The sequence below is a fragment of the Chroicocephalus ridibundus genome, chromosome 1, assembly GCF_963924245.1.
Source record: "Chroicocephalus ridibundus chromosome 1, bChrRid1.1, whole genome shotgun sequence".
Taxonomy (NCBI): domain Eukaryota; kingdom Metazoa; phylum Chordata; class Aves; order Charadriiformes; family Laridae; genus Chroicocephalus; species Chroicocephalus ridibundus.
Window position 1 is genome coordinate 11,130,170 of NC_086284.1, and position 70,722 is coordinate 11,200,891.

The 70,722-nt window shown below is 54.3% G+C and overlaps 1 protein-coding gene across 1 annotated transcript; it reads left to right on the forward strand.

Annotated features, from left to right (window-relative positions):
• Window positions 1-24,623: 24,623 nt before the first annotated feature.
• On the forward strand, window positions 24,624-56,177 carry LOC134511220 (neuronal acetylcholine receptor subunit alpha-10-like). Its single transcript, XM_063324845.1, has 4 exons — window positions 24,624-24,629; window positions 35,213-35,364; window positions 35,728-35,992; window positions 55,698-56,177. The coding sequence occupies exons 1-4, from the start codon at window positions 24,624-24,626 to the stop codon at window positions 56,175-56,177; spliced, it is 903 nt and encodes a 300-aa protein (XP_063180915.1).
• The last annotated feature ends 14,545 nt before the right edge of the window (window positions 56,178-70,722 follow it).

Consider the following 70,722-nt stretch of genomic DNA (forward strand, 5'->3'; position numbering starts at 1 on the left):
AATCTCAAGTCTGTTCTGTCGCTCTCAATAAAACAACTAATTTCGATTATTTGTGAATCTGATTCAGTGAAAGTCCTGTGGTGGGACTCTGATAGTAAATCAGTGAAAGTCCGGGACTCTGACAGACAAATACACCAACAAGTAAAAGCATCTGAAAAATTCCCTAGTGCATGGTCCGCTCAAATATGTGAGATGTATACCTTAAAGCAGGCACTTAAATTAACTGGAGAAAGGAGAAGGAACAATATACACAGACTCTCGCTATGCCTTTGGGGTAGTGCATACCTTTGGTAAAATTTGGGAAGAACGAGGACTAATAAACAGCAAAGGGAAAGAACTTTTACACAAAGAACTTACACAGCAGGTGTTAGCTAATATATTAATACCAAGTGAAATAGCAGCTTTACATGTTAAAGGTCACCAGAGAGACAATTCAATCACCGCAAGGGGAAACAGATTAGCGGACAAGGTGGCAAAAGAGGCAGCCTTGGGGCAGGAGAAGCAATGACAGAAGCAGGGGCAGTGGAGAAAGGTGGTAAATGGATTCTGCCTGACGGAAGGGAAATGGTCAACAAACAATGAGAGAAACAGTGACAGTGTTACAACAGGGAAGCCATTGGGGAACGTGCGAATAGTTTTGTGGAAGTACAGGTGCTTTGGCATATACACAATAGCCAAACAAATTTGTGAGGGATGTGCTATTTGTAAGAAAGTAAACAAGAAAGCCTTGAGAAAGCAATCTTCGGGAGGAGGAGAGCCCGGCTTGAGACCATTCCAAAGTATACAGGTAGACTTCAGTGAACTACCACCAACAGGCAGGCGAAAAGATCTTTTAGTCCTAGTGGACCGTCTGACTGGATGGGTGGAAGCCTACCCCTTGGTGTCAGCTACTGCAGCAGGGGTAATTAAGATAATACTCGAACAGATTATTCCCAGATACGGGTTAGTGGAGAATAGAAACTCAGATCGGGGCAGTCATTTTATCTAAAATCCTTCAAGGAATTCTGGAAAGTTTAGGGACGGTGTGGGAATTTCATATCCCCTAGCATCCCCCGTCATCAGGAAAAGTTGAGGATGAACCAGACCATTAAGAGACAATTCAGTAAGAGACAATTGTCGAAATTACCACGGACTAAATGTTTACCCATAGCATTGTTGAGGATCCACAATTCTAGAAAAGATACAGGTCTCTCGCCCTATGAGACGCTTTTTGGACTACCTTATATGGGTAACAGAGAAGACTTGCCCACTTTTGAAACTAAAGATATGTTTCTTAAGAACCGTACACTGGGGTTGTCGTCTTCTTTCTCTCGCCTCAGAAATAAAGGATTTCTTGCTCAAACTCCGCCGTTGGAATTTGTCGTCCATCCGTATAAACCAGGGGACTGGGTACTAGTCAAATCCTGGACGGAGAGTAAGCTACAACCGGAGTGGGAAGGACCATTCCAAGTCCTCCTCACTACTGAAACCGCAGTAAGGACAGCAGAAAAAGGATGGGCTCACTACGCTCAGCAAAAAGGAGCAGTTGAACCCCCGCCAACAGATCCGGTAGAACGGTGGACTGTACATTCTACTGACAGCCCACTGCGAGTAACCCTAAAGAGACAATAAGCCGTGGGTTGGGGCGGGATGATCCAGTTGGGAGACATAAATCTGTGCATGCCATGAATTTTAAGAAGCGTTTTGCGATGATACTGGTCATTGGGGCGGTGTTGAGCTTCCCACTAGGAAGCTGGAGTGTACACCTAGATCACCTACGAAGTGCACACCCAGATTACCCGGTTAGGCTTATCATAAATATCACTAAAGGAGATACCCCACAGACTGTACGCTTTGATGCCTGTCAAGTACTGAAGTGTGGGAAGCTAGAGGCCCAAAGACGGTTGAGTGGTGAAAACAGGTACCTGTTCCCAGAAATTTGGAGGGTCGCAGAGGGATATCAGGAGGCTGCACCTTGTGACCGATGGAGTGAAGCGTGGTGGACCACCCAAATTGGAGGGTGGGCCATTGATGACAAGTGGTTCAAGTCTTCTTATTATTACCCTCTCAAAAAGAAAATACATTTTTACAAAGGATCACCTTCCCCAGAGTGTGGCCTTTTTGAATGGACTCCTCGGTTGATAACTATAACCCAGAGGGACGATACAGCTAACCTGAGGTATGGAATAGGAGCAGATGTGTCTGGAAGAGAGCCAAGGGGAAGATTTAGAATAGACCTACTGGAAAATAGCAGTTAAGCAGAAGGGACAGCTATGACTACTAAAACTCCCAGTAATACAACAGTGGGAACCACTGAATGACCCAGCTTTGGTAACGGTTGCTGAGATTACAGATCTTAGACAAACATTTGAGATTGAGACAGGGTACGGTGAGACGAATGCTTGGGTAGAATGGGTAAAATATACTGTTAATAGTTTGAACCAAAGCAATTGCTCTGCTTGTGCCTCAGGAAGGCCCACAGCACAGATTGTCCCTTTTCCCTTAGGGTGGACGAAAGATTCCCTAGGGATGTGGTGTATGATAGCATTATACCAAGAAAGGACGGCCTGGGGAAACGAGGCTTGTCATTCACTTTCCTTACTGTTTCCTGCCTTGGAATCTAGAGATGTTAAAGTGCCACCAGCATTTTCCACAGCAATTGGTAACCATCCAGCGTGCCTCTCACGGCAGGGTGTGAATGCTACCAAACCTGGGGGGGGATTTACCCTGTGCACTGAAACTCTGAATGGGACCAAGGATGTAAAAGGAAACTACTCAGCGATACGAGTGCCTTGGGTGGATCTCTGGTGGTATTGTGGAGGGAAGACCTTGCGATCTGTGTTGCCGGCTAACTGGAAAGGTACATGTGGAATGGTACAATTGGCAATACCATTCACCCTAGCATTTGAAAAAGGAACAGGAACCCTGAGCTCAGGCAGTAGCGTAAAAAGAAGTGTGGGTGTATCCTTTGATGAACGGATATATATAGATCCCATTGGAGTCCCTAGAGGAGTCCCAGATGAACACAAAGCAAGGAATCAGACAGGAGCAGGATTCGAGTCTGTCTTTTTCTGGTGGATAACTATAAGCAAAAATGTAGATTGGATAAATTATATGTACTATAACCAACAGAGGTTTATTAATTATACCAGAGATGCATTGAAAGGAATAGCTGAACGATTGGATGCAACCAGCGGATGGCATGGGAAAATAGGATTGCCCCGGACGTGATCTTAGCAGAGAAGGGAGGTGTGTGTGTAATGTTAGGGAACCGGTGCTGCACCTTCATCCCCAACAATACAGCTCCAGATGGTGCTATAACTAAAGCCCTTCGAGGGCTCACCAGTCTAGCTGATGAGTTAGCTGAGAACTCTGGAATAGACACCTCACTGACAAGTGGGCTGGATTCCCGGTTTGGGAAACGGAAAGGTATGGTGGTATCAATATTGACTTCTCTTATAATGGTAGCGGGAATGTTAGCGGCTGTCGGACGCTGTATCATTCCCTGTGTGCGAGGATTAGTTCAACGATTAATTGAAACTGCCCTAACGAAACGAATGGAAGTAGACCCTCCCCCATACCCTGGGAAAATGCTTCATCTAGAAGACAATAAAAACTGTCGAGAAGAAGAAGAACGTAACATCACGCTGTCGGCTCCAGAGGCCTCATATGGAACCATGCCCTGGGAATGCAAAAGACAATAAGATTATGAGAAAGGAAAGGGGGAAATTGTAAGAAAGGCAGGTGTTGCTTTTGCAGAGGAGAAAAGCCGTTTCCATCAGAGGTGACACGATAAGGGAATGACTGAGACAAAGAGGCTCCAGCAAAGGCTTGTAGAACATCTCTTATCACACAGACAAAAGGACAAACTGATTCCTACTGCATTAGCGTCTGGAAGGGTAGTCATACATTTAACCAGGGCTAATGACATTGAGCAATTTTTTTGTTACCAAAAAGGAAGGAAATAAACTAGTCAGATAATCTCTTTAGGTGTAGCATAAAGAGAAGCAAACAGCGGCAGGACATGCGGGAAGAATTTTAGGCGCCTCGCACAGACCGTGAACCCTGGAGTACCCAACCAACGGGAAAGAGGGGAGGGAAAAATTGGGCCGGGATTAGGAAATAAAAAGGTGTGGTGTTTCAAGAACGGAAAGTGTGCCTACTTGCTAGGTCACCCGCTCTTGCAAGAGCGTGAATGAAAATGTGCCTCCCAGAGGATTCTGCCTGAGCCTATTTCATTCGGACCGGAACTTATTTCTCACAGGGGGGTCCCAGCAGGGCCCCCAGGCACAGCCAGGTCCCGGCAGCGGCAGGGGGGTCCCCAGCCCCATCTCAGCCCCGGTCCGGCGGGGACGGGCTCAGCCACAGCTGGGGAGAGAGGGCGGGGGCTGCGGGGGCCACCAGGCAGTGCCGGGGGGGGGCGGCTCCCAGGTCTCTCCCGGCTCCCTCAGAGGCAGCATCACCCAGGCGGCTTGTGCTGAGGCCGGCACAAGCCCGGGCAGCGGCGGGGAAGCGCAGCTCGCCCGCGGGCACCCGCAGCTCGGCCGCAGCTGGCGCGAGGGCGGGGGGCGAGGCGGGGGCGGGGCCTGCAGCCGCCGCGGCCAGACCCCACCCCCGTCAAAGGCGGCCCCGGGGAGGGCGGCGAGCGGGAGCGGGAGCGGGGCGAGCAGCCAGGGCGCGGGAGGTCACGCGAGAGTTGAGCTCGCGCGGGATTTCGCGCGGGAGTTGAGCTCGCGCGGGACGCCGAGGCAGGGCGAGGCGGGGGAGCTCAGCCATGGCCTGTGCCCGAAAGGCGCAGCCTCCCGCGTGTTGCGCACTTTCCAGAGGAGACGCGGCCACGCAGACAGAGCCCCCCTGGACGCCTGCAGCCCCCCCGGGCTGTGTCTGCAGGGAGCGCCTTCACCTCTCCCGGGTAGCGGAGGGTAGAAGGGATGGCGGGTGCGTGAGGTGCGAGCAGGCGGCTGATGCGCTCGGCCTGGCGGCAGAGGTCAAAGAGGGAGCAGAAAGGCTGCGGAGCGTCAGGGAGAGGGCAGAGCAGCAGAGAGTTGGGGTTGTTCAGCCTGGAGAAGAGAAGGCTGCGGGGAGACCTTCTTAATGTTTACAAGTATCTGAAGGGTGGGCTGAAGGAGGATGGAGCCAGACTCTTTTCAGTGGCTGCCAGTAAGAGGACGAGGGGTAACGGGCACAAGGTGGAACATAGGAAGTTCCGATCAAACCTGAGGAAAAACTTCTTCACGGTGAGGGTGAGAGCGCACTGGAAGAGGCTGCCCAGGGAGGTTGTGGAGTCTCCTTCTCTGGAGACTTTCAAGACGTGCCTGGCTGCAGTCTTGAGTAATGTGCTGTGGGCAATGCTGCTTTAGCAGGGGAGTTGGATAGATGATCTCTAGAGGTCCCTTCCAACTCTGAAATTCTGTGATTCGATGAAACGTTCAGCCTGGAGAAGAGAAGAGAAGGCTCCGCGGAGACCTTGGAGCCCCTTCCAGCCCCTCAAGGGGCTCCAGGAAAGCTGGGGAGGGACTCTGGATGAGGGAGGGGAGCCATGGGACGAGGGGGAAGGGGTTTCCACTGCAAGAGGGGAGACTGAGCTGAGATCTCGGACAGAAATTCATGGCTGTGAGGGCGGTGAGCCCCTGGCCCAGGTTGCCCAGAGAAGCTGTGGCTGCCCCATCCCTGGAGGGGTTCAAGGCCAGGTTGGCCGGGGCTTGGAGCAAGCTGGGCTGGTGGGAGGTGTCCCTGCCCAGGGCAAGGGGTGGCACTGGGTGGCCTTTAAGGTCGGTTCCTACCCAAACCATTCCCTGAAGGGGTGGGGCCCTTCTCCCCGTCCTTTTCTCCCCGTCCTTTTCTCCCCGTCCTTTTCTCCCCCTCCTTTTCTCCCTCTCCTTCTCGTTATGGTTTGAGAAACCCACCACAATTTCTTGTCCTTTAGAGAACTACTCTCTCACCCGATGACCCCTCCCCAACCGGGAAGGAGAATTGGGGGAAAAACAAGGACCCAGGAGGACACTGGGGAGCTACATCGCGGTTCTGTGATGGTGACTCGGAGCACTGCAGCCACACCGGAGTCTGTGCCATGGGCGCTCTGATGCCTTGTCTCCCCTGGGCCCTCTCCTCCTGATTGTGATGGGGCTCAGCGTATTCTCATCTGTGCTGCGGAGGAAGCCGCTTCAGGTAGGTGACTTGACTGTTGCAGCACACTGTGCTGTGGCATGGGGGGGCGAGGGATGGCGTGGAGTGGTGTGGGTGGCTGTGGTGTGGGACTGGGTGGGGCTCCCGTCTCACCCAGCTCCTGGGGACCTTCCAGAAGTGAAGGAGAAGAAGAAGCGTCGGGCAAGGAAGACAAGAGCCCAGCTGGAGAAGCAGAGCTGTAAGTGGCCCCAGCACCGAGCACCCTACAAACGGCCTACACCCCACGGCAGCCCTGAGCCGGGGCTGTGCCGGCAGCTGCTGGCCGCTCACTCTGTCTCCTCCCTCTGCAGCTTCTCAGCCAGTGGATGGAGGAGTGGAGAAATCCCGGCCCAAGCAGGAGAAGCGGTGAGTGTGGGGGAGACCCCAGATGCTGCCCCAGACCCTCACCCCGTGCCCTGCCCCTGCCTGCGCTGGGCAGCCCTGACGGCCAGCCAAGGGGGGTGCTGCCCGCGGGTCCCGCTGGGGTCTGGGGTGCAGCGGGGTCTCTTTCTCCTCCTCTGCAGGGCGAGTGCGGAGGCCTTGAGCCGGAAGCCCCTCTCCCCACGGGCCCCGCTGGCCACCATGGACTCCATGACAGACAGAGGCTACTCTTCCTCCGCTTCCTTTACCCTTCCCGGAGGCCTGTCCTGGTGGGATGGCGGAGCTGGCAGCACTCAACTGCTCAGGACCCCGCCATCCCCCCAGGGCTGTCAAGGGGAGGGTGGAGGAGCCAGGGCCAGCCCTGTGCCAGGACCCCCCACTGGAACTGCCAACAAGGACCACGCAAGAGGTCTACTTGACCTCTTGCGCATTGTCAGGTCGTGGGGGGAGAGGCAGCAGCGCGGCGAGCCCATGGCCAGACTGCCATGGCCAGACAGCCCATGGCCAGAGCCGGCTGCCGGCCGCGCTGCATCTGCTTCAGAAATTTCCCCTAATGCCTGGGAGGTGTGGGGCCGGGAACCCCCTGGGGTGCCCCTCTTCTGAACCAATAAAAAAGTCAATATTTTCTCTATCCCTGTGACTGTCAGCAGATCAGTTTTGTCACTTGACGGGAGCAGAGAATCAGTTTTGTGTAATGACAGCAGTATGTGCTACAGTAATGCCGACTCTCCTGTGGAGATGGGGGGGCCCTTGCCCCTTGTGCATTACACCCCACCCGAAGAGAGAGACAACGTCTATTATTGCGTTTACTATCTTTATCAGATCATCTATTCTTATGTGTAACAATAATGCACCCTCAGTAAGTTTGCAGATGACACCAAACTAGCTGGGAGTGTCGATCTGCTTGAGGGAAGGAAGGCTCTACAGAGGGCCCTGGACAGGCTGGAGGGATGGGCCAAGGCCAATTGGATGAGGTTTAATAAGGCCAAGGGCCGGGTCCTGCATTTTGGTCACAACAACCCCAAGCAACGCCAGGGGCTTGGGGAAGAGTGGCTGGAAAGCTGCCCCGCAGAAAAGGACCTGGGGGTGCTGGTGGCCGGCCAGCTTAACATGAGCCAGTCCTCCCCCAAATGAGCTGGGATCACTGGAAACCGGCTCAGCTCTCTCCAACCCCCCCCAAAGCAGCACAGCCCTCCCCAAAATGAGCTGGGACCGCTGGCGTCCAGCTCAACCCTGCCCAGCCCCCCCAGACCAGCGCAACCCCCCAAAGGCAGCCCAGCCCTCGGGACCCTTGCAGAGGCCGCCAGGCTGGGGCCCAGGGGGCGGGTCGGGGGTGTCGCGTGAAAAGGGGCAAAGCGGTTTTGGCAGAAAAGGAACCCCCTTGTGTTCTAACACTCCTCACCGAGGTGGGAGGCCAGGTGCGGCTGGGTGTAAATCCTGAGGGATGCCCAATTCAGCACTATCAGCCCAATGGCGTTTAATGTGTATTAAAGTGTTACGATTTGGGCACAGTAATAGTGGACTGCACCTTCCGTCTAGTCGTGCTCATGAACTAGCACGGCCACTCTCGAGTCTTTGGTCGCGTTCGGTGAGAAACCAAAAGGACGAGCTACTTCAAAAAGTGCAGTTTATTTAAGCAACAGATAGATAGGTTCTTAGGGCAGCCGGTGATAAATACACTGTCTGCAAAGCACGTGCAAATGAAAGTATTGTTACATCTACAAAACGCGGGACAACGTTCTAACGATACAGCCTGGCTATACATGTAGAAAAGAGAGTCTCGAGAGAAATTTCTGAGTTTCCCGAGGGAGCCCTCGGTATAATCTAAGTCTTACCCAAAGGTGTCCCTATGGGGGGGAAGGGAGGCTCAGCCCGTCGCCTGCTCCCAGAAGCCAGTGATGGAATTCTTTGCGATGGTGTCTTCCCTGGGTATCCCCCCTCTCTCGGGCTGTTTTTCTACTATTTGTTATCTTCGAGGTGGAGTTTGAGTGACTTTAGTCGTACATACTTTTACCATGAGTGGTGTAAACTTTTCTCGCTTCACAATTAAAGGTCTAGTTTACGAGAAGCTCAGGGCGCAGGCTCAAGAAGGAGCGGTCGCACCTTGGAGGCGGGTAGCCTTCGGGGTGGAGGTGTGTTTTGGTATTATAATGACATTCTAACGAGCAAAGTTCACACAAAGGACAGCATTTCATGAAAATTTGGCAAAATGTTGGCTCCGAGTATGGAGCGGGCAGCTAATTGGCAGCTTATCTGTTTCCTGGTATCATCCCATTCCCGTATCCGCTATACATCCTAAGGTAAAGCCGCGGAATAATTGCATCCCGTCCCGTACCTCATGTAGCTTATCAGGGAACCACAGGTGTTGTATCCTTCATGCCACCTGCAGCTGTTTTCTCCCTCAGAAGCCTCTTGATTTTCTACTTTTCCTTCCTGTGTGAACAATGCTGTACTTTTGTGTTTTTAGCCAATGTAGTATTTATTCCACAGGGGGGCAGCGAGGTCTGTCCCTGTCCCCGTCCCCCACCCTCTGCCCTCGGCAGGACAAGGTGAACCAGGTCCTCACCTCCTACCTGTGGGTCCGTCAGGCCTGGCTGGATGCCCACCTCGCGTGGGACAAGGACGCTTACGGCGGCATCGACAGCATCCGCATCCCCAGCAGCTACGTCTGGCGGCCGGACATCATCATCCTCTACAACGAGTGGGTGCTGCTCGCCCTCCCCCACCCCCGGCTGCTCCCGGAGCTGGGGGGGCTGAGGCTGGGGCTGGGGGTGTTGCCAACGGGGAGCAGGGGGGGTCCTGGTGTGGGGGATGTGGGGAGACGGTCACCTCGACTGGGTGAGAAGGCGGCGGCAGGAGGTGCTGGCATCAGCCTGGTGTGCCACCCACCTGGCAGCTGGGATGTGCCACCCCGGGGGTGACCAGGGGCAGCGAGCCCCCTCTTCCTGGGGGTGACGTGGGGAGGGGACACGGGGTTGGGGACCAGTGCTCGGCCCCGGCCCCGCAGACCCTTGCCCCACGTGGGGCTCGGGGCCATCCTGCCCCACAGCGATCCCTCCCCCAGCGCCGACAACGGCTTTGGCGGCTCGGTGGAGACCAACGTGGTGCTGCGCTCCGACGGGCACATCACGTGGGACTCGCCCGCCATCACCAAGAGCTCCTGCAAGGTGGATGTCTCCTACTTGCCCTTCGACGGGCAGCGGTGCCGCCTCACCTTCGGCTCCCGGACCTACAACGGGAACCAGATCGATCTCCACAACCGGCTGCACACCGGGGACCCGATGGATTCCATGCCAGGGGAGGTTTCGATGCGGGGAGGTGGGCAGGGGTCTCTCCCCACCCCGCCGCGGCGTCACCACCCATTACCCACGCAGGGAAGTACTACATCGCCACCATGACCATGATCACGGCCTCCACCGCGCTGACCATCTTCATCATGAACGTCCACCACTGCGGCCCGGGGCCCCGGCCCGTGCCCCCCTGGGCCAGGTGGCTCATCCTCCACCACATGGCCCGGCTCTGCTGTGTCTACGAGGTGGGCGAGAGCTGCAAGAGCCCCCAGCGGGTGCTGGGCAGGCGGGCGGGCAGGGAGGACACTGGGGGGCCGGGGGAGAGCCCCACGGAGAGAGAGGTGGGTGCCGAGGCAGGGGGCTGTCCCCGGGACCACTGCCTGTGCCACCACGATGGCCTGCTGAGGAACGTGTGCTACGTCGCCGGCTGCTTCCGGCATCACCAAGCCTCCCAGCGCCGGACCGGCGAGTGGAAGAAGGTGGCCAAGGTGATGGACCGCTTCTTCATGTGGGTCTTCTTCCTCATGGTCTTCCTCATGAGTGTGCTGGTCCTGGGCAATGCTGCATGATGGCCCTGTGGACTCACTGCCCCTAGGGACAGTGGTGGCCACCGGTGCCCCATGAGGGTGGCTCGTCCTGAGTCCCCCTTGGCCCTTCATGGACCTGCAGGGTGGAAGATCCACCAGCGCCAGGGAAGAGGAGCCTGAGAGCGGGAACCTGACTCGGCCGGGGCTGCCCCAGCTGCAGGGTTGAGGGGTCACGGCCCCCCGAGCAGTTGTCTCGGTGGTGACATATAGATATAGAATCACAGAATGGTTTGGGTGGGAAGGGACCTTAAAGATCATCTCATTCCACCCCCCTGCCCTGGGCAGGGACACCTCCCACCAGCCCAGCTTGCTCCAAGCCCCGGCCAACCTGGCCTTGAACCCCTCCAGGGATGGGGCAGCCACAGCTTCTCTGGGCAACCTGGGCCAGGGGCTCACCGCCCTCACAGCCAAGAATTTCTGCCCGAGATCTCAGCTCAGTCTCCCCTCTTGCAGTGGAAACCCCTTCCCCCTCGTCCCATGGCTCCCCTCCCTCATCCAGAGTCCCTCCCCAGCTCTGAGGCTGGACAGGCAGGGGTGGCATGGCATGTGGGAGAACAGGGGCAGGTACCTAGAGAACTTCTCGCCTCCAATGCTCTGGGGCTTCACCCCTGAACAATTACAGGACCCTGAGAGAGGAGTAGAATATCTGCAGGGGAAATACCGGGGCTCTTCTAGAGAGGCACAACTCACCGCACTGTGCGGGGCCCTGGCCACTATCTACCAGGCACTGCTCAGTGTTATGCAGCACCCTCAGGGGAAAGAGATGGAGACCAGACCGACAGCACCAGTATAGGTTAGGGGCGGACATGCTGGGAAGCAGCTCTGAGGAGAAGGACCTGGGGGTCCTAGTAGACAGCAAACTATCCATGAGCCAGCAGTGTGCCCTTGTCGCCAAGAAGGCCAATGGCATCCTGGGCTGCATATTGAAGACTGTGGCCAGTAGGTCGAGGGAGGTCATTCTCCCCCTCTACTCTGCACTGGGGAGGCCACAACTGGAGTATTGTGTCCAGTTTTGGGCTCCCCAGTTCAAGAGGGACAGGGAACTACCGGAGCGAGTCCAGCGTAGGGCAACCAAGATGATTATGGGACTGGAGCATCTCCCTTATGAGGAAAGGCTGAAAGAGCTGGCACTCTTTAGCCTGGAGAAGAGAAGGTTGAGGGGGGACCTGATTAATGTTTACAAGTACCTAAAGGGTGGGTTTAAGGAGGACGGAGCCAGGCTCTTTTCAATGGTTCCCAGTGACAGGACAAGGGGCAATGGGCACAAGCTAGAACATAGGAAGTTCCGTTCAAATACACGGAAAAACTTCTTTACGGTGAGGGTGAGAGAGCACTGGAACAGGCTGCCCAGGGAGGTTGTGGAGTCCCCTTCTCTGGCGATTTTCAAGACCCGCCTGGATGCAGCCCTGAGGGATGTGCTTTAGGCAATCCTGCTCTAGCAGGGGAGTTGGACTAGATGATCTCTAGAGGTCCCTTCCAACTCTGAAGATTCCGTGATTCCGTGACAGACACTGCGGCTACTGCAAGCCCTGTGGCAGACACTGTGGCTACTGCAAGCCCTGTGGCAGACACTGCCGCTGAACCAGGGAACCAACCCGTGCCAGTATCAGTTGCCCCCATACAGAAGAAGTACACGAAGAAATCAGTTCGCTTAGTAAGAGATGATGATGAACCAGGGCCATCATGAGAAGAGGAGGAAGGGGCAGAACCAGAGATAATTACCCGATCCCTATCCTTGAGTGAGCCGTGGGATATGCGAGAAGATTTTAGCCCACTTTCAGGCGAGCACATTGTCACCTGGCTGCTTCGGTGTTGGGATAACGGGGCCAGTAGCCTGGAATTAGAGGGTAGGGAAGCCAGGCAGCTGGGATCCCTGTCTAGGGAAGGCGGCATTGACAAGGCAATTGGAAAGAAGACCCAAGCCCTCAGCCTCTGGCAACGACTCCTGTCAGGCGTGAGGGAGAGGTACCCCTTCAGTGAAGATGTTGTATGTCAACCAAGCAGGAGGACTACCATGGAAAGAGGTATCCAGTACCTGAGAGAATTAGCCGTGCGGGAGATGATTTATTATGACTCGGACAATGCAGACTTACCCACAGACCCTGATGAGGTGCAATGCACAAGGCCCATGTGGCGGAAGTTTGTACGAAGCGCACCGTCGTCATATGCCAACTCACTGGCAGTAACGGAATGGAAAGGCGAAGAGGGACCAACGGTGGATGAGGTGGCTGGCCGGCTCCAGCGATATGAAGAAAGTCTCTCTTCCCGCCTTGTCCCAGCTGTGGAGAAACTGTCCCGAAAGGTCCAGCAACTTGAAGAGAATATGTCCTACTCCCCACCTGTACGGGCCAGCATCTCAGGTACACACCACGAGGCACCCTGTGGTTCTTCTACCTGCGTGACCACGGGGAGGACATGAGGAAGTGGGATGGACAACCTACTTGGATCCTGCGGACACGGGTACAGGAGTTGCAAGGAAGGACAACCACAAAAGGGGATCCCTCCAGGAAAAGTGCCGCCCCACTTTCCAGCGGGCAGTTCCCCAGACAGAGCAGAAGGCCTGATCTTGCTTCTGATCCTCTTGAAGGAACTTCCAAGTCTTTTCTGCAAGAAGTGAGTGAGTAACGGATACTATGACTGGTATTAGAGGGGCCCTGCCTCCGGCCAGGTGGAAGAAAGGGACAACCGGGTTTATTGGACGGTGTGGGCTCGATGGCCTGGCACATCAGACCCTCAGGAGTATAAGGCTCTAGCGGACACAGGTGCACAGTGCGCTCTAATACCGTCAAGCTATAGAGGGTCAGAACCCATTTGTATTTCTGGGGTCACAGGGGGATCCCAAGAGTTGACTGTACTGGAGGCGGAAGTAAGCCTAACTGGGAATCATAGAATCAGAGACTCTTCATGGCTGGAAAGGACCTTTGAGATCATCGAGTCCAACCATACACACACACAACCCCCCCCTACAATCTCTGTCACTAGAGCATGCCCTGAAGTGCCAAATCTAGGCGTTTCTTAAACACCTCTAGGGATGGTGACTCAACCACCTCCCCGGGCAGGTCATTCCAGTGCCTGACCACTCTTTCAGTGAAGTAATTCTTCCTAATATCTAATCTAAACCTCCCCTGCTGCAGCTTCAGACCATTTCCTCTGGTCCTGTCATTATTCACCTGGGAGAAGAGGCCAACACCCACCTCTCTCCAGCCTCCTTTCAGGGACTTGTGGAGGGCAATGAGGTCTCCCCTCAGCCTCCTCTTCTCCAAACTAAACATGCCCAGCTCCCTCAGCCTCTCCTCATAGGACTTGGTCTCCAGACCCCTCACCAGCCTGGTAGCTCTCCTCTGGACACGCTCCAGCACTTCAAGGTCCCTCTTGTACAGAGGGGCCCAGAACTGAACACAGCACTCGAGGTGAGGCCTCACCAGTGCCGAGTACAGAGGCACGGTCACTTCCCTACTCCTGCTGGCCACGCTATTCCTCATACAAGCCAGAATGCTGTTGGCCTTCTTGGCCACCTGGGCACACTGCTGGCTCATGTTAAGCTGGCCGGCCACCAGCACCCCCAGGTCCTTTTCTGCGGGGCAGCTTTCCAGCCACTCTTCCCCAAGCCCCTGGTGTTGCTTGGGGTTGTTGTGACCAAAATGCAGGACCCGGCCCTTGGCCTTATTAAACCTCATCCAATTGGCCTTGGCCCATCCCTCCAGCCTGTCCAGGGCCCTCTGTAGAGCCTTCCTTCCCTCAAGCAGATCAACACTCCCACCTAGCTTGGTGTCATCTGCAAACCTACCGAGGGTGCACTCAATCCCCTCATCCAGATCATTGATAAAGGTTTTAAACAAAACTGGCCCCAAAACTGAGCCCTGAGGGACACCACTGGTGACCGGCCACCAAGAGGATTTCACCCCACTAATCGCAACTCTCTGGGCACGGCCATCCAGCCAGTTTTTACCCCAGCAAAGAGTACACTTGTCTATGCCACGATTCGCCAGCTTCTCCAGGACAATGCTGTGGGGGACGGTGTCAAAGGCCTTACCAAAGTCCAGAGAGACAACGTCCACAGCCTTCCCCGCATCCAGCAGGCGGCTCACATGGTCATAGAGAGAGATCAGGTTGGTTAAGCAGGACCTCCCTTTCCTAAACCCATGCTGGCTGGCCCTGATTCCGTGGCTGCCCTGCACTTGCCGTGAGAGCTCACTCAAGATGATCCTCTCCACGATCTTCCCTGGTACCGACGTCAGGCTCACAGGCCTGTAGTTTCCCAGATCCTCCTTCCGACCCTTCTTGTAGATGGGAAAGAAACACATTCCAAAGGCTGCAGACCGTTTATGCTGACATGCCTCCTGTGGAAGGCGTTAAGCACCTGCTGGTAATCATGGATCCACCCTCAGGAGGAGTAGAAGCTTTTCCTACCAGGAAAGCTGATCCCCCAGGAGTGGTCAAAGCACTTTTGTGGGAAATCATTCCCAGATACTGACTGAAATGAAACCAGACGGTCAGACAAGGGTCTCATTTTTTAGCAGGAATACTGAATAATATCTATAAAAGTTCAGCCTGGAGAAGAGAAGGCTCCGCGGAGACCTTGGAGCCCCTTCCAGTCCGTCAGGGGGCTCAAGGAAAGCTGGGGAGGGACTCTGGATGAGGGAGGGGAGCCATGGGAGGAGGGGGAAGGGGTTTCCACTGCAAGAGGGGAGATTGAGCTGAGATCTCGGGCAGAAATTCTTGGCTGTGAGGGCGGTGAGCCCCTGGCCCAGGTTGCCCTGAGAAGCTGTGGCTGCCCCATCCCTGGAGGGGATCAAGGCCAGGTTGGACGGGGCTTGGAGCAAGCTGGGCTGGTGGGAGGTGTCCCTGCCCAGGGCAGGGGGTGGCACTGGGTGGCCTTTAAGGTCCATTCCTACCCAAACCATGCCCGGAAGGGGTGGGGCCCTTCTCCTTCTCCTTTTCTCCTCCTTCTCCCTCCCTTCTTGTTATGGTTTGAGAAACCCACCACAATTTATTGTCCTTTAGACAATTACTCTCTCACCCGATGACCCCTCCCCACCCGGGAAGGGGAATTGGGGAAAAACAAGGAAACAAGAGGGTTGAAATAGAAATCGATTTAATAGGATAAAACTAAAGAATTAACATTAATAATGCTAAAGAAGCAGTGTCGATCCCGATATCAATATAAAATACCCAAGGACTACACCCAGCCCATTCCATCAGCAGGAAGCCGTGCACTCCCAGCAGGGGACAGCCAATGGTGGGCACTGCAAGCGCTGCAGCTTCACGAGGAAGGGAAGGGCTCAGGGCTCCGAGACTGTGGCAAGGAGTTCTCTGGACCACCGCCATCACGGGAGAGTCGAACTACACAGCAGACTTATAATTTATATTGAACGTGATGTTCATGCTATGACATAGTCCTGTTGGCAGCTTGGGGCAAGTGCCCTCCTTCTCTTGCTCTGCCTCATCCCCTGCCGAGTGTCACCAAGGGGGGCTTTGACTGCCCCACTATGTCACAAAGGGGGATGTGCCCCCCTGCCACACTACAAAAGAGGGACGTGGTCCCCACTGGAGCCGTCAGCGGATGCTGGGCACCGCAGTCTGGCATTGTCTGGGCAGACTGCAGCCTCGGCCTCTGACACCCCAGCAGTCTTGCGGGTCCCGTCACTGGGGACCTAGGAGGACACTGGGGAGCCGCATCGCGGTTCTGTGCTGGTGACTCGGAGCACCGCAGCCACACCGGAGTCGGTGCCATGGGGCGCTCCGACGCCGTGTCTCCCCTAGGCCCTCTCCTCCTGACTGTGATGGGACTCAGCGTGTTCTCAGCTGTGCTGCAGAGCAAGCGGCTTCAGGTAGGTGACTGTTGCACCACACTGTGCTGCAGCGTGGGGTGGCGAGGGATGGCGTGGGGTGGTGTGGGGTGCCGTGGGGGGCTGTGGTGTGGGACTGGGAGGTGATCCCGTCTCACCCAGCTCCTAGGGACCTTGCAGAAGTGGTGGAAGAAGAACAAGAAGAAGCGTCGGAAAAGGAAGACAAGAGCCCGGACAGAGAAGCAGAGCGGTGAGTGGCCCCAGCACCGAGCACCCTGCAAACGGCCGACACCCCACGGCAGCCCTGAGCCGGGGCTGTGCTGGCAGCTGCTGGCTGCTCACTCTGTCTCCTCCCTCTGCAGCTTCTCAGCCAGTGGATAGAGGAGTTAGGAAATCCCGGCCCAAGCAGGAGAAGCGGTGAGTGTGGGGGAGACCCCAGATGCTGCCCCAGACCCTCACCCCGTGCCCTGCCCCTGCCTGCGCTGGGCAGCCCTGCCCACCGGCCAAGGAGGGGTGCTGCCCGCGGGTCCCGCTGGGCTCCGGGGTGCAGCGGGGTCTCTTTCTCCTCCTCTGCAGGGCGAGTGTGGAGGACTCAAGCAGGAAGCCCCTCTCCCCATGGGCCCCGCTGGCCACCATGGACTCTCTGACAGACAGAGGCTCCTCTTCCTTCAACTCCCTCTACTCCTTCCCAGAGCCCTGGCCTGGTGTGATGGTGGACCTGGCAGCGCTCAACCGCTCAAGACCCCGCTGTACCCCGAGGTCTGTCAAGGGGAGGGTGGAGGAGCCAGGGCCAGCCCTCTGCCAGGAGCCCCCACAGGAACTGCCTACAAGGACCAAGCAAGAGCCGGTCCCCAGGGAAAGCAGGGACAGGGCGCAGAGCCCTGTGCACACGCAGCCTTCACCCTGCAGCCCCCCAGCCATGGCCACGGACCAAGGGGAGCTGATCATGGAGCTCCTCCACTCTTTTGAGTCCACCCAGGAGATGGCCAGGCAGTGCTGTGAGATGCTGAAGGTGCTGCAGGCCCGTTGGCAAGGGCGGGAGCCTGTGATTGGAACCTCCCCGGGGAGCCCTTCCATCCCCTGGGCAGGATGGTGGTGCAGGAGCAGCTGGGGGCCACAGTGAAGCCCCAGCACCTGGGAGTGGAGTGGCCGTGAGTGGATGCAAACACGGACAAGGCTGAGGATGGGGACATGGACAAGGAGAAGGACACGGGACCAGACACAAGTGTGAAGGAGAAGGAAAGGAGCAGCCCTGTGGAGCTCGGCAGGAGGAGCCTGGCAGAAGTGAAGAGAAACAGCAAGATGGGGCCGGGCGAGAACAACTCCATGGGGCCAAGCACCAGCAGCCCCCCAGGCTCAGGCAGGAGCACCCCCATGGATGTGGAAGGGAGGATGGACAGGGCGCAGAGCCCCGTGAACATGCAGCTGCCCCCCAGCCGCCCCCCAGCCAAGGCCACAGACGAGAGGGAGCTCTACTTGGAGCTCTTGGACACTGTCAAGACCTTGGAGGAGGAGGGGCATCACCACAGCGAGCCCGTGGACAGGGAGTGTGACCAGGCGTCCCCAGGGCTGTGCCCGCTAGGACGGTGCCTGTGTCACTGCTGCACCCGGCTCTGCCACCGCCTGAAGGACTGGTGGAGACACTGCTGCCGGCCACACCGCGTCTGCTTCAGCAATTTCCCCCAATGGCTGGGAAGTGTGGGGCCAGGAACACACATCCTCCGTGACACCAAAGGGCTCTGACATGGGCACCACTTAATTTACATCTGCTCTAGACGTTTGTGTTTTGCCAAAAGGGAGCAGAACCATGAGTGCAGGCTGACGCAGGCTACAGCTCTGCAAGCAAACAGGGTGCACGGACTCCTCTCCTCATGAGCAGATTGCCCTGCAAAAGGGTGGGGTTCAGAAAAATCAGAAAGGATAAGAAAGTTGTCAGTTACTAGAACAAGCCTAAAGCTTTTTCACAAAATTGAGGTTTTCCTGCCTGAAAAGCTCTTTTTGCTCACAGCTGACATCCCAGCACCAGTATTTTGGGCGTTTTAGCTTTTTATGAGGGCAACCTGACATCAGCCTGACAGTGAAGACTGGCGTAACGGGCATCGCAACTGGACAAGGACAACGACCTCAACCAGGCTAGAGTGGAACACCGCAGTGGCTCGCTTATGAAAATGACCCTCTGGCCATAACACTGAAGTGGTCAGGAATTCCTCCTGCTGAGCGCTGCTATGCAGAAGGCCTGGAGGATCACTTTGCTTAGCTTTGTGATACCGCGGTGAGATGTCACTCTGGGTTCCCGTACCTGCAGAACACGCCAGGAGGCTGGGAGGAGGTTGGTGAGGGTGCGTCTCATTCTCCAGCCTGGGTCTCTGAAACTGTAGCTCCGCAGACTCTAATGCTGCTGACTGGCATCTCCGCTAGCAGGATCCTGGCTAGGTGATCGTGCTTCGTGACTCTTTCAAAGAAGAGGTTCACGCACAGTTTTGGGGCTCTCTTGGCCAAGTTGGCCCACAACATTCCCCTGACCACTTGCCCATGAGGGTCGTGGATATGACACTGGATTTTCAAGGTGCACAGGGAACGAGCGCTGTGCTCCCGCAGGGTGTGCAAGTCAGCCCACCACGTTTCCGTGACGGCGACTATGTCATAGCTGTCCTGCTGCACAATGGCTTCCAGCTCCTCCTCTTTCTTGCCCATGCTGCAGGCATGAGTGTGGAAGCACTTCAGCTGGCCTGCTGATCCTGACACCTTTTTGCTGGAAGAAGGCTTCACTCCTACCTGACCATTCCCAGGCGCAGCCGTAGCTTCTAACCCATCAACGACCCTTGCGTCTCTGCTGCCGGATTCATCCCTTTCCCCCTTCAAATCTACTTGAAAGCCCCTTTGAGGAGCCCTGCCAACTCCTGTGCAAGGATCCTTTTCCCCTTTTGAGGCAGGTGTATCCCATCTGTCTCCAACAGGCCTGCTGTCCTGTCAAACCATGCTGTGATCAAAAACCCCAAAGTCCTGCCGCTGACACCAGGCTCGCAGCCAGGTATTGATCTGCTGGCTCTTCCTGTTGCTTTCCTCATCCTTCCCTGTGCCTGCAACGACAGAGGAGAGCACGACTTGCGCTCCTGAGCCCTTTCCTAGTCATCCCAAGGCCCAGAAGTCTCTCTTGATCTCCCTTGGGATTCTCGGTAACAGATCATCTCTGCCTGTCTGAAAAATGAGGAGCGGTTAATAATCGGAGGGGCTTACCAGGGAGAGAAGTTTTCTTCTGGTATCTTTAACCCGGGCCCCTTCCCTGAGAAGTGGGTCTGGTCTGCATATCGGGCCTTGCGCTCCCTTCAGGATGGAGTCGCCTACAACAGTGACCCGTCTTTTCTTCTTAACTGAAGACGTTTTGATGCGAGGTGTGGTTTGGCTTAACCTTGGCAACACCTCTGTGGACACTGCATTATCTTCCTCGTCAGCATTAGGTTCCCCTCGCAGAGCCTCGTACCTGGTTTTTCAGGGTACCTGGAAGGCCAGGGAGTTACTGGGGAGACACGCCTGCTTCGCCGGGCAGGAACATGTTCCCACAGCCCCCTGTCCTCTTCGTTACCTTCTTCAGCTAGGCAGAGGGAGGGCGGGGAATCTGCTGTGTCCCCCATCTTGTCAGCAGCCCCCCTGGGAGCTGCTGGCTCTGCTGGGCGGCCTGCGCTCTCCCGGCCTTTCCCCAGCTCCGGAAAAGCCCCTGTTTTGCCTTTTTTCGCCACCAACCCCCGCTCCCTTGCGGACGTACCTGCCCCGAAGCTGTCCCTCGGGAAGCGACCGGTGGGGGCCGTTACACCCCGTTTAAATTGAGCGCCGTTCCTGCTCGCCCCGGCCCGGCCCGTCAGCGCCCCCCCGCCAGCTGCCGGCCCTCGCGGCCGGCCTGCGCCCTCCCGGCCTTTCCCCGGCCCCGGGCAGCTCCGGAATAGCCCCTTTTTTGCCTTTTTTCGCCACCAACCCCCGCTCCCTTGCGGACGTACCTGCCCCGAAGCTGTCCCTTGGCGAGTGAGAATTCGCGAGAAGACACAGACGGCCCTTCAGCACTAGTTCCTGACCACGTTGCAGGGATATGCGGGGGGAACACCGCCGCCTCCTGGGAGGGAACCCCCGAGCGCCGCCATCGGCCGCCGCTGTGGGCCGGGCCGGGCCGGGCCGGGCCGGGGCCGGGGCCGGGGCCGGGGCCGGGGCCTGGGGCGGGGCTGCGCCCGGCTGTGGGGCGGCTGAGGGCCCGGCGCCGTGGCCTGTGCTCCAGAGCCCTCAGCAGCTCCCTTGCCCTTCTCTGGACACACAGAATGGGAAGTGGGAAAGGGAGGAAAGTCGTGGCGTGAGAGAAAGGCAGTTTAATACGCAAAGCAAAAGCCGCGCGCACAAGCAAAGCCAAACAAGGAACCCGTTGGCTGCTTCCCATTGCAGGCGGGGGTTCAGCCGTCTCCAGGAAAGCCGGGCTCCGGCAGCGTGAGGGGGACTTGGGAAGACAAACGCCATCACTCTGAACATCAGCCCTTCCTTCTTCTTTCCCCGGCTTTATATACTGAGCGTGACGTCAAATGGCACGGAATGTCCCTTTGCTCAGTCGGGGTCAGCTGTCCTGGCTCTGTCCCCTCCCAACTCCCTGTGCCCCCCAGGCCACTGTCGGTCGGGCAGCGTGAGGAGCAGAAAAGGCCTTGAGAGCTCAGCAACAGCTAAAACCACCAGTGCGCTACCAACACTGTTTTCATCCCAAATCCAAAACACAGCGCTACACCACCTGCTCGCAAGGAAGTCATCCCCACCCCAGCCGAAAGCGTGACACCCCAGTGCCTTGGGAGGGAGCAACTGGGGCTGGGGGCAGACAGGGACATGGACGCAGATGCAGACGTGAACAAGGACAGGGACACGGACACAGGGGCAGGCAGGAGCAGCCTGGGGAAGAGCAGACACAAGAGGGAAGGCTTGCGGACAGAAAGGGAAGGGGGTGGAGGGTCAGCAAGGGATAGAAGGGGAGGTGCGGGCATCCCTGAGAAGACACACCTTTGAGTCGATCCCTTCCAGGCAAAATGCTTTCAGAGGCTCCACACATTTGCCTTCTGGGCCCACAGAAAAGTGTGGGAGCACAAGTCTGAGGCCTGTGCGCCCCAAAGGGAGAGAAGGAGATGTTCAGCAAAGGGACAGGAGGACTTGGGATTACCCCTTCACGGGTCTCACACCATCCCAAAACCTCCCATGAACTCAGCAGCGCCCCGAGCTGCTGCCACTGCTCACGGTGGTGATGACCAGCTCCAGCCTCCGTCCTCTTGGCACCCTCCCTGCAGGTATTGATGTGCGTGGAGGAGATCCCCCTGAGCCGCCTCTTCTCCAGGCTGAGCACTCCCAGCCCTGCCCAGACTGGGCACTTGAACTTCAGCAGCGGAGACCATTTCACTGTTTAGCTAGACCGAAGGCCAAAAAGTTAAAGGATGTGGCCTGTGCTTGTACCGTGATTCTTTTTCACTCATTGGGCTGGTTTTGGTTGTTTTGTTGGGGTTTTTTTAGGCGTTTAGTAACTGGGAACTTTCTTATCCTTTCCGATGTTTCTGAACCCCACACTTTTGCAGGGAAATGTGCTTATGAGGAGAGGAGTCCGTGCGGCCTGTTTGCTTGCAGAGCTGTAGCCTGCGTCAGCCTGCACTCGTGGTTCTGCTCCCTTTTGGCAATACACAAACATCTAGAGCGGATGTAAATTAACTGGTGGCCATGTCACAGTCCTGTGGTGTCACGCAGGATGTGCCACCAAAGGTGTGCGACAGCCTTGACCCACGTCAATGAGCATCAGGTCTTTGCACGCCTGAGGGAAGCACACGGCCTGATGGTTGCTGACAGCGCTCTTTAGGTTCTGTTGCGCTGCAGAGCTTCCAATGAACAGGCGGGATCTGCAAAGCTTTCTAGAAATTGTCTTTGGATCTACTCTCGTACCTGGGATAATTTCCAATATGTCAAATAAGATCATGGCATGAGCTGAGGGTACGACATCTTCTAATGGTAATAGAAGTTGTCTATCTCTCTGGGTGGGGTGCAATGCTCAAGGGCCCCCCCATCTCCACGGGAGAGTGGGCATTACTGTAGCATCTACTGTTGTCGTTACCCAAAACTGATTCTCTGCTCCTGTCAGCAGGAGCACCCCATCACCACCACCCCATCACAAAACTGATCTGCTGACAGTCACAGGGATAGAGAAAATACTGACTTTTTTATTGTTTCAGAAGAGGGGCACGCCAGGGGGTTCCTGGCCCCACACTTCCCACCCATTGGGGGAAATTTCTGAAGCAGACACGGCGCGGCCGGCAGCAGCGTCTCCACCAGTCCTTCAGGCGGTGGCAGAGCCGGGTGCAGCAGTGACATAGGCACCGTCCTAGCGGGCACAGCCCTGGGGATGCCTGGTCACACTCCCTATTCACAGGCTTGCCATGCTGCTGCCTCTCCTCCTCCAAGGTCTTGACAGTGTCCAAGAGCTCCAAGAAGAGCTCCCTCTCGTCCGTGGCCTTGGCTAGGGGGCTGCTGGGCGGTGGAACCACATTCACGGGGCTCTGCGCCCTGTCCCTCCTCCCTTCCGCATCCATGGGGGTGCTCCTGCCTGAGCCTGGGGGGCTGCTGGTGCTTGGCCCCATGGAGTTGTTCTCGCCCGGCCCCGTCTTGCTGTTTCTCTTCACTTCCGCCAGGCTCCCCCTGCCAAGCTCCACAGGGCTGCTCCTTTCCTTCTCCTTCACACTTCTGTCTGGTCCTGTATCCTCCTCCTTGTCCATGTCCCCATCCTCAGCCTTGTCCGTGTTTGCATCCACCCACGGCCACTCCGCTTCCAGGTGCTGGGGCTTCACTGTGGCCCCCAGCTGCTCCTGCGCCTCCATCCTGCCCAGGGGATGGAAGGGCTCCCCGGGGAGGTTCTGGTCACAGGCTCCCGCTGCCCCTTGCCAACGGGCCTGCAGCACCTTCAGCATCTCACAGCACTGCCTGGCCATCTCCTGGGTGGACTCGAAACAGCGGAGGAGCTCCATGATCAGCTCCCCTTGGTCCGTGGCCATGGCTGGGGGGCTGCAGGGTGAAGGCTGCGTGTGCACAGGGCTCTGCGCCCTGTCCCTGCTTTCCCTGGGGACCGGCTCTTGCTTGGTCCTTGTAGGCAGTTCCTGTGGGGGCTCCTGGCAGAGGGCTGGCCCTGGCTCCTCCACCCTCCACCCTCCCCTTGACAGCCCTGGGGGTACAGCGGGGTCTTGAGCGGTTGAGCGCTGCCAGCTCCGCCATCGTACCAGGCCAGGGCTCTGGGAAGGAGTAGAGGGAGCTGAAGGAAGAGGAGCCTCCGTCTGTCATGGAGTCCATGGTGGCCAGCGGGGCCCGTGGGGAGAGGGGCTTCCTGTTCAAGGCCTCCGCACTCGCCCTGCAGAGGAGGAGAAAGAGACCACGCTGCACGCCAGACCCCAGCGGGACCCGCGGGCAGCACCCCTCCTTGGCCGGTGGGCAGGGCTGCCCAGCGCATGCAGGGGCAGGGCACGGGGTGAGGGTCTGGGGCAGCATCTGGGGTCTCCCCCACACTCACCGCTTCTCCTGCTTCGAATGGGATTTCTCCACTCCTCCATCCAGTGCCCGAGAAGCTGCAGAGGGAGGAGACATTGAGCGGCTGGCAGCCCCCTGCACAGCCACGGCTCAGGGCTGCCGTGGGGTGTCGGCCGTTTGCAGGGTGCTCCATACTGGGGCCACTTACCGCTCTGCTTCTCTGGCCGGGCTCCTGTCTTGCTTGTCTGACGCTTCTTCTTGTTCTTCTTCCACCACTTCTGCAAGGTCCCCAGGAGCTGGGTGAGACGGGATCACTTCCCACTCCCACACCACAGCCCCCCACAGCACCCCACACCACCCCATGCCATCCCTCACCACCCTACGCCGCAGCACAGTGTGGTGCAACAGTCACCTACCTGAAGCCGCTTGTTCTGCAGCACAGATGAGAACACGCTGAGCCCTGTCACGATCAGGATGAGAGGGCCCAGGGGAGACACGGCGTCAGAGCGCCCCATGGCACCGACTCCGGTGTGGCTGCGGTGCTCCCAGTCACCAGCACAGAACCGCGATGCGGCTCCCCAGTGTCCTCCTGGGTCCCCAGTGACGGGACCCGCAAGACTGCTGGGGTGTCAGAGGCCGAGGCTGCAGTCTGCCCAGACAATGCCAGACTGCGGTGCCCAGCATCCGCTGACGGCTCCAGTGGGGACCGCGTCCCTCTTTTGTAGTGTGGCAGGGGGGCACATCCCCCTTTGTGACATCGTGGGGCAGTCAAAGCCCCCCTTGGTGACACTCAGCAGGGGATGAGGCAGAGCAAGAGAAGGACGGTACTTGCCCCAAGCTGCCAACAGGACTATGTCATAGCATGAACATCACGTTCGATATAAATTATAATGTCTGCTGTGTAGTTTGACTCTCCCGTGATGGCGGTGGTCCAGAGAACTCCTTGCCGAAGTCTCGGAGCCCTGAGCCGTTCCCTTCCTCCCGAAGCCGCAGCGCTCGCAGTGTCCCCCATTGGCTGTCCCCTGCTGGGAGTGCACAGCTTCCTGCTGATGGAATGGGCTGGGTGTAGTCCTTGGGTATTTTATATCGTTATCGGGATTGACACTGCTTCTTTAGCATTATTAATGTTAATTCTTTAGTTTTATCCGAGTAAATCTATTTCTATTGCAACCCTCCTGTTTCCTTGTTTTTCCCCAATTCCCCTTCCCGGGTGGGGAGGGGTCATCGGGTGAGAGAGTACTTGTCTAAAGGATAAGAAATTGTGGTGGGTTTCTCAAACCATAACAAGAAGGGAGGGAGAAGGAGAAAAGGAGAAGGAGAAGGGCCCCACCCCTTCCGGGCATGGTTTGGGTGGGAAGGGACCTCTAAAGGCCACCCAGTGCCACCCCCTGCCCTGGGCAGGGACACCTCCCACCAGCCCAGCTTGCTCCAAGCCCCGTCCAACCTGGCCTTTATCCTCTCCAGGGATGGGGCAGCCACAGCTTCTCTGGGCAACCTGGGCCAGGGGCTCGCCGCCCTCACAGCCAAGAATTTCTGCCTCAGATCTCAGCTCAGTCTCCCCTCTTGCAGTGGAAACCCCTTCCCCCTCGTCCCATGGCTCCCCTCCCTCATCCAGAGTCCCTCCCCAGCTTTCCTTGAGCCCCCTGAGGGACTGGAAGGGGCTCCAAGGTCTCCGCGGAGCCTTCTCTTCTCCCGGCTGAACTTTTATAGATATTATTTAGTATTCCTGCTGAAAAATGAGAACCCTGTCTGATCCTCTGGTTTCATTTCAGTCAGTATCTGGGAATGATTTCCCACAAAAGTGCTGTGACCATTCCTGGGGGATCAGCTTTCCTGGTAGGAAAAGCTTCTACTCCTCCTGAGGGTTGATCCATGATTACCAGCGGGTGCTTAACGCCTTCCACAGGAGGCACGTCAGCATAACCCTTCTGCAGCCTTTGGAATGGGAAGTATGACCACGGTTGCCCTCCAGCCTCCTGCTTGGGTTTTGCACCGGAAAACTTCCAACATGTGGGCCAAGAACTCACAATCCCCTTTACTGGCATATGTCTTCCGGGGGCTGTCCACCTTTTCTCAATCGGATTAAAAATTGTCATCCCTCCATGTGTTTTATCACAAAACCGCCTAGCCAAAGCCATTGAGTATTTTCTTGGTAAGATGGGGTTTCCTCCAGTAGTCCAAATTCCAGTTTCATCTTTCATGAAGGAGGGAGGGATCCCGAGTGCAGGGCCCCATTCCATTTTTACAGACCAAGGCAGCGTTAGATCTGTCCCTGTCGTCTGACCGATGGAAGACACATCTCAGACAGACATCAGGTAGGTGAGCCCAGCAATTCTGCTCAGCTTCGCTGTCGTCTTCCATTGAGAAGACAGTTTTTCACTTCTCTTCTGGTGTTGAGCCAAACCTAGAGGAAGACTCTCTCCAGCAGGCTCCTGAAAAGACCAAAGTCCGCCCTTCAGAAGTCCATGGTGGCAGTTCTGCTGACGCCCTTCCTTGCTTCTCTAAGAATCAAAAACTCTGTCATTCCATGGTCACTGTGCCCAAGACGGCCTCCAACATCACATCCCCCACAAGTCCTTCTCTGTTCACACACAGCAGGTCCAGCAGGGCTCCTTCCCTAGTGCGTTCCCTCACCAGCTGTGTCAGGAATTTATCCCCACACACCCCAGAAACCTCCAAGACTCTTCCCTCTCAGCTCTATTGTGTTCCCAGCTGATACCTGGTAGGTTGAAGTCTCCCACCAGGGCAAGGGCCAGTGATCGTGAGATTTCTCCCACCTGCTTACAGAATATTTCACCTGCCTCTCCGTCCTGGTTGGGCAGTCTATAACAGACCGTCATATCAGCCTTCTTGGCCCTCCCCCTCATTCTTACCCAGAAACACTCAACCCCAGTGTTTACCATCATTAAGGTCTCGATGTTCACAACACTCCCCAACATACAGGACCACCCCACCTCCTCTCCTTCCTTGCCTGTCCCTTCTGAAGGGTTTGTAGCCATCTAATGCAGCACTCCAGTCGTGCGAGTCAGCCCACCATGTTTCCGTACAGCGACTACGTCATAGCTGTCCTGCTGCACAATGGCTTCCAGCTCCTCCTCTTTCTTGCCCATGCTGCAGGCATGAGTGTGGAAGCACTTCAGCTGGCCTGCTGATCCTGACACCTTTTTGCTGGAAGAAGGCTTCACTCCTACCTGACCATTCCCAGGCGCAGCCGTAGCTTCTAACCCATCAACGACCCTTGTGTCTCTGCTGCCGGATTCATGCCTTTCCCCCTTCAAATCTACTTGAAAGCCCCTTTGATGAGCCCTGCCAACTCCTGTGCAAGGATCCTTTTCCCCTTTTGAGGCAGGTGTATCCCATCTGTCTCCAACAGGCCTGCTGTCCTGTCAAACCATGCTGTGATCAAAAACCCCAAAGTCCTGCCGCTGACACCAGGCTCGCAGCCAGGTATTGATCTGCTGGCTCTTCCTGTTGCTTTCCTCATCCTTCCCTGTGCCTGCAACGACAGAGGAGAGCACGACTTGCGCTCCTGAGCCCTTTCCTAGTCATCCCAAGGCCCAGAAGTCTCTCTTGATCTCCCTTGGGATTCTCGGTAACAGATCATCTCTGCCTGTCTGAAAAATGAGGAGCGGTTAATAATTGGAGGGGGGGGAACACCGCGGCGTCCTGTGAGGGAACCCCCGAGCGCCGCCATCGGCCGCCGCTGTGGGCCGGGCCGGGGCCGGTGCCGGGGCGGGGGCCTGGGGCGGGGCTGCGCCCGGCTGTGGGGCGGCTGAGGGCCCGGCGCCGTGGCCTGTGCTCCAGAGCCCTCAGCAGCTCCCTTGCCCTTCTCTGGACACACAGAATGGTGGGAGAAATAAGTTCCGGTCCGAATGAAATAGGCTCAGGCAGAATCCTCTGGGAAGCACATTTTTATTCACGCTCTTGCAAGAGCGGGTGACCTAGCAAGTAGGCACACTTTCCGTTCTTGAAACACCACACTTTTTTATTTCCTAATCCCGGCCCAATTTTTCCCTCCCCTCTTTCCCGTTGGTTGGGTACTCCAGGGTTCACGGTCTGTGCGAGGCGCCTAAAATTCTTCCCGCATGTCCTGCCGCTGTTTGCTTCTCTTTATGCTACACCTAAAGGGATTATCTGACTGGTTGATTTCTTTCCTTTTTGGTAAAAAAATTGCTTAATGTCATTAGCCCTGGTTAAATGTTTGACCACCCTTCCAGACACTAATGCAGTAGAAATCAGTTTGTCCTTTTGTCTGTGTGATAAGAGATGTTCTACAAGCCTTTGCTGGAGCCCCTTTGTCTCAGTCATTCCCTTATCGTGTCACCTCTGATGGAAACGGCTTTTCTCCTTCGGGTCAGGCATGACAGCTTTTGAGAATTTTGAATATCCTTGGGATGCTCAAACCAGCATGTTCCTAGTGTTTTGTCTCCTGAATACGTTGCAGGTCTTTTTTAGGGCTAAACGACTATTTAAGACTACCGCCCAGAGATCTGCTCCGAGGCTGGCTAGGTGAGGAGAAATAACTGGCCTTCAGACGGTCCAATGTGAACCAACAGAAGCCGTTTATTAAGCACAGATCATCACCTTTTATACCCTGTGTTGTCGCCGTACACGCGACTCGCTTATTTCTGATTAGCTAGTTACGCTGTCCACGCGCTGTCCATGCAGTTCGTTCACACAGCAGATTGGTTACAAGAATTCGCATAGTAAATTGCTTAGTCATTAGCACAACATGTTTTCTGCCTTCTCAGTTCCCGTTTTTGCCATGTACTAATTCCATCTTCTACCACCTGTTTTGCTCTTACTCTAATCTCTCATAGTAGGGAGGCTGGCTCACATGACCATTTTCTCTCAGACACATTCCTACAATCCCCCCTTTTTCTTCTTGAGCCAGCCAGACCTTATGCATGGCATTTTCTATCATGTCAGTCACTTTGCGGAGAACACACGAGGCTACCATAACCAATAGTAATATAACCAACAACAGCATGAGCCCTTGCTTTAGTAAATCTGATAACCATCCCGTTATACCCCATGAGCTTAACCAATCATCGAAACCTTTTTGACCACTTTTAATTTGGACATGTTATCCTTCAGATCCTGCAACTGCTTATGAATGGATGATGAGTGGTTGGAAAGGTTCATGCAACACATACCTTCAAAATCTTCACATCCATGACCCTGAGCTAACAGCAAAAAATCAATAGCCGCTCGATTTTGCAACGTAGCATGCTGAATGCTATCAACATCAGTGAGCAAGCTAGATATGATCTCAGTTGCAAGGTTTATCTGTTTACTTGCCCAACACCCTATCTTATTCAACATATTCAATGCCATGGCTGTTCCCAGCGAAGGAAGAATACTTAGCCCTATTCTTTGTCCGAGATTCGGGAACGTTATATGGTCGTCACAGGATGGAGTGAAGGTACGAACTGTTCTCTTGGCTCTGTGTTTACTGTGTGCTCTGCTCACTGTGTCTTTGGCCGTACGCAGGCCTCTGCTCATAGATCTGCCCCATCTCCCCCTTTTTTGTTTAACACCAGACCATTTATTAACAAGGTGGCCATGACTTGTGCTTCTACTCGTTGTGACGCTCTTAGCAGGTTATATATCATACTAAACACAATTAAAAACAGAATCAAGAAGAACCCTGCTAAGGCAATAAATACCCAGATTCCTAAATTTAGCCCAGAAAGCCAATTTCTTTGGATTTACCCACGAGAAATCCTTTTGTAATATTTCAAATACATTGCGGTTCATTAAGTCTTGAATGTTTAGTATTTGAGCTTTTAGCTGGTCATGTAAAGGACGAATATTGTCTTGCAACGACATGTCAAAAGCACCTTGAAGATGGTGTTTAACCATTTCTCAGCCATGTAGCAACGTATTCCAGGGGAGAGATGTAACACAAAGTCTTCGAGAGTTGTACTCCCAATCACAATACAGAGAAAGACGTGTTTTTAATGCGTTTTGCCGATTCCCTGTCCATATTACTGCTGTTTTATACTTTACTAGCATTAACTTTACACAACAAGATTGATTACATTCTTGTATACTTGCATTTTGAGCCAAAGCAAACAGACGGATGAGAAGTACAAATCATTACAGAATTGTCTTGCTCACAACTTCTATTTGTTGCAGTATTATCTGTGGTTAGCATGCACCCCGATTTAGGGTGCTTATAATACACCTTCGGTTGTTCAGGCCATTCAATACTTCTTACAAAATGTCGCTCTACTGCTGTGGATGACAAAGAAGACATGTTTAGAAAACTTAAAACATGAGTTGCTTTATACACTCACTCTTGAGGTGTCATACCTACGGGATTCCCCCTTTTTTGTTTAGCAAGCATGGTTTTTAAAGTATGATGCATACGCTCCACAATTGCTTGCCCAGTCGGGGAATGAGGAATACTGGTGACATGTTTAATACCTCATATCTGTAAAAAAAAAAAGACCTGTACTTTAGCGGACACATAAGCTGGTTCATTATCAGTTTTTATAGTTTTCGGTACTCCCACGACTACGATGCATTGCAACCAATGTCGAATAACATCACAAGCCTTCTCTCCTGTATGAGCAGTAGCTACAACAAAGTGTGAAAACAAATCAACTGAAACATGTCCAAATTCCATAATGCGCATAACATCGGATTGCCAAAGTTCATCAGGTGTAAGCCCTCGCGGGTTAACCCCCGCAAAGGATGGCAGAGGAGCCAGCTGCTGACAACCGGCACACGTTCACACAGTATCACGTGCTTCTTGTTGTGTCAAAGAAAATTGCTTCCTCAATGCCTTCGCATGTTGATGAAAAAAAATCATGCGACATTTTAGCTTGCGGCATAATGTTGGGAGTTGTTACCAACAGTGTGATAATCCGCAACTGTGTTTCCCTCAGTTAACGGGCCAAGTAAACAGCTATGAGAGCGTATGTGGACAATAAAATAAGGAAACTGTCTTTTTCATAAAAGCAACAGTAATTGCAGTAAGAGACTAAATAACCATTGGTTCTCTACTTGTTTTATAAATGCTCCTTCAAGTCTTTGAACAATACCAGTAACACATTGAGATTCTGCCTACATTTAGCAGTTCCTGTTGAAATAAGTCCAAAGCCTTTACTGTGTCCCTGAACCATCTGCAAACACCGAACAGGTGCCATCAAGAGGCTTTGGTGCTAGCAGGATGCGCGGCTGTAAAGGAATTTGTGAAAGTGACTGTAATAGTCTGTGCCAGGGGAAAGAATAATTTATTTGCCCAATATAATGTACTAAGGAGGTTAAGACTTTGTGATAACCAAGGGTCAAGGTCATCCTTTCTGGTGGGGACATGTATGTGGCTTGGATCCATTCCAGAAAGCTGCTGACAGCACAGACGACCCTGGAAAAACAATCGCGGTAACATTTCAATCATCGTAGTTACTGGTTTTGAAAAGGTATGTGGCAAAAATACCCACTCTAGTGCAGTCAGGCTCTTTGCGAGTGCATCATCCCACTGTCCTATCAGGGCATAAAGTTGAAATTCTTGTAGGAAGGTGTTCAATGCGTCTTGCAGCAGTAGTAGACTATATCTTATCTTGCAACATGCTGTAATGCCTTCGGAGCTGTTGGGGTTAATGAACATAGAACTTATGGGGGGGGGGGCGGGGGCAGACACAGTGCTTCAGGGCATCCCCTGTATCTTCAAAGTGCGCTCATGTCTCTCTCCCCCTTGCTCATGTCTCTCTCCCCGTCTCTGACCCGAGACAGCCCCCTTATATCCTGCACTGGATTGAGTGGAGAAGTACAGGCTCGAGCCGCTGCACGCGTGGCCAGTGCACGCAGCAAGTCCCACCAGACTCTCCTGCACTGGACTGAGTAGAAAAGTACAGGCCAGAGTCGCTGCACGCGTGGCCAGCGTATGCAGCGAGTCTCACCAAACTCATGATCCAGCTTTGCTAACAGCGGCTGTCTGATACGTGACTCCATTGTTGTAATCCCGTCTTAGCTTCTTCTGTGAAGGTCGGGTTCTCATGGATACACACATAGTTTTTAGAGCAACATATTCTACAACTCGTACGAGGGTACGATGCAAAGCGGCATTTACAACTGATCGTATGATGCTTATTAAACACGGCAAACAGCATACTAAACATAACAGACAAATTCCTTCCACACAGGCAATGAGTATAATTTGCTTCAACCAACCCCACCCCCAAGTCCATCCAGCAAAGAGATTTCACCCAGTGGTCTCCACAAGTTGCTGGTTCGGTCGGTGCAGTTCCTGCAACTGGGCATGGATGGATTTGGAGTGGTCACTTAGATTCATACAATACAGTCCTTTAAAATCTTGACAACCGTGTCTGTGAGCTGAAAGCAAAAAATCAGTAGCAGTTCTGTTTTGCAACATCGCATATCGAATACTATCTACATCCAGCAACAACTCAGAAATAGCGGTACTAGTAGCATTGTTAAACTTATCTTTGGCAGCAAGAGAGTCCTTGTTATCACGAATCCTTGGCAGCAAAAGAGTCCTCGTTAGCAAGAGCGCATGCGGACTCCCTGTTCTTGCTGGTACTGTGCTTTGATCTTCTTCCACAACAGGCCAAGATCCTCAAGCAGCTAGATGAGGTGTCTGTGAGTCCATCACAGGCTTATGTCATCCAAACGTTTTTCTTGCCAGCACCCGAGACTGAATAACAATTGGTGTGATATATGTGTTTTCCAGCACCCAGGTGCGAGTCCCTTGAGTGTATTTACAATCCTCCTCGCCGATCTGCCGTTGCTTTCCCATATTCCACCCCCTTGCTCAAGAGACCGCTTCTGCTGGGTTCATTTTAGTCTCACAGGGCATAACACAGAGCAATCTACTAAGGCATGCAATAACATACATGTTGGGGGATGCGGCGGGCCCGTAGACCCTTTGACAGAAGAGATAGAGATTGCAGTGTAGCCGTAAGAAGGCCGCGAGTTGCGTCATATAAGGGCAAAGTAACAAAAAGGAGAAAGAAGAAGATCGCTTCAGAGAACAAGGAGAGTTAGGCTGTGAGGAAGCCAGATTTTGAGCAATGCGAACAGGATTTCAATAACCAATCGTATTGTAGCTACGAGCGCGTGTGCTATGTAACCTAACCAATTGAAAGCGTAGAAAGAACACGTGAACGGAGCGTGAACAAAAGATTAGATATATAAGAAAGCCAAGTTTGTAATAAAGAGAGAGCTTAACTTAACTTTTCAAGGAGAGTCTTGTCGTTTGTCCGTCCCGACTGAAACGACAATTGGTGACCCCGACGTGATACTGAGGAAGAAGACGACTGGAAATAGTCGTGGGGACGGAGCCCAGTGAAGCTGAAGACAGCGGGCAGAGCTGTTGACGGATCCGGATCATATTTCAGAAGACACCTGTAGTAGGTGAGCCACTGGGGACATGGGAGAGAAGTTAACTAAGGAAGAGCAGACTGTACTCTCCACATGGACGCTGCTGTTAAAGCGGCAGGGCGTAATCCTCCCTGAAGTGACCTTGCGAAAAATGCTATTGTGGGGAAAGGAAGAGGGAGGAGAAGTAACGTCGGTTACGGCATTTAGTGTAACGCAATGGACGAACCTAGGGCAGACATTATTTGAGGAAGCTACGCTAATGCGTAGAAAGAACACATGAACAAAAGATTAGATATATAAGAAAGCCAAGTTTGTAATAAAGAGAGAGCTTAACTTAACTCTTCAAGGAGAGTCTTGTCGTTTGTCCGTCCCGACTGATTCACCCAAGAGTACTCAGGGAGCTGGCGAGAGAGCTCACCACGCCTCTCTCCATCATTTATCAACAATCCTGGTCAACAGGGCAGGTACCAGATGACTGGAGGGTGGCTAATGTGATGCCCATCTACAAGAAGGGTCGGAAGGAGGATCCGGGGAACTACGGGCCTGTGAGCCTGACGTCGGTACCAGGGAAGATCGTGGAGAGGATCATCTTGAGTGAGCTCTCACGGCAAGTGCAGGGCAGCCACGGAATCAGGGCCAGCCAGCATGGGTTTAGGAAAGGGAGGTCCTGCTTAACAACCTGATCTCTCTCTATGACCATGTGAGCCGCCTGCTGGATGCGGGGAAGGCTGTGGACGTTGTCTCTCTGGACTTTGGTAAGGCCTTTGACATTGTCCCCCACAGCATTGTCCTGGAGAAGCTGGCGAATCGTGGCATAGACAAGTGTACTCTTTGCTGGGTTAAAAACTGGCTGGATGGCCGTACCCAGAGAGTTGTGATTAGTGGGGTGAAATACTCTTGGCGGCCGGTCACCAGTGGTGTCCCTCAGGGCTCAGTTTTGGGGCCAGTTTTGTTTAAAATCTTTATCAATGATCTGGATGAGCGGATTGTGTGCACCTTCAGTAAGTTCGCAGACGACACCAAACTAGGTGGGAGTGTTGATCTGCTTGAAGGAAGGAAGGCTGTACAGAGGGCCCTGGACAGGCTGGCTGGCTGGCTGGCTGGATACACTACTACTGGACTGCACCTTCAGTCCAGTCATGCTCATGAACTAGCACGGCCACTCTCGAGTCTTTGGTCGCGTTCAGTGAGAAACCAAAAGGACGAGCTACTTCAAAAAGTGCAGTTTATTTAAGCAACAGATAGATAGGTTCTTAGGGCAGCCGGTGATAAATACACTGTCTGCAAAGCACGTGCAAATGAAAGTATTGTTACATCTACAAAACGCGGGACAACGTTCTAACGATACAGCCTGGCTATACATGTAGAAAAGAGAGTCTCGAGAGAAATTTCTGAGTTTCCCGAGGGAGCCCTCGGTATAATCTAAGTCTTACCCAAAGGTGTCCCTATGGGGGGGAAGGGAGGCTCAGCCCGTCGCCTGCTCCCAGAAGTCAGTGATGGAATTCTTTGCGATGGTGTCTTCCCTGGGTATCCCCCCTCTCTCGGGCTGTTTTTCTACTATTTGTTATCTTCGAGGTGGAGTTTGAGTGACTTTAGTCGTACATACTTTTATGATGAGTGGTGTAAATTTTTCTCGCTTCACAATTAAAGGTCTAGTTTACGAGAAGCTCAGGGCGCAGGCTCAAGAAGGAGCGGTCGCACCTTGGAGGCGGGTAGCCTTCGGGGTGGAGGTGTGTTTTGGTATTATAATGACATTCTAACGAGCAAAGTTCGCACAAAGGACAGCATTTCATCAAAATTTGGCAAAATGTTGGCTCCGAGTATGGAGCGGGCAGCTAATTGGCAGCTTATCTGTTTCCTGGTATCATCCCATTCCCGTATCCGCTATACATCCAAGGTAAAGCCGCGGAATAATTGCATCCCGTCCCATACCTCATGTAGCTTATCAGGGAACCACCCGTGTTGTATTCTTCATGCCAGCTGCGGCTGTTTTCTCCCTCAGAAGCCTCTTGATTTTCTACTTTTCCTTCCTGTGTGAACAATGCTGTACTTTTGTGTTTTTAGCCAATGTAGTATTTATTCCACAGGGGGGCAGCGAGGTCTGTCCCTGTCCCTGTCCCCGTCCCCCCCTCCCACCCTCTGCCCTCGGCAGGACAAGGTGAACCAAGTCCTCACCTCCTACCTGTGGGTCCGTCAGGCCTGGCTGGACGCCCACCTCGCCTGGGACAAGGACGCTTACGGCGGCATCGACAGCATCCGCATCCCCAGCAGCTACGTCTGGCGGCCGGACATCATCATCCTCTACAACGAGTGGGTGCTGCTCGCCCTCCCCCACCCCCCGGCTGCTCCCGGAGCTGGGGGGGCTGAGGCTGCGGCTGGGGCTGTTGCCAACGGGGAGCAGGGGGGTCCTGGTGTGGGGGATGTGGGGAGACGGTCACCTCGACTGGGTGAGAAGGCGGCGGCAGGAGGTGCTGGCATCAGCCTGGTGTGCCACCTACCTGGCAGCTGGGATGTGCCACCACGGGGGTGACCAGGGGCAGCGAGCCCCCTCTTCCTGGGGGTGACGTGGGGAGGGGACACGGGGTTGGGGACAGTGCTCGGCCCCGGCCCCGCAGACCCTTGCCCCACGTGGGGCTCGGGGCCATCTTGGCCCCACAGCGATCCCTCCCCCAGCGCCAACGACGGCTTTGGCGGCTCGGTGGAGACCAACGTGGTGCTGCGCTCCGACGGGCACATCACGTGGGACTCGCCCGCCATCACCAAGAGCTCCTGCAAGGTGGATGTCTCCTACTTGCCCTTCGACGGGCAGCGGTGCCGCCTCACCTTCGGCTCCTGGAGCTACAACGGGAACCAGATCGACCTCCACAACCGGCTGGACACCGGGGACCTGACGGACTTCGTGGAGAACGTGGAGTGGGAGGCGCTGGGCATGCCAGCTGTAATAAATAGAATCATGTTTGTTAATCAAATCAGGCTTTCTTAAAGGCTGGTGAAAACTTACACTGTTTCGACTCTTCACATACTTAAATCGCAGGCATCCAGCCTGCTGTCTGGGGCACTTTGATACCTCAAGGCCTAAATCACAGGCATCTGGTGTGTTTTAACACTTCAAAGGGAAGAGCTAAGTTGTGAGATAAGCTGAAAAGAGTCTCCCCAAGGACACTGATAAAGATGAGGAGCCTTCAGCCCCACCACCATCAGGAGGCGGGACAAGACCGACCCCCTAGCAACACGTCGCTCAGACACAGAATATACCAGGATTGACACATATACGGGAACCAGAAGAGTATATAATCAACTACTTTCGGGAAGTGGGTGTGCGCCGTTGGCGGAGCAAAGACTCCCCAGCCGCCCAGCGCTGTTTTGCTTGCTGCCGCTTGCTTAATAAACTAATTTGATTAATTGGACTGGTTCCTGTCAATTATTGGGCCACAATCTATAACAAATTTGGTGCCGTGACTCGGATAGAGGCAATTTGGCTGTAAACCTCACAGGGGGGGCGCCCCACTGAGTAAACGGCCCCTGTTGGGGGTTTTTACACCCAAAACCTCTACCGACGAACTCGAAATTCGGCAGCAAGCAAATAAAAGCCGGCAACCCCGTAAACTTTGTGCACGAAGACCCGAACGAAGACTCAGGAGTGAGTAAGTATAGGCCGGTGATCCGTTCGGTTGGGGTTGGGTATCCTGGAGTGTGCCTGTGTGAGACGTCCACTTGAGGACGAAGCAAGTGCGGACCCCTTAGTAGTGCGGTTCCCATCTCCCGCGAGGGACTGGGCCAGGAACAGGGGGAAAAGATTGTGTGTGTGTGTGAAGGCACTCCGGAAGATGGGACAGAAGAAAAGCAAGCCTTCTGATCCCATGGGTGGGTCGGTGCCTAAGGTTAGGTTACCCCAGATACCGCCAGACAGTTCGTTAGGATTAATGATTAAATATTGGGATGATTACCCTTCTAGGCAGGGTAAGGATAAAGCAAAAATGATACGTTATTGTATGGAAGTTTGGGGTGGGAAACAAATTAGAAGTGACCACCTGTATTGGCCCGTTTTTGGGTCCTTTGAAGATTGGATATGCCAGGCTTTACATATTTATGTTAATTCTAAGGAACCCTTTAGCCTGGAGGAGAGTGAATATGCACACTTGTGGATAAGGTCAGAGACTAGAGTAAATCTATATCACTTGAGAGAGAAGAAACAGGGGGGTAGGAGAAAAACCAATTTGTAGCTAAATCATGGACGGACATTAGAAAGAAGCTGGAGAAAGTGGAGGATTGGCAGGATAGGGGTTTGGATGAATTGTTAAGGGAAGCCCAGAAAGTGTATGTCCGCAGGGAGGAGGAAATACATAAGAAACAAGCCAGAATGTTGGTAGCTGCAGTCAGAGAAGGGCAAAGGACGTCAACCCCTGGAAAAGGGTTTGAAGCTCGCCAGATAAGACAGGAGACCCAAAAACCTTTAAGAGGGAGAGAATGGGAAACTGTGGTTTGTTTCTATTGTGGAGGAAAAGGGCATGTTAAAAAGGACTGCAGAAAGAGAATGATGGATGAGAAAATGTTCAAAGACTAGGGGTGTCAGGGGCTCTATTTGCTGGGAACCCGAGGAAAAAAAAAAAAAAAAAAAACAACACGAGAGCCCTTGATAAAACTAAAAGTGGGTGCCCAGCAACAAGAAATTGAGTTCCTAGTGGACTCGGGAGCAGAAAGATCTACCGTTCAAAAATTGCCCCAAGGATGTAAAATATCCTCGGCGACTATACAGGTTATTGGAGCAAAAGGAGAACCTTTTGGAATACCCGTAATAAAGGATGTGTTTTTTGAAACCCATTCTAAGGTAGGGGTGGGGTCCCTGCTACTCATGCCTGAAGCAGACTATAATTTATTGGGCCGAGATTTGATGATTGAATTAGGAATTGGCTTAGAAGTAAAAAATGAAACACTAAAAAAAATTAAACTGTGTCCCTTACGAGTAATAGATGAAGAGAAAATAAATCCTGAAGTCTGGTACACCCCGGAAACAGTAGGTAAGTTAGATATTGAACCCTTTCCAGTAACAATAAGGAACCCAGAAATACCAGTCAGAATAAAACAATACCCCCTTCCTAGAGAAGGGAGGCTAGGTTTGAAACCTGAGATCCAAAGATTACTTGAAAAGGGGTTGCTAGAACCCTGTATGTCTCCTTTTAATACTCCCATCCTGCCTGTAAAAAAAAAAAAAAAAAAAAAAAGCCGGATGGAAAATATAGGTTAGTACATGACTTATGAGAAATTAACCAGAGAACAATAGCTAGATTCCCGGTGGTGGCGAATCCACACACCCTCCTGAGTCAAACAGGGCCCGATAATCAATGGTATAGTGTAATAGATCTGAAGGATGCATTCTGGGCATGCCCTCTCAAAGAAGATTGCCGAGATTACTTTGCTTTTGAATGGGAAGACCCAGATAACCATCGGAAACAATTACGGCGGACGGTATTGCCCCAAGGCTTTACCGAATCTCCGAACTTGTTCGGACAAGCCTTAGAACAAATCCTGAAGGGGTATGAGTTAAGTGAAGGAGTCACACTGGTCCAATATGTGGATGATTTGCTCCTAGCTGGTGATAGCGAAGAAAAAGTGAGGCAGGAAAGTATTAAGTTACTAAATTTTTTGAGTTTACAAGGATTGAAGGTATCAAAATCAAAACTACAATTTGTTGAGAAAGAAGTAAAATATCTGGGACACAGACTAAGCAAGGGAACTAAGAAATTAGACCCCGAAAGGGTGAATGGCATATTGTCATTACCGGCTCCTAGAACTAAAAGACAGGTTAGGCAATTATTAGGTCTCTTTGGCTATTGCAGGCAATGGATTGAGAACTATAGCAAAAAGGTGAAGTTCCTCTATACCAAATTAACTAAGGATGGATTATTGAAATGGTGGGAGGATGATGATAAACAATTAGAAACACTAAAAACTGATTTAGTAAATGCCCCAGTCTTGAGCCTGCCAGATGTAAAGAAACCATTTTATCTATTTATCAATGTTGATGAAGGGACCGCATTTGGGGTATTAGCACAAGAATGGGCAGGAAGAAAGAAACCTGTGGGATACTTATCTAAACTCCTGGACCCTGTAAGTAGGGGTTGGCCTACCTGCCTTCAAGTGGTAGTAGCCGCAGCCCTTTTGGTAGAGGAAGCCCATAAAATTACCTTTGGAGGAGAATTGAGGGTATTCTCACCTCACAACATCAGGGGAATTTTGCAACAAAAAGCTGACAAATGGATAACAGATGCCCCGGCTCCTAAAATATAAAGGCATCCTAATTTCCTCTCCCAAACTGGAACTCCAGGTAACAAGCGTGCAGAATCCAGCACAGTTTTTGTATGGGGAGCCGAGTGACAAAATAAGTCATGATTGTCTTTACAACATTGAGGAGCAAACAAAAATCAGACCAGATTTAGATGAGGAAGAACTTGGAGAAGGAGAAAAGCTATTTGTAGATGGATCATCCCGGGTAGTTGAAGGAAAGAGAAAATCAGGATTTGCAATCATTGATGGGAAAACATTTAGTGTAATAGAATCAGGACCTCTAAGTCCCAGTTGGTCTGCACAGGCTTGTGAACTATGTGCTGTATTAAGAGCCTTGCAACTTTTAAAAGGTAAAATTGGAACCACATATACGGATTCAAAATATGCCTTTGGCGTAGTGCATACTTTTGGAAAAATTTGGGAAGAAAGGGGTTTAATAAATTCTCAAGGAAAAGGATTAATACACCAGGAATTAATAATCCAGGTCTTACAAGCATTACGAGGACCAGCGGGAATAGCTGTAGTACATTTAAAAGGACACCAAAAAGGATTAAGCCCATTAGTCAGAGGAAACAATCTTGCTGATCAAGAAGCAAAAAGAGCGGCATTAATGGTGATCCAGACTAAAAGAACTCGGGAGGACTGTATAACTTGTGGAAAGGAATCAGACGAATTCCCATGTTATGAGTGTTGGAAGGATTTTGGAATCGATGCAGTCCCTTGCAGATGTCTAATTTATGATGAGTGTGACAACCCCAAGTATAGCCATTGCCATCTACACGGAAAAATTCACTCAATCCTGAGTTTTACAGTGCAGGAAAAAGATAAGCTGACTCAGATGGGAATCAGGGAGACAGAAAAAGGAAAGTGGAAACTCCCAGATGGCCGGGAAGTTCTCCCCAAACCTCTGGCTTTGAAAATAATGCAAAAATTCCATGAGAACACCCATTGGGGAACTCAGGCGTTAGTGGGTCAGTTTGCCACAAAGTATGTGTGCATTGGTATATACAATATAGCAAAGAGAATAGTTAGCGAATGTATGACATGCAAAAGGGTCAATAAACATCAGTTACGGGGAAAAAGCCCTGGGGGGAAGGGAACTGGCTCACAGACCATTTGCTAAAATCCAGCTAGACTTCACTGAACTTCCAAAGGTGGGACGATATAAATACTTATTAGTAATCATAGACCACCTAACCCATTTTGTGGAAGCTTTCCCAACAGCTAGAGCCACCGCTCAAACCGTAGTGAAGACTTTGCTGGAAAATATAATCCCTAGGTATGGATCCATTGAGGTAATAGACTCTGATAGGGGCTCCCATTTTGTTTCAAAAATAGCAAGGGAAGCTCTCTCCTCTTTGGGGACAAAATGGGAATATCATACTCCCTGGCATCCACAAAGCTCGGGAAAGGTAGAAAGAGTAAATGGGGAAATAAAGAAACAGCTCACAAAATTGATGTTAGAAACTAAGATGTCATGGGTAAAGTGCCTCCCCTTAGCACTATTGAATATAAGAACACAGCCCCAAACTGATGTAGGAATTTCCCCCTTTGAAATGTTATATGGGATGCCATACGATTTAGAAATTCTGCAGGACCACCCCCAACTTGAAAATTCACAAATTAGACCTTATATAATTCAACTCATGGCTAGGAGAGTAAAGCTGCGGAATAAGGGCTTAGTAGTACAGAGACCCCCCTTGGATGTAGCCATGCATAACATAAAGCCAGGAGACAAGGGGACCCCTCGAGGCTGAGAGACACCGTACCTTTGCATACCTGTGACATTTAAGATACATACGGGAAACCGACGTCATGACCTTTGTATCCCACCCAAACCCCGCGTGCGGTAAATAGCGGAGCATTTCCTGCCGATACATCTGGCCTTACGGAATATCTCACCCCCCTGCATTTACTGATCCGTCCTCAATAAAATAACGACTCCATCAGCTCTGGCTGAGTGACCTCTGGCTCTTCTCCTGCGACAGCGACGGCGGCTGGTCCACGCTCACCCTGCCCGACAGCCTGTGCCGGGGGGGGCTGGGCCCCTCGTCCCCATCCCTGCCCCACACCCCACAGAGTGGCTGTCGGAGGCCTCGGGGCTCATGCCATCTTGTCACCGGTGGAGGGGACTGATCAGCTGGTGGGGAGGGGGACGGTGGCCAAACCTGGGGGGACACCCGTGGGTGATGGGGGAACTGGGGGATGAGAGCCGGAGGCGCTGGGGCAGCCGGAACAGGGTGCGGGGGACACGGAGTGCCCTCGGGCTGGCTGGGATGGCGCACAGACGCTGGCAGCAGGGATGGCCGTAGCGAGGGGAGCGCGGGGGGCCAGCAGCACCGCCCCCGGCTGAGTGCAGGGACCCGGCTGGGGGCACATGGCGAGGGGAAGGAGCCGCTGTGCCCGCGGGGAGCCCCGGGGCGAGGAGGGAGCCCGGCCAGGGCAGCCCCAGGGGCCGAGGAGGAAGGCAAAGGGGCCAGGCAGCATGGAAAGCGCAGGGCAGCGCGGACGGGGGTCCCACCGAGACCCCAGCCCTGCGCCGACTCCGCTCAGGGGTGTAAGAAAGGCAGGTGTTGCTTTTGCAGAGGAGAAAAGCCGTTTCCATCAGAGGTGACACGATAAGGGAATGACTGAGACAAAGAGGCTCCAGCAAAGGCTTGTAGAACATCTCTTATCACACAGACAAAAGGACAAACTGATTCCTACTGCATTAGCGTCTGGAAGGGTAGTCATACATTTAACCAGGGCTAATGACATTGAGCAATTTTTTTGTTACCAAAAAGGAAGGAAATAAACTAGTCAGATAATCTCTTTAGGTGTAGCATAAAGAGAAGCAAACAGCGGCAGGACATGCGGGAAGAATTTTAGGCGCCTCGCACAGACCGTGAACCCTGGAGTACCCAACCAACGGGAAAGAGGGGAGGGAAAAATTGGGCCGGGATTAGGAAATAAAAAGGTGTGGTGTTTCAAGAACGGAAAGTGTGCCTACTTGCTAGGTCACCCGCTCTTGCAAGAGCGTGAATAAAAATGTGCCTCCCAGAGGATTCTGCCTGAGCCTATTTCATTCGGACCGGAACTTATTTCTCACAATTTGGGGGCTCATCCGGGAGCAGAAGTCATCTTTTTGGGAGTCCGTGTTGCCGAAGGATGGGAAGACGCGTCCCATTGATTTCAACGGTCTCGTGGATCGTCGGCAGGGATTCCGGGAGGAATCGACTAAGATCTCGAGACCCAGTTGTGCAGCAGACTCTGTGAACCACAGGGGGAAAAGGGATAGGTGCAGTCGGCACAGAGAGTACGACCAGGCAACTCCGTGCACGGACCAAGGTAAGAAAAATCGGACCGTCAAAGTATTGCCTTGGTGGTCGGGACATTCTAAGGGACTTGTGTGTGAGTGACTGAGACGTACTGTGGTACGAAGCGAGTGTGGAGTCGGGATCCGCGGTTCTGTAGTCCTGCGAGGGGCGCAGCCGGAGAAGGATGAAGCGAAAGGAAGGGGTGTAAGAAAAGTCTCTGTTCGGAATGGGAAATAAGGATTCTAGGCCTAGGGATGAAGAAGGGGATACTAAGAAAGACCCCGGGAACATTCTCCCAGACAGTCCTTTAGGGGAGAATGCTGAGGTTTCGGAATGATTCTTCTTGTACAAGGGATAAAGATAAAAAGAAAATGATTTGTTTTGTTCGGACCGCATCCCGGAGGGGCCGGGGGCGGCCGGGGGGGCCGTGGACATCCTGGGAAGGGTCTCAGGGGTGTCCTAGGGCTCCTGTGTCTGTCTTAGAGGATCCCAGAGGTGTCCCAGGTGGGACACGTTTGCATTTGCATTTGAATTTGTTTGGACCAAAGAACCCATAAGACCTCCTAGTGTATTTTGGCCCAAATTTGGATCTGATGAAGACTGGGTCTGTCAGACTTTAAACATGTATGTGAATAATAAGGACTAATAAGGAAGTCGAAGAAGGTGAATATGCTTTTTGCTGGGTCAAGATGAATAGATTCAGGAACGCCCAAATCCATTTTATATGTTCGCAGCCCAGACTGTAATAAGTAACTAAAGGTGATTTGCTGATCGAACAAGTTAAGCAAGAGGAACGAACCCATTGTGGCAGTCTTGAGAACTCCCTGTTTAACCAGAAGAGACATGTCCACGTTATCTTGCTACATCAACATGGGAACTCCTGTTTGACAAAAAGCTTAACCACAATGTTATCAGAATGTATTGTTTTAAGCTGATTCTGTGACCAACATTTTATCTAAACTACCTCAAGCAAGAAGCTACAGAGGGGCGTACCGAAGATGTCGAAACCCGACCTCCGTGAAGATAAAAAGAGGTGCTCAGCTTGCCTGAATTTGCGAGCCTTTGGTGGAGCTGCGACTCCCTGGCCGCCCAGCGCTGCTTTTGCCTTCCTACCTCAATAAATATTTATTGAATCTAAGTTGGACTCGATTTATTTTAAATTCAACTATAACAAGACCGTCGGTGATGTTTCAATCGACAAAGAAATTGAATCCCCGAAGTGGGACCCCTTAGGCTGTTACTTGGGGGCGAGGGAGAGGGGTGAATAACAGGGGACGAGGACTGCCCCGACCGCTCCTACCAGCAGCTCGAGGTTCACCGGTAGGGTGTTATCATTGTGGGATTTACAGCATCCCCTAATTCGCTTGGCGAGTGTTAGAACAAGTGCTTGAACAATCCAGCCCTCCATCGGGAGTAGCCCTGCTTCAGTATGTGGATGATTATTGGTATCTGGGGAGGAAGAAGGCAGGGTAAAAGAAGCCACGAATGAGTTACTGAACTTTTTGGGACAGTAAGGTTTGAGGGTCTCAAAAAAAAAAAATAAAAAAAATTGCAATAGGTGGAAACAGAAGTGAAGTACTTGGGACATGTAGTCAGTGAAGGGAGTCGAAAAAATAAATCCTATAAATCCTGAGAGGATCAAAGGAATAGTAGACTTACCTCTGCCAAAGACCAAGAGGGAACTGAGAAAATTTTGGGGGCTGACTGGGTACTGTAGACTGTGGATAGAGGAGTATGCTCAAAAGACTAAAGGACTATATTCCAAACTGTTAGCTGAAGATCCGAATGTATTGGTTTGGACAGAAGAAGAGGAGGATTTAGTGTAAGATTGAAAACAGAGCCTAATCAGAGCTCCAGTTTTAGCCTTATCTTCTTTGAAGAAATCTTTTCAACTCTTTGTAACTGTAGACAAAGGGGCTGCGTTAGGAACTCAAGAGTGGGGGGGGATAAGCGGCAGCCAGTGGCCTGTTCATCTAAACTCTTAGATCTGGTCTCCTGAGGGTGGCCAGGGGAATGATAGAAGTTAGCACCCCTCACCAAGTAAAAATCATTTTAGCCCAAACCACGGGAAAACGGCTAACCAATTCAAGAATACTGAAGTATGAAGGAATTTTAATTGAAAAGGATGATTTGATTTTAACTACCCGCCCTTGCCTTAACCCAGTGAGCTTTTTGTGAAAAAAATAGAGGCAAAGGATGAAGAACTTACACACGAATGCATAGATGGAATTGAGTACCAGACTAGGACACGATCTGACTTAAGGGAGGAACCCCTATCTGGGGGTCTTCATTTGTTCGTAGACGGTCCTTCAAGAGGGATAGAAGGAAAGAGGTGTAATGGCTATGCGGTGGTGCATGGAGTGAGTCAACTGTGGAATGTGGATAATGAGGTGAAGTGTCTGTGCTCAAAGAGCAATTAAGACTGGCTTTGCTCTCTCTTGTGCAACCCAGGGGAGTGAAGGCTTGTCTGGCTATCACAGGCTACATAAATGACGGGGTAGTCTTGGGGAGCCAGGACAGCCCTGCTTTTCATCAGCAGAGACAGTAAAATCAAGACAACAGAGACCTCGTGTAGCTCTTTGTTTCCTTGAGAGGCTGCCATGTCTGGCAATTGACCTTTGCCTCCTTACCTGTGAAATGCATATTAAAGTTGACGCCCCTGTATATGCTAATGAAGCTTTTAGAGACCATGCTAAACATATATGACTACAGCACTCGTCTCTCCACCCCAATCATACTACACGTCACCTAGGGGAGGGAAACCTTGTAAGTCTGGGGATAAAAGGATGGAGAAAATGACTGTTACATTGGGAGAGAAGAAACTTGATACGTGTCGGACCAGTCGACGGGCTGTGTTCTCTCCCTCCGCCCCAGGCAGGGACGCCTTTCTGGGTAAGCGCTGCGCCTTTCACCCTCTGGTGAATGTTACCCCGGGTTGCTGTACTATCATTATTTTTGCTAGCAATGTTAACCTGAAGTAATTAGCGCTATTGTAGTCAGTGAATTTATCAACGGCAATCTCAAGTCTGTTCTGTCGCTCTCAATAAAACAACTAATTTCGATTATTTGTGAATCTGATTCAGTGAAAGTCCTGTGGTGGGACTCTGATAGTAAATCAGTGAAAGTCCGGGACTCTGACAGACAAATATCGAAACTACAGCCCTTTTTACGCGACACCAACAAGTAAAAGCATCTGAAAAATTCCCTAGTGCATGGTCCGCTCAAATATGTGAGATGTATACCTTAAAGCAGGCACTTAAATTAACTGGAGAAAGGAGAAGGAACAATATACACAGACTCTCGCTATGCCTTTGGGGTAGTGCATACCTTTGGTAAAATTTGGGAAGAACGAGGACTAATAAACAGCAAAGGGAAAGAACTTTTACACAAAGAACTTACACAGCAGGTGTTAGCTAATATATTAATACCAAGTGAAATAGCAGCTTTACATGTTAAAGGTCACCAGAGAGACAATTCAATCACCGCAAGGGGAAACAGATTAGCGGACAAGGTGGCAAAAGAGGCAGCCTTGGGGCAGGAGAAGCAATGACAGAAGCAGGGGCAGTGGAGAAAGGTGGTAAATGGATTCTGCCTGACGGAAGGGAAATGGTCAACAAACAATGAGAGAAACAGTGACAGTGTTACAACAGGGAAGCCATTGGGGAACGCATGCAACGTGCGAATAGTTTTGTGGAAGTACAGGTGCTTTGGCATATACACAATAGCCAAACAAATTTGTGAGGGATGTGCTATTTGTAAGAAAGTAAACAAGAAAGCCTTGAGAAAGCAATCTTCGGGAGGAGGAGAGCCCGGCTTGAGACCATTCCAAAGTATACAGGTAGACTTCAGTGAACTACCACCAACAGGCAGGCGAAAAGATCTTTTAGTCCTAGTGGACCGTCTGACTGGATGGGTGGAAGCCTACCCCTTGGTGTCAGCTACTGCAGCAGGGGTAATTAAGATAATACTCGAACAGATTATTCCCAGATACGGGTTAGTGGAGAATAGAAACTCAGATCGGGGCAGTCATTTTATCTAAAATCCTTCAAGGAATTCTGGAAAGTTTAGGGATGGTGTGGGAATTTCATATCCCCTAGCATCCCCCGTCATCAGGAAAAGTTGAGGATGAACCAGACCATTAAGAGACAATTCAGTAAGAGACAATTGTCGAAATTACCACGGACTAAATGTTTGCCCATAGCATTGTTGAGGATCCAGACTTCTAGAAAAGATACAGGTCTCTCGCCCTGTGAGACGCTTTTTGGACTACCTTATATGGGTAACAGAGAAGACTTGCCCACTTTTGAAACTAAAGATATGTTTCTTAAGAACCGTACACTGGGGTTGTCGTCTTCTTTCTCTCGCCTCAGAAATAAAGGATTTCTTGCTCAAACTCCGCCGTTGGAATTTGTCGTCCATCCGTATAAACCAGGGGACTGGGTACTAGTCAAATCCTGGACGGAGAGTAAGCTACAACCGGAGTGGGAAGGACCATTCCAAGTCCTCCTCACTACTGAAACCGCAGTAAGGACAGCAGAAAAAGGATGGGCTCACTACGCTCAGCAAAAAGGAGCAGTTGAACCCCCGCCAACAGATCCGGTAGAACGGTGGACTGTACATTCTACTGACAGCCCACTGCGAGTAACCCTAAAGAGACAATAAGCCGTGGGTTGGGGCGGGATGATCCAGTTGGGAGACATAAATCTGTGCATGCCATGAATTTTAAGAAGCGTTTTGCGATGATACTGGTCATTGGGGCGGTGTTGAGCTTCCCACTAGGAAGCTGGAGTGTACACCTAGATCACCTACGAAGTGCACACCCAGATTACCCGGTTAGGCTTATCATAAATATCACTAAAGGAGATACCCCACAGACTGTACGCTTTGATGCCTGTCAAGTACTGAAGTGTGGGAAGCTAGAGGCCCAAAGACGGTTGAGTGGTGAAAACAGGTACCTGTTCCCAGAAATTTGGAGGGTCGCAGAGGGATATCAGGAGGCTGCACCTTGTGACCGATGGAGTGAAGCGTGGTGGACCACCCAAATTGGAGGGTGGGCCATTGATGACAAGTGGTTCAAGTCTTCTTATTATTACCCTCTCAAAAAGAAAATACATTTTTACAAAGGATCACCTTCCCCAGAGTGTGGCCTTTTTGAATGGACTCCTCGGTTGATAACTATAACCCAGAGGGACGATACAGCTAACCTGAGGTATGGAATAGGAGCAGATGTGTCTGGAAGAGAGCCAAGGGGAAGATTTAGAATAGACCTACTGGAAAATAGCAGTTAAGCAGAAGGGACAGCTATGACTACTAAAACTCCCAGTAATACAACAGTGGGAACCACTGAATGACCCAGCTTTGGTAACGGTTGCTGAGATTACAGATCTTAGACAAACATTTGAGATTGAGACAGGGTACGGTGAGACGAATGCTTGGGTAGAATGGGTAAAATATACTGTTAATAGTTTGAACCAAAGCAATTGCTCTGCTTGTGCCTCAGGAAGGCCCACAGCACAGATTGTCCCTTTTCCCTTAGGGTGGACGAAAGATTCCCTAGGGATGTGGTGTATGATAGCATTATACCAAGAAAGGACGGCCTGGGGAAACGAGGCTTGTCATTCACTTTCCTTACTGTTTCCTGCCTTGGAATCTAGAGATGTTAAAGTGCCACCAGCATTTTCCACAGCAATTGGTAACCATCCAGCGTGCCTCTCACGGCAGGGTGTGAATGCTACCAAACCTGGGGGGGGATTTACCCTGTGCACTGAAACTCTGAATGGGACCAAGGATGTAAAAGGAAACTACTCAGCGATACGAGTGCCTTGGGTGGATCTCTGGTGGTATTGTGGAGGGAAGACCTTGCGATCTGTGTTGCCGGCTAACTGGAAAGGTACATGTGGAATGGTACAATTGGCAATACCATTCACCCTAGCATTTGAAAAAGGAACAGGAACCCTGAGCTCAGGCAGTAGCGTAAAAAGAAGTGTGGGTGTATCCTTTGATGAACGGATATATATAGATCCCATTGGAGTCCCTAGAGGAGTCCCAGATGAACACAAAGCAAGGAATCAGACAGGAGCAGGATTCGAGTCTGTCTTTTTCTGGTGGATAACTATAAGCAAAAATGTAGATTGGATAAATTATATGTACTATAACCAACAGAGGTTTATTAATTATACCAGAGATGCATTGAAAGGAATAGCTGAACGATTGGATGCAACCAGCGGATGGCATGGGAAAATAGGATTGCCCCGGACGTGATCTTAGCAGAGAAGGGAGGTGTGTGTGTAATGTTAGGGAACCGGTGCTGCACCTTCATCCCCAACAATACAGCTCCAGATGGTGCTATAACTAAAGCCCTTCGAGGGCTCACCAGTCTAGCTGATGAGTTAGCTGAGAACTCTGGAATAGACACCTCACTGACAAGTGGGCTGGATTCCCGGTTTGGGAAACGGAAAGGTATGGTGGTATCAATATTGACTTCTCTTATAATGGTAGCGGGAATGTTAGCGGCTGTCGGACGCTGTATCATTCCCTGTGTGCGAGGATTAGTTCAACGATTAATTGAAACTGCCCTAACGAAACGAATGGAAGTAGACCCTCCCCCATACCCTGGGAAAATGCTTCATCTAGAAGACAATAAAAACTGTCGAGAAGAAGAAGAACGTAACATCACGCTGTCGGCTCCAGAGGCCTCATATGGAACCATGCCCTGGGAATGCAAAAGACAATAAGATTATGAGAAAGGAAAGGGGGAAATTGTAAGAAAGGCAGGTGTTGCTTTTGCAGAGGAGAAAAGCCGTTTCCATCAGAGGTGACACGATAAGGGAATGACTGAGACAAAGAGGCTCCAGCAAAGGCTTGTAGAACATCTCTTATCACACAGACAAAAGGACAAACTCATTCCTACTGCATTAGCGTCTGGAAGGGTAGTCATACATTTAACCAGGGCTAATGACATTGAGCAATTTTTTTGTTACCAAAAAGGAAGGAAATAAACTAGTCAGATAATCTCTTTAGGTGTAGCATAAAGAGAAGCAAACAGCGGCAGGACATGCGGGAAGAATTTTAGGCGCCTCGCACAGACCGTGAACCCTGGAGTACCCAACCAACGGGAAAGGGGGGAGGGAAAAATTGGGCCGGGATTAGGAAATAAAAAGGTGTGGTGTTTCAAGAACGGAAAGTGTGCCTACTTGCTAGGTCACCCGCTCTTGCAAGAGCGTGAATGAAAATGTGCCTCCCAGAGGATTCTGCCTGAGCCTATTTCACTCGGACCGGAACTTATTTCTCACAGGGGGGTCCCAGCAGGGCCCCCAGGCACAGCCAGGTCCCGGCAGCGGCAGGGGGGTCCCCAGCCCCATCTCAGCCCCGGTCCGGCGGGGACGGGCTCAGCCACAGCTGGGGAGAGAGGGCGGGGGCTGCGGGGGCCACCAGGCAGTGCCGGGGGGGGGCGGCTCCCAGGTCTCTCCCGGCTCCCTCAGAGGCAGCATCACCCAGGCGGCTTGTGCTGAGGCCGGCACAAGCCCGGGCAGCGGCGGGGAAGCGCAGCTCGCCCGCGGGCACCCGCAGCTCGGCCGCAGCTGGCGCGAGGGCGGGGGGCGAGGCGGGGGCGGGGCCTGCAGCCGCCGCGGCCAGACCCCACCCCCGTCAAAGGCGGCCCCGGGGAGGGCGGCGAGCGGGAGCGGGAGCGGGGCGAGCAGCCAGGGCGCGGGAGGTCACGCGAGAGTGGAGCTCGCGCGGGATTTCGCGCGGGAGTTGAGCTCGCGCGGGACGCCGAGGCAGGGCGAGGCGGGGGAGCTCAGCCATGGCCTGTGCCCGAAAGGCGCAGCCTCCCGCGTGTTGCGCACTTTCCAGAGGAGACGCGGCCACGCAGACAGAGCCCCCCTGGACGCCTGCAGCCCCCCCGGGCTGTGTCTGCAGGGAGCGCCTTCACCTCTCCCGGGTAGCGGAGGGTAGAAGGGATGGCGGGTGCGTGAGGTGCGAGCAGGCGGCTGATGCGCTCGGCCTGGCGGCAGAGGTCAAAGAGGGAGCAGAAAGGCTGCGGAGCGTCAGGGAGAGGGCAGAGCAGCAGAGAGTTGGGGTTGTTCAGCCTGGAGAAGAGAAGGCTGCGGGGAGACCTTCTTAATGTTTACAAGTATCTGAAGGGTGGGCTGAAGGAGGATGGAGCCAGACTCTTTTCAGTGGCTGCCAGTAAGAGGACGAGGGGTAACGGGCACAAGGTGGAACATAGGAAGTTCCGATCAAACCTGAGGAAAAACTTCTTCACGGTGAGGGTGAGAGCGCACTGGAAGAGGCTGCCCAGGGAGGTTGTGGAGTCTCCTTCTCTGGAGACTTTCAAGACGTGCCTGGCTGCAGTCTTGAGTAATGTGCTGTGGGCAATGCTGCTTTAGCAGGGGAGTTGGATAGATGATCTCTAGAGGTCCCTTCCAACTCTGAAATTCTGTGATTCGATGAAACGTTCAGCCTGGAGAAGAGAAGAGAAGGCTCCGCGGAGACCTTGGAGCCCCTTCCAGCCCCTCAAGGGGCTCCAGGAAAGCTGTGGAGGGACTCTGGATGAGGGAGGGGAGCCATGGGACGAGGGGGAAGGGGTTTCCACTGCAAGAGGGGAGACTGAGCTGAGATCTCGGGCAGAAATTCTTGGCTGTGAGGGCGGTGAGCCCCTGGCCCAGGTTGCCCAGAGAAGCTGTGGCTGCCCCATCCCTGGAGGGGTTCAAGGCCAGGTTGGCCGGGGCTTGGAGCAAGCTGGGCTGGTGGGAGGTGTCCCTGCCCAGGGCAGGGGGTGGCACTGGGTGGCCTTTAAGGTCCGTTCCTACCCAAACCATTCCCTGAAGGGGTGGGGCCCTTCTCCCCCTCCTTTTGTCCCCCTCCTTTTGTCCCCCTCCTTTTGTCCCCCTCCTTTTGTCCCCCTCCTTTTGTCCCCCTCCTTTTGTCCCCCTCCTTTTGTCCCCCTCCTTTTGTCCCCCTCCTTTTGTCCCCCTCCTTTTGTCCCCCTCCTTTTGTCCCCCTCCTTTTCTCCTTCTCCTTATGGTTTGAGAAACCCACCACAATTTCTTGTCCTTTAGAGAACTACTCTCTCAACCGATGACCCCTCCCCAACCGGGAAGGGGAACTGGGGGAAAAACAAGGACCCAGGAGGACACTGGGGAGCTACATTGCGGTTCTGTGATGGTGACTTGGAGCACTGCAGCCACACTGGAGTCCGTGCCATGGGCGCTCTGATGCCTTGTCTCCCCTGGGCCCTCTCCTCCTGATTGTGATGGGGCTCAGGGTATTCTCATCTGTGCTGTGGAGGAAGCTGCTTCAGGTTGGTGACTTGACTGTTGCAGCACATTGTGCTGTGGCATGGGGTGGCAAGGGATGGCGTGGAGTGGTGTGGGTGGCTGTGGTGTGGGACTGGGTGGGGCTCCCGTCTCACCCAGCTCCTGGGGACCTTGCAGAAGTGAAGGAGAAGAAGAAGCGTCAGGCAAGCAAGACAAGAGCCCAGCCGGAGAAGCAGAGCGGTGAGTGGCCCCAGCACCGACCACCCTACAAACGGCCTACACCCCATGGCAGCCCTGAGCCGGGGCTGTGCCGGCAGCTGCTGGCCGCTCACTCTGTCTCCTCCCTCTGCAGCTTCTCAGCCAGTGGATGGAGAAGTGGAGAAATCCTGGCCCAAGCAGGAGAAGCGGTGAGTGTGGGGGAGACCCCAGATGCTCCCCAGACCCTCACCCCATGCCCTGCCCCTGCCTGCGCTGGGCAGCCCTGACGGCCAGCCAAGGGGGGTGCTGCCTGCGGGTCCCGCTGGGGTCTGGGGTGCAGCGGGGTCTCTTTCTCCTCCTCTGCAGGGCGAGTGCGGAGGCCTTGAGCCGGAAGCCCCTCTCCCCACGGGCCCCGCTGGCCACCATGGACTCCATGACAGACAGAGGCTCCTCTTCCTCAGCTTCCTTTACCCTTCCCGGAGGCCTGTCCTGGTGGGATGGCGGAACTGGCAGCACTCAACTGCTCAGGACCCCGCCATCCCCCCAGGGCTGTCAGGGGGAGGGTGCAGGAGCCAGGGCCAGCCCTCTGCGAGGAGCCCCCACAGGAACTGCCAACAAGGACCACGCAAGAGGTCTACTTGACCTCTTGCACATTTTCAAGGCGTGGGGGGAGAGGCAGCAGCGCGGCGAGCCCATGGCCAGACTGCCATGGCCAGACAGCCCATGGCGAGAGCCGGCTGCCGGCCGCGCTGCATCTGCTTCAGAAATTTCCCCTAATGGCTGGGAGGTGTGGGGCCGGGAACCCCCTGGGGTGCCCCACTTCTGATCCAATAAAAAAGTCAATATTTTCTCTATCCCTGTGAGTGTCAGCAGATCAGTTTTGTCCCTTGACAGGAGCAGAGAATCAGTTTTGTGTAATGACAGCAGTATGTGCTACAGTAATGCCGACTCTCCTGTGGAGATGGGGGGGCCCTTGCCCCTTGTGCATTACACCCCACCCGAAGAGAGAGACAACGTCTATTATTGCGTTTACTATCTTTATCTCAGATCATCTGTTATTATGTGTAACAATAATGCACCCTCAGTGAGTTTGCAGATGACACCAAGCTAGGAGGGAGTGTTGATCTGCTTGAGGGAAGGAAGGCTCTACAGAGGGCCCTGGACAGGCTGGAGGGATGGGCCAAGGCCAATTGGATGAGGTTTAATAAGGCCAAGGGCCGGGTCCTGCATTTTGGTCACAACAAGCCCAAGCAACGCCAGGGGCTTGGGGAAGAGTGGCTGGAAAGCTGCCCCGCAGAAAAGGACCCGGGGGTGCTGGTGGCCGGCCAGCTTAACATGAGCCAGTCCTCCCCCAGATGAGCTGGGATCACTGGAAACCGGCTCAGCTCTCTCCAACCCCCCCAAAGCAGCACAGCCCTCCCCAAAATGAGCTGGGACCGCTGGCGTCCAGCTCAACCCTGCCCAGCCCCCCCAGACCAGCGCAACCCCCCAGAGGCAGCCCAGCCCTCGGGACCCTTGCAGAGGCCGCCAGGCTGGGGCCCAGGGGGCGGGTCGGGGGTGTCGCGTGAAAAGGGGCAAAGCGGTTTTGGCAGAAAAGGAACCCCCTTGTGTTCTAACACTCCTCACCGAGGTGGGAGGCCAGGTGCGGCTGGGTTTAAATCCTGAGGAATGCCCAATTCAGCACTATCAGCCCAATGGCGTTTAATAGGTATTCAAGTGTTACGATTTGGATACACTACTAGTGGACTGCACCTTCCGTCTAGTCGTGCTCATGAACTAGCACGGCCACTCTCGAGTCTTTGGTTGCGTTCGGTGAGAAACCAAAAGGATGAGCTACTTCAAAAAGTGCAGTTTATTTAAGCAACAGATAGATAGGTTCTTAGGGCAGCCGGTGATAAATACACTGTCTGCAAAGCACGTGCAAATGAAAGTATTGTTACATCTACAAAACGCGGGACAAAGTTCTAACGATACAGCCTGGCTATACATGTAGAAAAGAGAGTCTCTAGAGAAATTTCTGAGTTTCCCGAGGGAGCCCTCGGTATAATCTAAGTCTTACCCAAAGGTGTCCCTATGGGGGGGAAGGGAGGCTCAGCCCGTCGCCTGCTCCCAGAAGCCAGTGATGGAATTCTTTGCGATGGTGTCTTCCCTGGGTATCCCCCCTCTCTCGGGCTGTTTTTCTACTATTTGTTATCTTCGAGGTGGAGTTTGAGTGACTTTAGTCGTACATACTTTTATCATGAGTGGTGTAAATTTTTCTCGCTTCACAATTAAAGGTCTAGTTTACGAGAAGCTCAGGGCGCAGGCTCAAGAAGGAGCGGTCGCACCTTGGAGGCGGGTAGCCTTCGGGGTGGAGGTGTGTTTTGGTATTATAATGACATTCTAATGAGCAAAGTTCGCACAAAGGACAGCATTTCATGAAAATTTGGCAAAATGTTGGCTCCGAGTATGGAGCGGGCAGCTAATTGGCAGCTTATCTGTTTCCTGGTATCATCCCATTCCCGTATCCGCTATACATCCAAGGTAAAGCCGCGGAATAATTGCATCCCGTCCCGTACCTCATGTAGCTTATCAGGGAACCACAGGTGTTGTATTCTTCATGCCACCTGCAGCTGTTTTCTCCCTCAGAAGCCTCTTGATTTTCTACTTTTCCTTCCTGTGTGAACAATGCTGTACTTTTGTGTTTTTAGCCAATGTAGTATTTATTCCACAGGGGGGCAGCGAGGTCTGTCCCTGTCCCCGTCCCCGTCCCCCACCCTCTGCCCTCAGCAGGAGGAGAGGAACCAGGTCCTCACCTCCTACCTGTGGGTCCGTCAGGCCTGGCTGGATGCCCACTTCGCCTGGGACAAGGACGCTTACAGCGGCATCGACAGCATCCGCATCCCCAGCAGCTACGTCTGGCGGCCGGCCATCATCATCCTCTACAACGAGTGGGTGCTGCTCACCCTCCCCCACCCCCCGGCTGCTCCCGGAGCTGGGGGGGCTGAGGCTGGGGCTGGGGGTGTTGCCAACGGGGAGCAGGGGGGGTCCTGGTGTGGGGGATGTGGGGAGACGGTCACCTCGACTGGGTGAGAAGGCGGCGGCAGGAGGTGCTGGCATCAGCCTGGTGTGCCACCCACCTGGCAGCTGGGATGTGCCACCCCGGGGGTGACCAGGGGCAGCGAGCCCCCTCTTCCTGGGGGTGATGTGGGGAGGGGACACGGGGTTGGGGACCAGTGCTCGGCCCCGCAGACCCTTGCCCCACGTGGGGCTCGGGGCCATCCTGGCCCCACAGCGATCCCTCCCCCAGCGCCGACGACGGCTTTGGCGGCTCGGTGGAGACCAACGTGGTGCTGCGCTCTGACGGGCACATCACGTGGGACTCGCCCGCCATCACCAAGAGCTCCTGCAAGGTGGATGTCTCCTACTTGCCCTTCGACGGGCAGCGGTGCCGCCTCACCTTCGGCTCCTGGAGCTACAACGGGAACCAGATCGACCTCCGCAACCGGCTGCACACCGGGGACCCGATGGATTCCTTGCTAGGGGGGGTTTCGATGCGGGGAGGTGGGCAGTGGTCTCTCCCCACCCTGCCGCGGCGTCACCACCCATTACCCACGCAGGGAAGTACTACATCGCCACCATGACCATGATCACGGCCTCCACCGCGCTGACCATCTTCATCATGAACGTCCACCACTGCGGCCCGGGGCGCCGGCCCGTGCCCCCCTGGGCCAGGTGGCTCATCCTCCACCACATGGCCCGGCTCTGCTGTGTCTACGAGGTGGGCGAGAGCTGCAAGAGCCCCCAACGGGTGCCAGGCAGGCAGGCGGGCAGGGAGGACACTGGGGGGCCGGGGGAGAGCCCCATGGAGGGGGAGGTGGGTGCCGAGGCAGGGGGCTGTCCCCGGGACTGCTGCCTGTGCCACCACGATGGCCTGCTGAGGAACGTGGGCTACGTTGCCGGCTGCTTCCGGCATCACCAAGCCTCCCAGAGCCGGACCGGCGAGTGGAAGAAGGTGGCCAAGGTGATGGACCGCTTCTTCATGTGGGTCTTCTTCCTCATGGTCTTCCTCATGAGTGTGCTGGTCCTGGGCAATGCTGCCTGATGGCCCCGTGGACTCACTGCCCAGAGAAACAGTGGTGGCCACGGGTGCCCCATGAGGGTGGCTCATCATGAGCCCCCCTTGGCCCTTCATGGACCTGCAGGGTGGGTCCTCCACCAGCGCCAGGGAAGATAAGCCTGAGAGCGGGAACCTGACTCGGCCGGGGCTGCCCCAGCTGCAGGGTTGAGGGGTCACGGCCCCCCGAGCAGTTGTCTCGGTGGTGACATATAGATATAGAATCACAAAATGGTTTGGGTGGGAAGGAACCTTAAAGATCATCTCATTCCACCCCCCTGCCCTGGGCAGGGACACCTCCCACCAGCCCAGCTTGCTCCAAGCCCCGGCCAACCTGGCCTTGAACCCCTCCAGGGATGGGGCAGCCACAGCTTCTCTGGGCAACCTGGGCCAGGGGCTCACCGCCCTCACAGCCAAGAATTTCTGCCCAAGATCTCAGCCCAGTCTCCCCTCTTGCAGTGGAAACCCCTTCCCCCTCGTCCCATGGCTCCCCTCCCTCATCCAGAGTCCCTCCCCAGCTCTGAGGCTGGACAGGCAGGGGTGGCATGGCATGTGGGAGAACAGGGGCAGGTACCTAGAGAACTTCTCGCCTCCAATGCTCTTGGACTTCACCCCTGAACAATTACAGGACCCTGAGAGAGGAGTAGAATATCTGCAGGGGAAATACTGGGGCTCTTCTAGAGAGGCACAACTCACCGCACTGTGCTGGGCCCTGGCCACTATCTACCAGGCACTGCTCAGTGTTATGCAGCACCCTCAGGGGAAGGAGATGGAGACCAGACCGACAGCACCAGTATAGGTTAGGGGCGGACATGCTGGGAAGCAGCTCTGAGGAGAAGGACCTGGGGAAGATTCTCTCCCTCTACTCTGCACTGGGGAGGCCACAACTGGAGTATTGTGTCCAGTTTTGGGCTCCCCAGTTCAAGAGGGACAGGGAACTAGCGGAGCGAGTCCAGCGAAGGGCAACCAAGATGATTATGGGACTGGAGCATCTCCCTTATGAGGGAAGGCTGAAAGAGCTGGCACTCTTTAGCCTGGAGAAGAGAAGGTTGAGGGGGGACCTGATTAATGTTTACAAGTACCTAAAGGGTGGGTTTAAGGAGGACGGAGCCAGGCTCTTTTCAATGGTTCCCAGTGACAGGACAAGGGGCAATGGGCACAAGCTAGAACATAGGAAGTTCCGTTCAAATACACGGAAAAACTTCTTTACGGTGAGGGTGAGAGAGCACTGGAACAGGCTGCCCAGGGAGGTTGTGGAGTCCCCTTCTCTGGCGATTTTCAAGACCCGCCTGGATGCAGCCCTGAGGGATGTGCTTTAGGCAATCCTGCTCTAGCAGGGGAGTTGGACTAGATGATCTCTAGAGGTCCCTTCCAACTCTGAAGATTCCGTGATTCCGTGACAGACACTGCGGCTACTGCAAGCCCTGTGGCAGACACTGTGGCTACTGCAAGCCCTGTGGCAGACACTGCCGCTGAACCAGGGAACCAACCCGTGCCAGTATCAGTTGCCCCCATACAGAAGAAGTACACGAAGAAATCAGTTCGCTTAGTAAGAGATGATGATGAACCAGGGCCATCATGAGAAGAGGAGGAAGGGGCAGAACCAGAGATAATTACCCGATCCCTATCCTTGAGTGAGCCGTGGGATATGCGAGAAGATTTTAGCCCACTTTCAGGCGAGCACATTGTCACCTGGCTGCTTCGGTGTTGGGATAACGGGGCCAGTAGCCTGGAATTAGAGGGTAGGGAAGCCAGGCAGCTGGGATCCCTCTCTAGGGAAGGCGGCATTGACAAGGCAATTGGAAAGAAGACCCAAGCCCTCAGCCTCTGGCAACGACTCCTGTCAGGCGTGAGGGAGAGGTACCCCTTCAGTGAAGATGTTGTATGTCAACCAAGCAGGAGGACTACCATGGAAAGAGGTATCCAGTACCTGAGAGAATTAGCCGTGCGGGAGATGATTTATTATGACTCGGACAATGCAGACTTACCCACAGACCCTGATGAGGTGCAATGCACAAGGCCCATGTGGCGGAAGTTTGTACGAAGCGCACCGTCGTCATATGCCAACTCACTGGCAGTAACGGAATGGAAAGGCGAAGAGGGACCAACGGTGGATGAGGTGGCTGGCCGGCTCCGGCGATATGAAGAAAGTCTCTCTTCCCGCCTTGTCCCAGCTGTGGAGAAACTGTCCCGAAAGGTCCAGCAACTTGAAGAGAATATGTCCTACTCCCCACCTGTACGGGCCAGCATCTCAGGTACACACCACGAGGCACCCTGTGGTTCTTCTACCTGCGTGACCACGGGGAGGACATGAGGAAGTGGGATGGACAACCTACTTGGATCCTGCGGACACGGGTACAGGAGTTGCAAGGAAGGACAACCACAAAAGGGGATCCCTCCAGGAAAAGTGCCGCCCCACTTTCCAGCGGGCAGTTCCCCAGACAGAGCAGAAGGCCTGATCTTGCTTCTGATCCTCTTGAAGGAACTTCCAAGTCATTTCTGCAAGAAGTGAGTGAGTAACGGATACTATGACTGGTATTAGAGGGGCCCTGCCTCCGGCCAGGTGGAAGAAAGGGACAACCGGGTTTATTGGACGGTGTGGGCTCGATGGCCTGGCACATCAGACCCTCAGGAGTATAAGGCTCTAGCGGACACAGGTGCACAGTGCGCTCTAATACCGTCAAGCTATAGAGGGTCAGAACCCATTTGTATTTCTGGGGTCACAGGGGGATCCCAAGAGTTGACTGTACTGGAGGCGGAAGTAAGCCTAACTGGGAATCATAGAATCAGAGACTCTTCATGGCTGGAAAGGACCTTTGAGATCATCGAGTCCAACCATACACACACACAAACCCCCCCTACAATCTCTGTCACTAGAGCATGCCCTGAAGTGCCAAATCTAGGCGTTTCTTAAACACCTCTAGGGATGGTGACTCAACCACCTCCCCGGGCAGGTCATTCCAGTGCCTGACCACTCTTTCAGTGAAGTAATTCTTCCTACAATCTAATCTAAACCTCCCCTGCCGCAGCTTCAGACCCTTTCCTCTGGTCCTGTCATTATTCACCTGGGAGAAGAGGCCAACACCCACCTCTCTCCAACCTCCTTTCAGGGACTTGTGGAGGGCAATGAGGTCTCCCCTCAGCCTCCTCTTCTCCAAACTAAACATGCCCAGCTCCCTCAGCCTCTCCTCATAGGACTTGGTCTCCAGACCCCTCACCAGCCTGGTAGCTCTCCTCTGGACACGCTCCAGCACTTCAAGGTCCCTCTTGTACAGAGGGGCCCAGAACTGAACACAGCACTCGAGGTGAGGCCTCACCAGTGCCGAGTACAGAGGCACGGTCACTTCCCTACTCCTGCTGGCCACGCTATTCCTCATACAAGCCAGAATGCTGTTGGCCTTCTTGGCCACCTGGGCACACTGCTGGCTCATGTTAAGCTGGCCGGCCACCAGCACCCCCAGGTCCTTTTCTGTGGGGCAGCTTTCCAGCCACTCTTCCCCAAGCCCCTAGCGTTGCTTGGGGTTGTTGTGACCGAAATGCAGGACCCGGCCCTTGGCCTTATTAAAACTCATCCAATTGGCCTTGGCCCATCCCTCCAGCCTGTCCAGGGCCCTCTGTAGAGCCTTCCTTCCCTCAAGCAGATCAACACTCCCACCTAGTTTGGTGTCATCTGCAAACCTACCGAGGGTGCACTCAATCCCCTCATCCAGATCATTGATAAAGATTTTAAACAAAACTGGCCCCAAAACTGAGCCCTGAGGGACACCACTGGTGACCGGCCACCAAGAGGATTTCACCCCACTAATCGCAACTCTCTGGGCACGGCCATCCAGTCAGTTTTTAACCCAGCAAAGAGTACACTTGTCTATGCCACGATTCGCCAGCTTCTCCAGGACAATGCTGTGGGGGACGGTGTCAAAGGCCTTACCAAAGTCCAGAGAGACAACGTCCACAGCCTTCCCCGCATCCAGCAGGCGGCTCACATGGTCACAGAAAGAGATCAGGTTGGTTAAGCAGGACCTCCCTTTCCTAAACCCATGCTGGCTGGCCCTGATTCTGTGGCTGCCCTGCACTTGCCGTGAGAGCTCACTCAAGATGATCCTCTCCACGATCTTCTCTGGTACCGACGTCAGGCTCACAGGCCTGTAGTTTCCCAGATCCTCCTTCCGACCCTTCTTGTAGATGGGAAAGAAACACATTCCAAAGGCTGCAGATGGGTTATGCTGACATGCCTCCTGTGGAAGTCGTTAAGCACCTGCTGGTAATCATGGATCCACCCTCAGGAGGAGTAGAAGCTTTTCCTACCAGGAAAGCTGATCCCCCAGGAATGGTCAAAGCACTTTTGTGGGAAATCATTCCCAGATACTGACTGAAATGAAACCAGACGGTCAGACAAGGGTCTCATTTTTTAGCAGGAATACTGAATAATATCTATAAAAGTTCAGCCTGGAGAAGAGAAGGCTCCGCGGAGACCTTGGAGCCCCTTCCAGTCCCTCAGGGGGCTCCAGGAAAGCTGTGGAGGGACTCTGGATGAGGGAGGGGAGCCATGGGACGAGGGGGAAGGGGTTTCCACTGCAAGAGGGGAGATTGAGCTGAGATCTGAGGTAGAAATTCTTGGCTGTGAGGGCGGTGAGCCCCTGGCCCAGGTTGCCCAGAGAAGCTGTGGCTGCCCCATCCCTGGAGGGGTTCAAGGCCAGGTTAGACAGGGCTTGGAGCAAGCTGGGCTGGTGGGAGGTGTCCCTGCCCAGGGCAGGGGGTGGCACTGGGTGGCCTTTAAGGTCGGTTCCTACCCAAACCATTCCCTGAAGGGGTGGGGCCCTTCTTCTTCTCCTTTTCTCCTCCTTCTCCCTCCCTTCTTGTTATGGTTTGAGAAACCCACCACAATTTCTTGTCCTTTAGACAATTACTCTCTCACCCGATGACCCCTCCCCACCCGGGAAGGGGAATTGGGGAAAAACAAGGAAACAAGAGGGTTGCAATAGAAATCGATTTAATAGGATAAAACTAAAGAATTAACATTAATAATGCTAAAGAAGCAGTGTCGATCCCGATATCAATATAAAATACCCAAGAACTACACCCAGCCCATTCCATCAGCAGGAAGCCGTGCACTCCCAGCAGGGGACAGCCAATGGGGGACACTGCGAGCGCTGCAGCTTCACGAGGAAGGGAAGGGCTCAGGGCTCCGAGACTGTGGCAAGGAGTTCTCTGGACCACCGCCATCAAGGGAGAGTCGAACTACACAGCAGACTTTATAATTTATATTGAACGTGATGTTCATGCTATGACATAGTCCTGTTGGCAGCTTGGGGCAAGTGCCCTCCTTCTCTTGCTCTGCCTCATCCCCTGCTGAGTGTCACCAAGGGGGGCTCTGACTGCCCCACGATGTCACAAAGGGGGATGTGCCCCCCTGCCACACTACAAAAGAGGGACGTGGTCCCCACTGGAGCCGTCAGCGGATGCTGGGCACCGCAGTCTGGCATTGTCTGGGCAGACTGCAGCCTCCGCCTCTTGACACCCCAGCAGTCTTGCGGGTCCCGTCACTGGGGACCCAGGAGGACACTGGGGAGCCGCATCGCGGTTCTGTGCTGGTGACTGGGAGCACCGCAGCCACACCGGAGTCGGTGCCATGGGGCGCTCTGATGCCGTGTCTCCCCTAGGCCCTCTCCTCCTGATTGTGATGGGGCTCAGCGTGTTCTCATCTGTGCTGCAGAGCAAGCGGCTTCAGGTAGGTGACTGTTGCACCACACTGTGCTGCAGCGTGGGGTGGCGAGGGATGGCGTGGGGTGCTGTGGGGTGCCGTGGGGGGCTGTGGTGTGGGACTGGGAGGTGATCCCGTCTCACCCAGCTCCTAGGGACCTTGCAGAAGTGGTGGAAGAAGAACAAGAAGAAGCGTCGGAAAAGGAAGACAAGAGCCCAGACAGAGAAGCAGAGCGGTGAGTGGCCCCAGCATCGAGCACCCTGCAAACGGCCGACACCCCACAGCAGCCCTGAGCTGGGGCTGTGCTGGCAGCTGCTGGCCGCTCACTCTGTCTCCTCCCTCTGCAGCTTCTCAGCCAGTGGATAGAGGAGTTAGGAAATCCCGGCCCAAGCAGGAGAAGCGGTGAGTGTGGGGGAGACCCCAGATGCTGCCCCAGACCCTCACCCCGTGCCCTGCCCCTGCCTGCGCTGGGCAGCCCTGCCCACCGGCCAAGGAGGGGTGCTGCCCGCGGGTCCCGCTGGGCTCCGGGGTGCAGCGGGGTCTCTTTCTCCTCCTCTGCAGGGCGAGTGTGGAGGACTCAAGCAGGAAGCCCCTCTCCCCATGGGCCCCGCTGGCCACCATGGACTCTCTGACAGACAGAGGCTACTCTTCCTTCAGCTCCCTCTACTCTAGGTGACCCTGCTCTGGCAGGGGGGTTGGACTAGATGATCTCCAGAGGTCCCTTCCAACCCTATGATTCTATGATTCTATGATACTCCTTCCCAGAGCCCTGGCCTGGTAGGATGGTGGACCTGGCAGCGCTCAACCGCTCAAGACCCCGCTGTACCCCCAGGTCTGTCAAGGGGAGAGTGGAGGAGCCAGGGCCAGCCCTCTGCCAGGAGTCCCCAGTGGAACTGCCAACAAGGACTAAGCAAGAGCCGGTCCCCAGGGAAAGCAGGGACAGGGCGCAGAGCCCTGTGCACACGCAGCCTTCACCCTGCAGCCCCCCAGCCATGGCCACGGACCAAGGGGAGCTGATCATGGGGCTCCTCCACCCTTTTCAGTCCACCCAGGAGATGGCCAGGCAGTGCTGTGAGATGCTGAAGGTGCTGCAGGCCCGTTGGCAAGGGCGGGAGCCTGTGATTGGAACCTCCCCGGGGAGCCCTTCCATCCCCTGGGCAGGATGGTGGTGCAGGAGCAGCTGGGGGCCACAGTGAAGCCCCAGCACCTGGGGGTGGAGTGGCCGTGAGTGGATGCAAACACGGATAAGGCTGCGGATGGGGACATGGACAAGGAGAAGGACACGGGACCAGACACAAGTGTGAAGGAGAAGGAAAGGAGCAGCCCCGTGGAGCTCGGCAGGGGGAGCCTGACAGAAGTGAAGAGAAACAGCAAGATGGGGCCGGGCGAGAACAACTCCATGGGGCCAAGCACCAGCAGCCCCCCAGGCTCAGGCAGGAGCACCCCCATGGATGTGGAAGGGAGGATGGACAGGGCGCAGAGCCCCGTGAACATGCAGCAGCCCCCCAGCCAAGGCCACAGACAAGAGGGAGCTCTACTTGGAGCTCTTGGACACTGTCAAGACCTTGGAGGAGGAGGGGCATCACCACAGCGAGCCCGTGGACAGGGAGTGTGACCAGGCGTCCCCAGGGCTGTGCCCGCTAGGACGGTGCCTGTGTCACTGCTGCACCCGGCTCTGCCACCGCCTGAAGGACTGGTGGAGACACTGCTGCCGGCCGCGCCGTGTCTGCTTCAGCAATTTCCCCCAATGGCTGGGAAGTGTGGGTCCAGGAACACACATCCTCCGTGACACCAAAGGGCTCTGACATGGGCACCACTTAATTTACATCTGCTCTAGACGTTGGTGTTTTGCCAAAAGGGAGCAGAACCATGAGTGCAGGCTGACGCAGGCTACAGCTCTGCAAGCAAACAGGGTGCACGGACTCCTCTCCTCATGAGCAGATTGCCCTGCAAAAGGGTGGGGTTCAGAAAAATCAGAAAGGATAAGAAAGTTGTCAGTTACTAGAACAAGCCTAAAGCTTTTTCACAAAATTGAGGTTTTCCTGCCTGAAAAGCTCTTTTTGCTCACAGCTGACATCCCAGCACCAGTATTTTGGGCGTTTTAGCTTTTTATGAGGGCAACCTGACATCAGCCTGACAGTGAAGACTGGCATAACGGGCATCGCAACTGGACAAGGACAACGACCTCAACCAGGCTAGAGTGGAACACCGCAGTGGCTCGCTTATGAAAATGACCCTCTGGCCATAACACTGAAGTGGTCAGGAATTCCTCCTGCTGAGCGCTGCTATGCAGAAGGCCTGGAGGATCACTTTGCTTAGCTTTGTGATACCGCGGTGAGATGTCACTCTGGGTTCCCGTACCTGCAGAACACGCCAGGAGGCTGGGAGGAGGTTGGTGAGGGTGCGTCTCATTCTCCAGCCTGGGTCTCTGAAACTGTAGCTCCGCAGACTCTTATGCTGCTGACTGGCATCTCCGCTAGCAGGATCCTGGCTAGGTGATCGTGCTTCGTGACTCTTTCAAAGAAGAGGTTCACGCGCAGTTTTGGGGCTCTCTTGGCCGAGTTGGCCCACAACATTCCCCTGACCGCTTGCCCATGAGGGTCGTGGATATGACACTGGATATTCAAGGTGCACAGGGAACGAGTGCTGTGCTCCCGCAGGGTGTGCAAGTCAGCCCACCACGTTTCCGTGACGGCGACTATGTCATAGCTGTCCTGCTGCACAATGGCTTCCAGCTCCTCCTCTTTCTTGCCCATGCTGCAGGCATGAGTGTGGAAGCACTTCAGCTGGCCTGCTGATCCTGACACCTTTTTGCTGGAAGAAGGCTTCACTCCTACCTGACCATTCCCAGGCGCAGCCGTAGCTTCTAACCCATCAACGACCCTTGTGTCTCTGCTGCCGGATTCATCCCTTTCCCCCTTCAAATCTACTTGAAAGCCCCTTTGAGGAGCCCTGCCAACTCCTGTGCAAGGATCCTTTTCCCCTTTTGAGGCAGGTGTATCCCATCTGTCTCCAACAGGCCTGCTGTCCTGTCAAACCATGCTGTGATCAAAAACCCCAAAGTCCTGCCGCTGACACCAGGCTCGCAGCCAGGTATTGATCTGCTGGCTCTTCCTGTTGCTTTCCTCATCCTTCCCTGTGCCTGCAACGACAGAGGAGAGCACGACTTGCGCTCCTGAGCCCTTTCCTAGTCATCCCAAGGCCCAGAAGTCTCTCTTGATCTCCCTTGGGATTCTCGGTAACAGATCATCTCTGCCTGTCTGAAAAATGAGGAGCGGTTAATAATCGGAGGGGCTTACCAGGGAGAGAAGTTTTCTTCTGGTATCTTTAACCCGGGCCCCTTCCCTGAGAAGTGGGTCTGGTCTGCATATCGGGCCTTGCGCTCCCTTCAGGATGGAGTCGCCTACAACAGTGACCCGTCTTTTCTTCTTAACTGAAGACGTTTTGATGCGAGGTGTGGTTTGGCTTAACCTTGGCAACACCTCTGTGGACACTGCATTATCTTCCTCGTCAGCATTAGGTTCCCCTCGCAGAGCCTCGTACCTGGTTTTTCAGGGTACCTGGAAGGCCAGGGAGTTACTGGGGAGACACGCCTGCTTCGCCGGGCAGGAACATGTTCCCACAGCCCCCTGTCCTCTTCGTTACCTTCTTCAGCTAGGCAGAGGGAGGGCGGGGAATCTGCTGTGTCCCCCATCTTGTCAGCAGCCCCCCTGGGAGCTGCTGGCTCTGCTGGGCGGCCTGCGCTCTCCCGGCCTTTCCCCAGCTCCGGAAAAGCCCCTGTTTTGCCTTTTTTCGCCACCAACCCCCGCTCCCTTGCGGACGTACCTGCCCCGAAGCTGTCCCTCGGGAAGCGACCGGTGGGGGCCGTTACACCCCGTTTAAATTGAGCGCCGTTCCTGCTCGCCCCGGCCCGGCCCGTCAGCGCCCCCCCGCCAGCTGCCGGCCCTCGCGGCCGGCCTGCGCCCTCCCGGCCTTTCCCCGGCCCCGGGCAGCTCCGGAATAGCCCCTTTTTTGCCTTTTTTCGCCACCAACCCCCGCTCCCTTGCGGACGTACCTGCCCCGAAGCTGTCCCTTGGCGAGTGAGAATTCGCGAGAAGACACAGACGGCCCTTCAGCACTAGTTCCTGATCACGTTGCAGGGATATGCGGGGGGAACACCGCCGCCTCCTGGGAGGGAACCCCCGAGCGCCGCCATCGGCCGCCGCTGTGGGCCGGGCCGGGCCGGGCCGGGGTCGGGGCCGGGGTCGGGGCCGGGGCCGGGGCCGGGGCCGGGGCCTGGGGCGGGGCTGCGCCCGGCTGTGGGGCGGCTGAGGGCCCGGCGCCGTGGCCTGTGCTCCAGAGCCCTCAGCAGCTCCCTTGCCCTTCTCTGGACACACAGAATGGGAAGTGGGAAAGGGAGGAAAGTCGTGGCGTGAGAGAAAGGCAGTTTAATACGCAAAGCAAAAGCCGCGCGCACAAGCAAAGCCAAACAAGGAACCCGTTGGCTGCTTCCCATTGCAGGCGGGGGTTCAGCCGTCTCCAGGAAAGCCGGGCTCCGGCAGCGTGAGGGGGACTTGGGAAGACAAACGCCATCACTCTGAACATCAGCCCTTCCTTCTTCTTTCCCCGGCTTTATATACTGAGCGTGACGTCAAATGGCACGGAATGTCCCTTTGCTCAGTCGGGGTCAGCTGTCCTGGCTCTGTCCCCTCCCAACTCCCTGTGCCCCCCAGGCCACTGTCGGTCGGGCAGCGTGAGGAGCAGAAAAGGCCTTGAGAGCTCAGCAACAGCTAAAACCACCAGTGCGCTACCAACACTGTTTTCATCCCAAATCCAAAACACAGCGCTACACCACCTGCTCGCAAGGAAGTCATCCCCACCGCAGCCGAAAGCGTGACACCCCAGTGCCTTGGGAGGGAGCAACTGGGGCTGGGGGCAGACAGGGACATGGACGCAGATGCAGACGTGAACAAGGACAGGGACGCGGACACAGGGGCAGGCAGGAGCAGCCTGGGGAAGAGCAGACACAAGAGGGAAGGCTTGCGGACAGAAAGGGAAGGGGGTGGAGGGTCAGCAAGGGATAGAAGGGGAGGTGCGGGCATCCCTGAGAAGACACACCTTTGAGTCGATCCCTTCCAGGCAAAATGCTTTCAGAGGCTCCACACATTTGCCTTCTGGGCCCACAGAAAAGTGTGGGAGCACAAGTCTGAGGCCTGTGCGCCCCGAAGGGAGAGAAGGAGATGTTCAGCAAAGGGACAGGAGGACTTGGGATTACCCCTTCACGGGTCTCACACCATCCCAAAACCTCCCATGAACTCAGCAGCGCCCCGAGCTGCTGCCACTGCTCACGGTGGTGATGACCAGCTCCAGCCTCCGTCCTCTTGGCACCCTCCCTGCAGGTATTGATGTGCGTGGAGGAGATCCCCCTGAGCCGCCTCTTCTCCAGGCTGAGCACTCCCAGCCCTGCCCAGACTGGGCACTTGAACTTCAGCAGCGGAGACCATTTCACTGTTTAGCTAGACCGAAGGCCAAAAAGTTAAAGGATGTGGCCTGTGCTTGTACCGTGATTCTTTTTCACTCGTTGGGCTGGTTTTGGTTGTTTTGTTGGGGTTTTTTTAGGCGTTTAGTAACTGGGAACTTTCTTATCCTTTCCGATTTTTCTGAACCCCGCCCTTTTGCAGGGAAATGTGCTTATGAGGAGAGGAGTCCGTGCGGCCTGTTTGCTTGCAGAGCTGTAGCCTGCGTCAGCCTGCACTCGTGGTTCTGCTCCCTTTTGGCAATACACAAACATCTAGAGCGGATGTAAATTAACTGGTGCCCATGTCACAGTCCTTTGGTATCACGGAGGATGTGCCACCAAAGGTGTGCGACAGCCTTGACCCGTGTCAATGACCATCAGGTCTTTGCACGCCTGAGGGAAGCACACGGCCTGATGGTTGCTGACAGCGCTCTTGAGGTTCTGTTGCGCTGCAGAGCTTCCAATGAACAGGCGGGATCTGCAAAGCTTTCTAGAAATTGTCTTTGGATCTACTCTCGTACCGGGGATAATTTCCAATATGTCAAATAAGATCATGGCATGAGCTGAGGGTGCAGCATCTTCTAACGGTAACAGAAGTTGTCTATCTCTTAGGGTGGGGTGCAATGCACAAGGGCCCCCCCATCTCCACGGGAGAGTGGGCATTACTGTAGCATCTACTGTTGTCGTTACCCAAAACTGATTCTCTGCTCCTGTCAAGGGACAAAACTGATCTGCTGACAGTCACAGGGATAGAGAAAATACTGACTTTTTTATTGGTTCAGAAGAGGGGCACCCCAGGGGGTTCCTGGCCCCACACTTCCCACCCACTGGGGGAAATTTCTGAAGCAGACACGGCGTGGCCGGCAGCAGCGTCTCCACCAGTCCTTCAGGCGGTGCCAGAGCCGGGTGCAGCAGTGACACAGGCACCGTCCTAGCGGGCACAGCCCTGGGGACGCCTGGTCACACTCCCTATTCACAGGCTTGCCATGCTGCTGCCTCTCCTCCTCCAAGGTCTTGACAGTGTCCAAGAGCTCCAAGAAGAGCTCCCTCTCGTCCGTGGCCTTGGCTAGGGGGCTGCTGGGCGGCGGAAGAACATTCATGGGGCTCTGCGCCCTGTCCCTCCTCCCTTCTGCATACATGGGGGTGCTCCTGCCTGAGCCTGGGGGGCTGCTGGTGCTTGGCCCCATGGAGTTGTTCTCGCCTGGCCCCACGTTGCTGTTTCTCTACACTTCTGACAGGCTCCCCCTGCCGAGCTCCACAGGGCTGCTCCTTTCCTTCTCCTTCACACTTCTGTCTGGTCCCGTGTCCTTCTCCTTCTCCATGTCCCCATCCTCAGCCTTATCCGTGTTTGCATCCACTCACGGCCACTCCACTCCCAGGTGCCGGGGCTTCACTGTGGCCCCCAGCTGCTCCTGCGCCGCCATCCTGCCCAGGGGATGGAAGGGCTCCCCGGGGAATTTCTGGTCACAGGCTCCCACTGCCCCTTGCCAACGGGCCTGCAGCACCTTCAGCATCTCACAGCACTGCCTGGCCATCTCCTGGGTGGACTCAAAAGGGTGGAGGAGCCCCATGATCAGCTCCCCTTGGTCCGTGGCCATGGCTTGGGGGCTGCAGGGTGAAGGCTGTGTGTGCACAGGGCTCTGCACCCTGTCCCTGCTTTCCCTGGGGACCGGCTCTTGCTTAGTCCTTGTAGGCATTTCCAGTGGGGACTCCTGGCAGAGGGCTGGCCCTGGCTCCTGCACCCTCCCCTTGACAGCCCTGGGGGGATGGCACGGTCCTGAGCGGTCGAGTGCTGCCAGCTCCGCCATTGCACCAGGCCAGGGCTCTGGGAAGGAGTAGAGGGAGCTGAAGGAAGAGCAGCCTCTGTCTGTCATTGGGTTCATGGTGGCCAGTGGGGCCCATGGGGAGAGGGGCTTCCTGTTCAAGGCCTCCGCACTCGCCCTGCAGAGGAGGAGAAAGAGACCCCGCTGCACCCCGGAGCCCAGCGGGACCCGCGGGCAGCACCCCTCCTTGGCCGGTGGGCAGGGCTGCCCAGCGCAGGCAGGGGCAGGGCACGGGGTGAGGGTCTGGGGCAGCATCTGGGGTCTCCCCCACACTCACCGCTTCTCCTGCTTCGAATGGGATTTCTCCACTTCTCCATCCACTGCCCGAGAAGCTGCAGAGGGAGGAGACAGAGTGAGCGGCCGGCAGCCCCCGGCACAGCCCCGGCTCAGGGCTGCCATGGGGTGTCGGCCGTTTGCAGGGTGCTCGGTGCTGGGGCCACTCACCGCTCTGCTTCTCTGGCCGGGCTCCTGTCTTGCTTGTCTGACGCTTCTTCTTATTCTTCTTCCACCACTTCTGCAAGGTCCCCAGGAGCTGGGTGAGATGGGAGCACCTCCCAGTCCCACACCACAGCCCCCCACAGCACCCCACAGCACCCCATGCCATCCCTCGCCACCCCACGCCGCAGCACAGTGTGGTGCAACAGTCACCTACCTGAAGCCGCTTGCTCTGCAGCACAGATGAGAATACGCTGAGCCCCATCACGATCAGGATGAGAGGGCCCAGGGGAGACACGGCGTCGGAGCGCCCCATGGCACCGACTCCGGTGTGGCTGCGGTGCTCCCAGTCACCAGCACAGAACCACGATGTAGCTCCCCAGTGTCCTCCTGGGTCCCCAGTGACGGGACCCGCAAGACTGCTGGGGTGTCAGAGGCCGAAGCTACAGTCTGCCCAGACAATGCCCGACTGCAGTGCCCAGCATCCGCTGACGGCTCCAGTGGGGACCGCGTCCCCCTTTTATAGTGTGGCAGGGGGGCACGTCCCCGCTTTGTGACATCATGGGGCAGTCAGAGCCGCCCTTTGTGACATCACAGGGCAGTCAGGGCCCCCCTTGGTGACATGCAGCAGGGGATGAGGAAGAGCAAGACAAGGAGGGCACTTGCCCCAGGCTGACAACAGGACTATTTCATAGCACGAACATCACATTCAGTACAAATTATAAAGTTTGCTGTGTAGTTCAACTCTCCCTTGATGGCGGCGGTGCAGAGAACTCCTTGCTGCGGTGCCGGAACCCTGAGCCCTTCCCTTCCTCGCAAAGCCACAGCGCTCACGGTGTCCCCCATTGGCTGTCCCCTGCTGGGAGTGCACGGCTTCCTGCTGATGGAATGGGCTGGGTGTAGTCCTTGGGTATTTTATATCGTTATCGGGATTGACACTGCTTCTTTAGCATTATTAGTGTAAATTCTTTAGTTTCATCCTAGTAAATCTATTTCTCTTTCAACCCTCCTGTTTTCTTGTTTTTCCCCCATTCCCCTTCCCGGGTGGGGAGGGGTCATCAGGTGAGAGAGTACTTG

Coding starts and splice junctions, on each gene's coding strand:
- LOC134511220 (XM_063324845.1), top strand. Junction 35,365..35,727: donor ATCATCATCCTCTACAACGA/GTGGGTGCTGCT, acceptor TCCCTCCCCCAG/CGCCAACGACGGCTTTGGCG. Junction 35,993..55,697: donor AGGCGCTGGGCATGCCAGCT/GTAATAAATAGA, acceptor CACGCAGGGAAG/TACTACATCGCCACCATGAC.